The sequence below is a fragment of the Capsicum annuum genome, chromosome 8 (genome assembly GCF_002878395.1).
Source record: "Capsicum annuum cultivar UCD-10X-F1 chromosome 8, UCD10Xv1.1, whole genome shotgun sequence".
NCBI classification, from domain to species: domain Eukaryota; kingdom Viridiplantae; phylum Streptophyta; class Magnoliopsida; order Solanales; family Solanaceae; genus Capsicum; species Capsicum annuum.
Genome location: NC_061118.1, coordinates 76,040,218 through 76,112,306, shown reverse-complemented (window position 1 = coordinate 76,112,306; position 72,089 = coordinate 76,040,218). Strand labels below are relative to the sequence as shown.

Here is a 72,089-nt window from a genome sequence, read left to right as displayed (position 1 = left end):
TTTGAATATTACAGTAGATTTAGTATTTTATTAGTCAGAGTTATTTGGGGGCTTGTCCCATTAATTCCACATTCAGACAGTTCAATAGAGGCTTTTCAGACAAGACTAGTTCAGACATATTTAGTTTTCAGATATTATTATCAGTTGTTGTATTTATTAGTATTCAAAGTATGAACCTTATGGTATTTCAGCCTAACTTCTGCATTATTTTAGTATTATTATTCAGTGCTCACAATAGGTACCAGTTATGGGTTAGCTTGTGGTCCTTCAGGGTCGTAAGCACCGTGTGCCATCCGGGGTGCAGCCTCAGGGCGTTACAAACTTGTATCAACGCTAGGTTCTACAGAGTACTAGGGAGTCTGAAAGACGCGTCAAGTAGAGTCTTGTGCATAGGTATGTAGCGCGTCACACTTATAGACAAAAGGCTACAAGATATTTTTGGAAAAATTTCCCTTCATTCAGTATTTATGTCGTGCGAGTGAGCATGAGCTCAAGTTAAAATGTCACTCTAATCCAACTCTTTCTTTCATTTACAAACATGTCTTCCAGAAAAGCTAATGGAAGAAGGAATGGAAATCAACCGGCACCTCCACCCGTTCAGGCAGATCCCTTGAATGAGCATGTCCCCCACACAGATTTCAAAGCTGCTTTCACTACTTTAGCTTATTCAGTAGTTGCTTAAAACAACCTATAGGTTGTTGTCCTATCTAGGCTTGGGGTAAATACTCAGCAGAGCAAGGGAGAGAAGCATAAAAAGAAAGATAGAGAGAATAAGAGAGTCAGAACAAGTAGTTTTAGGCCAAGGTCAGAGGGTGGTAACCGCTTCCAGTTCCATCAAAAATTCTCAGCCCCAAATCCTTTTGCAGCTAGTTCCAAAGTTTAGAAATAACAATTGAGATAGCACATCAGACTCTAAGTCTCAGGGTAGCATGAAAAGAGGTCGTACCAACCCACTTTTCTAGAAATGTAGTAGAAATATTAGGGTATTTGTAGAGATTATAGTGGTATATGTTTTGGATATGGTAATCCAGGCCACAAGATGCTGAAGTGTAAAGTAATAGCTCAGAGGGGAAAGGGTTTGTGCCAATGGGGTCAGTCTAACTGTCTTTCAGTCCAATTCGGTTGCTCGAATCAGCAGGGCGCCACTTTCAGTGCCACCAACGGTCAAAACCAGAACAAAATATATGTACTCCAGTCTCGTCATGATAAAAAAAGTCCTCCTGATGTAGTTATGGGTACGTTACAGGCCTTTCATAATCTTGTGTCTACTTTATCAGACCCTGAAGCCTTACTTTCTATTCTAACTCAGTATATAGATGTTAATTTCGGTGTCAGTCCCGATACTCTAGTAGAGCCCTCTTCTGTGCCTACCCCAGTAAGTAAACCTATTCCAGCCAGACGAGTATACAAAAATTGCTCGATTACAGTATTCCAAAAAATCTCTTTAGTTGATTTCTGTAATAGAGTCATTCAGTTTTAGTTTCCTGATGAACCAATCATAAAATAAAAGAGTAGTACCTCAGTGCTTAAGAGTCAGACGTGTTTCCAGATTTTTTTGGAGTATTATGATAGCATGTAACCCAGCGTTAAAAGTATGAACCCAAGAGTTTAGAAGTAATAGCAAGGTTGGGATAGTGTTATCTAAATTTGGGCAGGCTATATTTCATGGGGCTAGTTGTATGAAAGGTGAATCCATAAGCTTGGAGTAGTGTATGCAAGAAATTAATGTTGTTGATTCAAAACATATATTGTGGATATAGTATGTGTAGGCTATAATGAAAGTAGTCAGTGTTGAGGTTGCTATATAATGATTGTTGGGGCAATAGAAAGCTAAGAATTATGTATTAAAGGGAAGTACTAGCAGTGGACCTTACATTATCAGGTGTAGTCTTTCAAGATGATTTTAGTGTTTATGGGTATTTTTATACCTCAAACTCTAGAGTAAAGTAGTTTCAATTTAATGTAGAGTTTATTAAGTGGTTCACAAGCTTAGAATAATAGCTTTAAGCTAAGGGGGAGATGGTAGAACAAGTAACCAAGTCAGGCTTTTAGATTTTAGTAGTAATGTTAGTATGTGTAGAAAAGCAATGGGAGAGGATGATGTCTAACCCATCTTTACCTTAGTGCGAAGTTCTATACTTCAGTTATCACAATGTCTACTCATGCCTTATATGTCAGCTCTATGATCACAGCTCATATTCATGCACATTATCGAAAATCATGTTTGCTTACAGTTTCTAGTATAAGGAGTTCTAATTCACTCAGTGTTACGAATTATGTTCCATGAATACAAAAACTCCAAACTTAAGCCATGCAGCTCATGACTCATGTACTCATGCTTTACAGTATGCTCAGTTCCCATTACTCATGATATAATCCTAATGATTAGCTGAATTCATATTATGTTATGTATATCCTCGGTTTAGATCTCTTGATAAATCCATGATATTGATATTCTATTCCTCATGCCTCAATTAAGTGTCAAGTTCTGTATAGTGTCTATTCATGCTTCAGGTCCTCATGTTTTAACCTTTTAGTGAACTCTCCTTATGACATGATATAGTTATGAGTAATTGCTTGGATGAGAGAGAGTAAATATTTCATATTAAGGAAAGATTGTTGCATGGTTATTTTACATGAGACTGTAGTTATGAAGATAGGCTTGAATGACATATTGGTGTGTAAGTGGATAAATGCATTTCGCGTAGTAAATGGCTAGTAGGAGGTTGTATTTAGTTGTTGAAGGGAAAATCAAAATTATTCAGGAGATAGGAGGCTATGAAATGCGGAGTGTATTGAATTCATGACTCAGTCTAGTACTACAGCGTTATGTGTATATTTCATAGATTTGAGTAGGCTTGAACATAGTGGGAGAATTCAGTCCATCTCAGACCTTAGTAGATAGAGTTATCAGTTCCCAAGTGAACATTTTCAGTAGCCTCAAGTGAAATTCAGTGTTGAAGTAGAAATTATAGATGAGGGAATAGTTGAGAAACGTGGCTAAGATTACAAGTTAGTAGTTGCAGTGCATAAGGCTTAGTAACTCTATCTTAGATGATGTTGTGTAGTCCTTGCTCCATATTACAGAATTTTAGCCATATTGTGATTTCTAATTTAGATGTCTTATTCAGACCATGCCAAGATTCCTTGCTCCCTAAAGTCATTAGAATTTTATAGAAAGAGTGTCAAAGAAATGCTCCAGTAGAGTATAAGTTTTCAGTATGAGTTAGTCCATAAAGCCAGTAATTCAGTTTAGCAGTCAGGCAGACAAGTTCGTATGGTTTCCCATTTTTCCATCTAGTCGTACTATTCGAAATCTCATGAATACGACTATTTCAATATAGAGCATCCGGGTAGTTGCGAGTTTAGCCCAGTTCATGTATCATGCCTCAATTTTAAATCCCAGATATTCAGTCACGATTCAGTTCGTAGGTGCCCTATTCATCATCTCAGCCTTTCCTCAGTATCTCAGCCAAGTCAGCATCCTTCGGGGGACATAATATCCCAAGGGTGAGATACACTATAATCCCCCGATATTTCATGTCCTAAACCTTTCATTTTTTCTTCATGTAATAAGATTCAGTTTGAAGTAATGGGTACTGTTTTGACTCTCGCATTCCAATCTCAGTCGTATGACCATTCCCATGTATTCAAGGAATTGGTTAAGCTCATGTATCATATTTCAGACTCAGTTATGTTCTCATGTTCCTATTCATGCATGTTCAGTAAATGATCTCAGGTTCATCAATATTCTTAGCTTGAGGTAACAGTCTTCCTTAGATTTACTCAGTTCTATGCTCAGTTACCTTTACAAACTTGGTACTAATTACAGTTGCAAATTATCCCCATTATAGTCATGCATTCAAATTCATGAATCAATTCAGCCATATACTCATTCTTCAGTTATGCATATTCAGAATGAAAACTCGATTTATTAGTAGTTTCAGTCATATAATCATGCTTTAGTTATGCATGTTCAGTATGAAAACTCACTTTATCAATAGTTTCAGTCATGTAATCATGCTTCAGTTAAGCATGTTCAGTATGTGAACTCAATCTATTAGTATTCTCAACTTAATCAGTCTCATTCAAGGACGAATGTTCCCAAGGGAGAGATATTGTAATACCACAAAAATCCAGACCAATATTAGAAAAATGCTTTAAGCTTATGAAAAACAAATTATAGTGCTTTGCCAGTTTTATGACTGAGTTTGACGTATATTAAGGCCTCAAATAACTCTCAACTATTAGACGAATCAAAACAATCCTTACCAAGTTAGTTTTTGATAAGAATGTTACCTTAGTCAACTTCAAATGAGCATATCTTTTGCTCTACTCTGAATTTTCTAGCTCAAGACTCACCAAAGTGTAGGAAATTCAATCAACTTTCCAAAGGTATAAATTTCTCCCAAATTTGATATCCGGGTGAGAATTTATAGTACTTTTAATGAAGTAGTAGGCAAGAATGAGTATCATCGCATCGCGGTGACAGGCCAAATGGCATTCATCAGTTTTTAGTGAATCACCACAATAGTGTCGCATCGTAGTAAAGGTCCAATTCTAAATTGGCATTTTCTAGTACGTCAACGCAATAGCACCGCATCGCACAAATGGGTATTTTCACAGTTGTCAATTTCCAATAAGGCATCGCAATTTCTATCGCGTCGCGCCAAGGTGCAATTTCGCACTCATCCTTGGACTGCACTAGCCAACAAATTCTAGTGGCTCACCACGATGACACCGCATTGCGGTGATGGCCAAATTCAGGATTCCAGTGATGAAAATTTTAAATTCTTTCAATGATAATTCGGTCTTGTGGCCCTAATCAAGTCTAAACATGTGATTTAACCCCTAATAACCTAGTTAAGTCATTATTCTATTCAATTTCTCCCAAAATCAAGAGTATTCTCTCAATTAGCAAAACCTTAGCCTTCAAGAATCAAGAACAATCTCAAGAAATCCATCAAAAATCTTTAAGAATTAAACTTACTAGGTATGTTAGGTGTTCATCCATGGGCCCTTACCACCCTTGGGGTTCAAGAACCCTTTTTTAAAAATACAAGTTTTCAGATTTATGATTTCCATGATTAAATAAGATTGTACTCATATTCATAATGTTGTTTAGGTTTCAATCCATGATTAACTATAAGTTTCATGAAATTAAGAAAGTATGTGTGTTGAATTATGTGATCCTCATGTTAAACCCTTGAAATTTGCAAGTTGAGCGTTGTATTCATGATGCTTATGTGTTAAACATTATAATGTACATAAATTATGCTCCCCAAGTCTTTGATAGAATGCCTATGTACATCGAATAGTGAAATCATGGCATGTTATCATGTGGTCCCATTCATGTACAAGTTCATGCCTCTCAAGTGTTTGACAAAATGTCTAAATGAATGCACTGTGAACAAGTAACTAATATTATGCTTTCAACCAAATTGCCATGTTTTACAATTGATACTACCGGGTCCTGGGGGTATTTAATACTCGAAAATCTAGCTGTTTACTTAGATCACAGTAGTTAAAGAATAGACTTAGTAGTGTCACCACAGTAGTATTCAATCATTCTTCACAATCAGCGTCAGTCTAGTTAAACTCGGTTCAGTTCAGTTTAGTCTAATAATTAGTGTCATTCAGTTGGGAGTAGGATTCGACACCGAGAGAACCCAAGGATAGGGGCTCACCTGCCAGTTGAGGGTGTAACCCTTAGTAGTAGTCTTTGCATTCCAAAACTACGTATCCAGCGTAGGTTGAGATATCAACCTGTTAGTTAAGGTTTGATAAGGTATTTACCTGCCAGTTGAGGGTAACACCGTTCTCATTTAGGGCACTTGCTAGATGAGGGTGACTCTTCAGCTTGTTGGTACCCGTGGCACGGTACTAATACCCTTCCAACCGGGGTTACAGGTTGGACCTTGATAAGATATTAAGGCATGTCGGTTAGATGATTACCTCCCACAGTTTCAGTTTTAGTCTTAGCATAGAACTCAGTTCAGTTTTACAGAATCAGGACTGTCAGAAATAGTCACCTAGTTATCATTAATTCAATTATCAGTAATCTCAAATATCAGTTACTTGGCTATCAGAACTCAGTACTCAGTTTTAGTATAAATCTCAGATACAGTAAACCTATATATACCTAGTATTGCATACTCAGTATTTACAGCAGTTTTTATTATCCATGTACTCTCATTTAGTTACTTCATATCATTCAGTAAGTTACTGTTCATGCATATGAGCCCATGCATATTAGCCTTACCTCACCTAGCATACCTGTACATTCTACGTACTAATCGCATACTCTTTTCTTGCACTATGATGTCTCATATCATAGGTTCGGACGCTCATGTTCCTAACCGCGCTTAGCCAGATTCAATTAGCAGCAGCAGATTCAGTAGTGAGTCCTCATCCATCGAGGATATTATTTATTTCAATATTATAGTTGATTCAGTATTTTATTAGTCGGAGTTAGTTGGGGGCTTATCCCATCAACTCTACATTCAGACAGTTCAGTAGAGGCTTTTCAGACCAGACTAGTTCAGACAGTATTAAGTTTTCAAATGTATTATCAGTTGCTACATTTATTAGTATTCAGAGTATGAACCTTATGGCATTTTATCCTAACTTCTTCATTATTTTAGTATTATTATTCAGTGCTTACAGTAAGTACCATTCATGGGTTAGCTTGTGGTCCTTTGAGGTCGTAAGCACCGTGTGGCATTTGGAGTGCAGACTCGGGGCATTACACAAGCTATTGAAAACTTGCGTTGGACCTACTTGAGTAGGCCAGCCGCAGGTGCTAAGCATTTAGGACACAGGTAGCCTACATTTAGAACAAAATCATAGCAGTTACACTACCTTGACTTGCGCTAGACATGTTGTAGCATCCAGTCGTAGGCCAAGTATATTTAGAATGCAGGAGGCTCAATCCCTGGTAGAAAAACTGAAGGTAAACTGCTTAGACCTGCACTGGACAAATTGCAGCAGTCCAGATGCAGGTCAGCCGTATATTAGACACAGGTAAAGCCATTGTTTTCTGTCTAGATATGTGCTGGAACTGCTTAGGCAGTCCAGCCACAACTGTTGTGATGTTTCAACACGGGTCAGATCTTGTTAGGCTAACCCGACCCGGTCAGTCCAAAATCTCTTTAAACACTTAAAGAGCGCCAAAAAAGTCTAAACTTAAACTTTTCTCATCGCAACTCCATTCCAATGGTTCTTTTCTCTCATAATCAATAATCTCACTTCCTTTAACAACAACTGAGCTAACAAAAATTAAGATAATTCTTTTGGACTTGTGCTTCAATTTTTCCCCTCTCTTACATAAAAAAAAAGGTATGCTCTTTCATAGTTTCACTTTTAAATTCTCTTAAAAATATACATTGTTCTTTATACCTCCTGATGATTAATCACTTGAATTTGGTTAGTGTGAGTTTATTGGGCTGATTTTTACTTGTTGGAGTCCTTATGTTGTCATTGGTGCCTTGTTTTACATGTTTGAATAATGATACTCTCTTTAAATGAAACTAGTGCACCATGTGTTTTACAAAATGTCCATCAAATCTTTCTTATTTATTTGTGGCGTGGGTGGCTCAAGTAGGATAATTTGAGCACCTTGAATGTGTTTGGAAATGATTTGGAGAAATTATCAAGCTCTCTTGTGCTTCTATTCTCTTTTTATAAGTTCTTAGTTAGCATTCCCACCATGTGTTTTTTTAAATGACAATAAGGGAGGAATGTCTTGTATGCTTGAAATGGTCAATGTAATTTTCCTTAGGGCATAATATGGTCATTTTTATGCATCCTTTGAGTCCAATTCATCCTAAAAATGGAATAATCGGTAGTCATTGGTTGAGGGAGCTTGTTGATAAATACGACATCCATGGTTCTTGTTGGTCACCATGCCTAATCGAGAGACATGAATGCTTTCCTTTCCCTATGATAGATTGGATGACATCATTCTTAAGGGTATTGGTCATTCTTGTTTCCATTGGAGGTCTTGGATGTCCTATGAACTAGTTTTGTGAAATGTGAAGAATATGAGATAACTTAGAGCCCAAATAATTAAGTGTTGTAATGAATGAATCCCATGGGCTCTAATGATGAAGTTACCTTGCATCTATCAAACAAAAATTTTCTTATATTTAATTTTCTTTCATAACATACGAAATTCCAAAAATATGTTTTACCTTGTCTTTTACAATGATATTTTCTAAGGTTGCTTCCATGACTTTGGCAGACAATACTACTCTTACTCGATTAGTGGCGAACATTCCCTAGTTTATTCAGGCTGTTATAGCACCTCTACATGCCCACATAGCAAAGTTAGAGCAGAGAATGGCCACGATTGAGGTGTATGGAGATTGTGGGGGGTGGCATCTATGAGGGCAGACCTTGATAGTTTATGGATGAAGTTTCACTCTGGAAAACCCTCCTGCGGTCTTAATGAGGTGGAGATTATTTTTCTGTCGAAGACTTTTAGCCCAATATTTCTATTTGATGATTTATTGGGAGAGGGTCATGAGGACATTGAGGATGAGGCTGAGGTTAATCTTATAGGGAGCTACCTGAGGCCCGATAGGTTAAACTCGCCTTACAATTATCTAGGGATGAGAAGCATGCATGGATGGTTGGGGCTAGTCTTAGAACTCGACATGAAGATGAGTTACCCTTCATAGTAGACTAGATGAGAGGAGCCTAGTCTGACAAGATTCCTATTGAGACAGTGTGATCATTCACCAACAAAAATCTGAGCGCCTAGTGTGCCACAAGGAGCCTTTACCCTCCTCTACTCTCTTTTACTTTTGCATTGTGGACAATGCACTGTTTTTAACAAGGGTAGGGCATTTTTAGCATTTTTATGATTCGTTTGATGGTCTGTACCTACTGTTTCACTTTATGGCATTTGGTTGGACATATTGTGGGGATATATTCTATGTTATCACTTTGATGTTTGTGTGTACACATTATATTTTGTCATGTTTATTTATTTTATCCCTTGTGGGGCTTGTTTTGTTTTTAAATATTATTGACATTACTTTGGATGGGCCCTTATCGAGCATTTTCATAATGATGTCAAATATTGTCTTTTTGTTGTTGAATTTATGCCATGCGCTTAATATAAATGTGGTATCCGATTATGCACATTGCTCTTGTCTCCTTTTGTACATACATGTCTAATAAACTCCAAAGGTTTTCTTCGAAACTCGATTCTTTTTTAAGGAGCAAAATTTCATTCTCTTTCTTTTGATCTTTTATTTTTATTTTAGTTTAGTTTCTTTGTCAAACCGAGTGATAATTCACCCATGAGGGATGATGAGGCGACATCCTTAGGTAAAATATCTAGTCATTTTGGTTAACTAGGAAGAAGCAAAAGTTCGAAAATACTTGAAAAAAAAACCAAAAATACAGTTTTCGTTTTGAAAAAAGATCAAGGATGTTTTTGAGCTTTCATTTGAATGAGACCATTAAACTCAATTTTTGGATCTCTCTTTACAAGGATGGGTCTTTGATTCAAAGTAACTTATGAAACTCAAATTGCTCAAATTAGTTGGGAGACTAACTTTTCACCCTATGACTACGATGCCATGTGTGGTAAGAGTTTTGAATAATTCTTGTACATATGTGTAGTCTAGAAATTATTCTGAGTGTATTCAAAGCAAAATTCTAGGCAAGCTTGGTTTAGAGGATAATCCGAGGCCCTTTTTTGACCCGCCACATAGCCAAATTCCAACCCTAACATTGTTCCCTAGTTAACCCATTTGAGCCTTTTTGCCCATCTTTCTTTCTTATTATAATGATAACCATGCTAAAACACCTAAGCCCTTTTGAAAATCTCTCTTTTGGTACGTAACCTTCTTTGATGTGTTGCATGATTCTAAATAATGGATTATAGGCAAAAGCCTAAGTTTGGAGGGCTGTGTATTTGGGAGAAGATGATCAAAGAAAAGACAAGAAAGGTGTATGTAACGTTGTCAACACATGTGCTTAAAAGACAACAAATGTGTTTGATGGTAAAGTTGAATAGCCTAGCCCATAGAACTTAAACAAATTGGACGAGTTAGGGACTAGGAAGGGCGTATAGGTAGAAAAGCTCTTAAAAAAGTCAAAGAAATGAAGAAAGAAAATGATGGCATTGAATTGTTTGGTAAATGTTAAACAAAAAGTTAAGAAAATATGGAAAACGATTTAAGAAGAATAAGGAGGATAGGTTGAAAATTTTAGGGGTAGAAACGATTAAGCGATTGCATTGAAGGAGGACTTTTAGTCACTTGATCCATATATATTCCCTCCCGTACCTTAACCCTTCATCTTGACCCGCAAGACCTTGGTGATTCTAAACTAAGTAAGTCTACATTAGTGGCAAAAAACACAAAGGGCAAGCCTATGATTCTATTCAATGTACTTGAATTTCTTTGTGAGAGTAAGTGTGAATTCTTTCTTTATTTGAGCTCCTTTAAGAATTAAAATGTCATTTATATGTGGAGCTAACTCTTGCATGTGAGCCGCATTGGTACTTTTGGGTAGAGGGTGAAGTTTTACTATCGATTTGGGTAAATGAGTGAAGAAAGTTACATTGTGGAGATTGAGACAATCTTTGATGATTTTGTGTCTTATCTTAAGATTCTTTGTGATTTGGAAAGTTCATTTGATACAAACTTGCATCTAGCTTCATAAATATGTGCTTATTGAAAATTTTTGGTTTACTTATTGCCAAGACATGTTTGGAAAGTATTTGTAGAGGTTTGTTAGCGTATTCCTTTAGTATAGCTTTCTGTTGGGTGGATTTGAGTTAAATACCCTATCTCATTGAATTATTCTTGGTTGTTTGAGGACAAGCAATATTTTAAGTTTGGGGGTTAATTAATCATCAATTTAACGACTTGTTAGCACCTTTTGAGCCTAAATTATCATGTTTTCCACTGATTTGATGGTACTCTCTTGCTTAATGCTTATTTATGTAGGTAAAAGTAAAAATGGAAGATGGGCAATTCATTCAAGTGAACAAGAGGCCAAATGTGAAGGAAAGAGTCATCCACTTCGCATCCACTTTGCATCTGCTTTGGAGCTACTACCCATCTGCTCTTTTTCTGCTCTTTGTCTGTTTTGGATCCGCTCAAGCAGATCAAGAGCAAGGTGGCAATTTTGTAATTTTGTCAAATGTGGAAGTGGGGCCTAAAGAAGGGTTTATAGTTCATTTTTAAGACCTAGCTTTCATTTTTCATCTTAGCATCTCTCTTTTAATCTTAGCATCTCTCTTTTCATCTTAGTTTCTATCTTTTCATCTTAGAACCTATCTTTTTATCTTAGAAGAAATTGGTACTAGGCTTGAGTGAAAAATATATGCTAGTGATTTTCCATTCAAGATTTATTGAAACTCTAAGTGTGGAACTATGTTCTCTCTATTTCTCATGGATGAAGTCAACGATAACTTTGATATATTTCTACCCTTTTTGTCTATGAGTAGCTAATTCTAAATCTTGGGGTTATTTGTACTTGGGTTGTGGTAGTGCATATGTATTAGCTATTTATTTTCCTAATTAGTTATTTGTGATGAGTGTTGCATTTATCCCATGATTTTATTAAGAGTTGGGGGTTACAAACCCCAACCACCCTTGAACCCATGTCATCCTTGAAAGAGGGGATATGGGTGAGGAATAAATACAAACAAGAACTTGAATCATTTCATTTAATGACATCTCTTAGATATAAGGATGTCAATTGAGGCCATAGATATGCAAAGTTGTAACACTTGTGAGGTGTTCGAAAGAACCCACTTGTGAAATTTGGTGCCGTAATTGAAATATTGGCATTAATAAATTGACATCTAACCTACCCATGACTTTTAGCTAAAGTTTGATAAATTGTTAAGTACCCATGCATAAACCCACACCTAGAACTGTATAACCCCAAGACCTATCCTCAATTAAATTCACTCTTAGCATTTTTCAACATCAAAATAGTGTTCTAAAATTGAAGTAATTGTCACTATAAACACATGCAAACTGATTCCCCTATTTTATATTTATTTATTTTTTTCACATTACAGGTCACCTTTTAGTAGATTATCAACACTCTTGAGTTTTGAATTCCATGCTTTCACTCCTTGTGGATTCGACCCCAACCTAAGTTAGGTTATTGTATTGATAATGATCGCTTACACCCATTCAAGAGTATAATTTGAGTGTTATCAGTTGCCATGGTTACGACTTATGGTGATGAGTCATAAGGAGTGGCTATGAGTCAACGGTTGCCCCGTTGTCAATGGCGGTACCTTTTCAGCTTTTAAGTTAAGGGCATTCTGGATATTTCCTCTCTTATCCAAATTGAAACCCATGTCTTATAACCTCATTAGGATGTTATTAGAACTCAAAAACAATCTAAGTAACTTCTCAAACACTCCCAGGCTATCTGAATTCCCTCAAGCAAGTCAAGCTAGGGTTTCATCAAGCTGGTTACCTAAGGGTTCAAGGATTGATTTCTCTCCAAATTTCTTATTGTTTAAGGCATGTTACTCATCTCTCATTGTTAATTTGTTAAAAGCATGTGTTTAAAGTATTGTTCATAGGATGTTTATGTTGGTTTTGAAATAAGGGTTGGTGGTTTTGAATGTTTATGAATTACACAATATTTCTCATAGTTTACATATGATTCTTCATGCTTTAAATTATGGCTTTGAAATTGTGGGTGCATGGGTATGGTGAATAAACTAAGGAATTGTGATCTTCCCAAACTTATGATTTTGAAGTGGTTATGACCTCAACCCCTTAATGCAAAATTGGTTTTTAATTATGAGAAATGTGAGAATTTGTAAAATTGAACTAGTCTTGAACTAGTGCATGATATAAAGAGGTATTTGAAACACAATGGTCTGATTTAATGAACAAAGAGGGTCGATATTCGCCCATCTTGTATTAATGAACAAAGGGAGTTGTTTTTCCTAAGTTGGTGGAAATTATTTTGGCATGTTGTTATTATCTTGTAAGTGTAGTTGGTATGACGATACCAACAATGTATTTCTAAATATGTATTGTAAATCAAAGAATAAGATTGTGTGATAATATTTTAATTAGGCTTTAATTGGGGCTGTGTAGCTGAGTCGTGAAGGTGGAGGTCCGAACAACTAATACTGAAAACTGCATTTGCAGATGCGGGGGACAAAGTGACCAAGGAGGTTTGAGTCCCCCTTATTATTATATCATGATTAGGGAGGTTCAAGTCTCTCATAAATCATTATAAGAACGGATGCTTAAGTTACCTTACTATATGTTTGGGAGGTTTGAGTCCCCCGTGCATATATATGAGATTATTCTCTGGTTCGTGCAGCTACACGCACTGGGCCCGACTAAAGGGAGAGAGATGGGGTCCATATAGCCCATGGGCATATGTTATAACCATTGAGCTACACAATTCAGACTAAGGTTTTGAAATACACATTAAGCTTTGTTTTCTATCCCGACATGTAATATATCTATGTATATATATTTGATTTTGTACACTAGATTTGAAATTGATAATCATGATGTTATGTTATCATTATCCCTGAGCTACATGCTATCGTTCACTCCGCTAATTATCTTCGGATGTTGTATCCTCACATGATGTAAGAATCGGTAATACTTTTACTTTTCCAACTCAGTAATTAGGATTTAGGATCAGCTCGTGAGTTGACATTAAAGTAGTGAGCTTCTATACATCGAAAGACTACATTTCATATTTAGGTCTTTTATGTCTCAAACTATTTAGACTTATTTGTGGCTATAGTCGAAGGCATGCCTCGATACGTTGTTAATATATAATTTTGGTTTATTATTAGAAGGCTTTGTTTGGATTACTGTGGTTATTGGGTGGTGCTGGTCAGTTTGTTGGCCAACCACTAGTCGTCGGTTATAGACATACATTAAATTTTTCTTAAGCTATTGCATGCTATCTTGTTATATGTTCGAAATTTATCTGACTTAGGGGTATAATATGTTTTGTTTAGTTAGGTGCAGTGGTGATCTTCAGTCCACGTGGGACTTGAGATACCTATCACTGCCAATCCTTGGTTTGGGTTATGATAAAGATGGTATCATAGCTTAGATTTGGTATCATTGGGTGTCCAACAAAGCTGTGTCAAGTAGAGTCTCGTTCATGGGTATGTAGCATGCCACACTTATAAGGGGGAGGTTATAAGGCATTTAGGAATATTTTCCTTTCATGTTGTTCTAATTCAAGATATAGAGTCTAAGGTCATGAATCTACTCTAATTTCCATGTGTTCACTTTTCAGATCATGCCTCTAAGAAGATCTGATGTTCGTGGAAACTTCCCTGTCCCATTTAAGGATAGTGTAGACGGAGCTCATCCAACTCTAAGAGTTTAGACCCAATCTAGGGTCGCTGCTTTTAATTGCCCTGAAGGAGCTCCATTGGTTCCCCTATCCCTTCTTAGACACCTCGAGCTGATGTGTCTAATGTCGAGTTTTGCTAGTCGATTCATTTGCTTACCTAGTTGGTGGCCTCTCAGACTGAGCGTGTTACTTCTGTTGCTCCATCATCTAGGGTTGGCTAATTCATGAGGTTGATTTCTCCTATTTTCACTAGTTCTAAAGTTGAGTAAGATCCCTAAAATTTTATTAATGAGATGGAAAAGATCTTCCATGTGATGCATGCTACTAATGTGGAGGGTGTAGAGTTCGCAGCTTATCAGTTGATGGATGTAACATACAATGGTATGATGAATGGGACCAGTCGAGGGGTGATGAAGCTGAGTCCACTTTATGGGATAATTTTTTAGTACTTTTCTTTATTATTTTTTCTCAGGAGTTAGGGGGGCAAAAGTTAAGGAATTTGTGAATCTGAAGTAAGGAAGAATGTCAGTTAAGGAGTATGCTTTAAAGTTTCATCAGTTGTCATTATATGCTCCTGAATTGATGTCTAGTATAAGGGCTACAATGAGGAAGTTTTCTTTAGAGTTGTCCCGTGAGTAGATCTTAGAGAGCAAGGTTGCCTTGTTGAACAAGGATTGGATATCTTTAGACTTGTAGTGTATATGCAACAAGTGGATGAAGAAAAAAAAGAAGCAAGAAGAGATGAGTGAGAAGCAAAATAAAGAGTTTTGCTATTTGAATCAGGGTGGAGATCGGCAATAAAGTGGAGGAGATGGTGGAAAGTGGTCTAAGAAGAAGTGGGGCAATTCTGGTTCCTACTCTACGACTAGTTCTCCTTATCCAACCGATGGGTGACTGTCATTCTCAGTATGATAGTGGGTTTAGAGCACTAGAAGCCCAGTCGCAGGCTAGTGGAGCTCAGTCAGCTCTGTCATATCCTTCTTGTAGATTTTATGGTCAGATGCATCGTGATGCTTACAAAGAATGGAGGAATAAGTGCTTTAAATATGGTCAGATTGGTCATCTGCAGATGGATTGTCTATCTAAGGTTGCTTCTGGGATGAATAAACGTCTTGTTGCTACCTCATCCACTCCTGCATCAAAGGGTGCTACTTCTACTTCTGGCTCCGGCACTAGTCGGAATTGTCTGTATGCTCTTTCCACTCGCTAGGATTTTAAGGCGTACCCCAATGTTGTTACTGGTACGCTTAAACTCTTTTCTTGTGATGAATATTATCTACTTGATCCCCGGTCTACTCTCTCTTATGTGATGCCTTATGTGGCTATTCATTTTGGTTTTAATCCTGAGTGTATTCTAGATCCTTTCTCTGTGTCCACCCCGGTGGGTGATTTCATTATGGCTAGAAGAGTCTATAGAGATTGTGTGATGTCGGTTCATAGTAGGGAGACCTTGGTGGATCTGATAGAGTTTGACATGTTAGACTTTGATATGATTTTGGGATGGATTAGTTGTATTCGTGTTATGTGTCTCTTGATTGTCGGACCTGAAGGGTCAGTTTCCATTTACCAAATAAGCTGGTAATCGAATGGAAAGATAGTTCCATAGTGCGTAAGGAAGAATTAGCTCATATCTTAAAGCCTAGAAATTGGTTTCCAAAGGATGCCTCTATCACTTAGTGCATGTTAAGGATTCTATATTAAATGGTCCTTCTTTGCAGATAATCCCTGTGGTCTGTGAATTCCCGGGGTATTCCCCAATAATTTTCCTGGTGTACCTCCGGATAGGGAAATTGATTTTGAGATTGATCTTCTTTCGAACACTCATCCTATTTCTATCTTTCATTACAAAATGACTCTGACAGAGTTGAAGGAACTCAAAGAGTAGTTGAAATATCTTCTTGATAAATGTTTTATCTGCCCTAGTGTGTCTCCCAAACTTATGATTTTGAAGTGGTTATGACCCCAACCTCATAATGCAAAATTGGTTTTTAATTATGAGAAATATGAGAATTTGTAAAATTGAACTAGTCTTGAACTATTGCATGATATAAAGAGGTATTTGAAACACAATGGATTGATTTAATAAACAAAGGGGTCGGTAATGAACAAATAAAGTTGTTTTTCCCAAGTTAATGGAAATTATTTTGGCATGTTATTATTACCTTGCAAGTGTAGTTGGTATGACGATACCAATAATGTATGCATAAATATGTATTATGGTTCAATGAATGGGATTGTGTGATAAATATTTTAATTGAGCTTTAATAGGGGTTGTGTAGCTGAGTCGTGAAGGTGGAGGTACGAGCGACCAATATTAAAAACCGTATTCGCCGATGTGGGGGTCAAAGCGACCAGGGAGGTTCAAGTCCCCTTTGTTATTAATTCATGATTAGAGAGGTTCGAGTCCCCCGAAAATCATTACATGATCGGGTGCTCAAGTCACCTTAGTATATGGTTGGGAGGTTTGATTCCCCCGTGTATATATATGAGATTATTCTCCAGTTCGTAAGGCTACACGCGCTGGGCCCAAACAAAGGGTGAGAGCTGGGGCCCATTTACCCCGTGGGCATATGTTATAACGATTGAGCTATATAATCCAGACTAAGGTTTTGAAATACATATTAATCCTTGTTTTATATCCCTGTATGTAATATATCTATGTATATGCATTTGATTTTGTACACTAGATTTGAAATTGATGATCATGACGTTATATTATCCTTATCCCTAAGTTACATGCTATCATTCACCCCCGCTAACCGTCTTTGGGCGTTGTATCCTCATGTAATGCAGGAATTGGTAATACTTCTACTCCTCCAGCTCAGTGGTTAGGATTCAGGATTAGCTCGTGAGTTGACATTGAAGTAGTGAGCTTCCATACATCGAAAGACTATATTTCATGTTTTGGTCTTTTATGCCTCAGACTGTTTAGACTTATTTTTGGCTATAGTCGGAGGCATGTCCCGACACTTTATTGATATTCAGTTTTGGTTCATTGTTAGAAGTCTTTGTTTAAATTACTGTGGTTATGGGGCGGTGTTGGTCGGTTGGTTGGCTGGTCACCGATTGTCAGTTATAGACATACATTAAATTTTTCTTAAGCTATTGCACATTATCTTGTTATATGTTTAGAATTCATCCGACCTTGGGGTATGATATTTTTGGTTTGGTTAGATGCAGGAGGTGATCTCCGGTCCATATGGGACTTGATATACCCATCACCGCCAGTTCCTAGTTTGGGTTGTGATAGATTATTGTTTGCTGAGTGTTGATTAAGTCATCCAGGTTTATGGGAACCTAGTTAGATATTATTTGTCCAGACTAGCCGTTTAGTTCATTGTTGATATCATAGTTAGTTTACGGCATGTTGATTATGGACGGGTGCTTAGGTTAGAGGTATGATTCTGATCTCTTTTTCTTTTATGGTAAATTATATTATGGGTTATCTTATGGTTAGACATTATGATCAGGGACCCTGATTATACCAACACTAGTTTCCTACTTGGTTAGGGTGCCTTGAAATGCTAGGTTGGTTACCTAGTCATCATCTTTAGTTATTGTATATCCCTTCCCTTCCTTGTCTATTCATGTTGTATATGCATTCTTGGCCTTGTATACTATTATATGACCTTTTTTCACTCTTTCTTATATATTAGATAGTGATATACAGTATTGCACTTTAGGCTCTAATTACTAATAAGACAAGATAGGTTTATCCTTAGTGCCCCATAATATTATTATGTTTAGTTTCTTGGATGACTGAATATATTTATATCCATGTTTTACATGTTATTTATGCTTGCATTATCTTTGGAGCTCAGTCGGTCGATGCCTACTAAGTACCACATATTTGATACTCATATTACATTTCTGTATCCTGCATTTATGCATCGTACATAGCACCTATGGTCGGAGTTTTTGGGGTGAGCTCCTAGCGTTCGAAGTATTACTACCCCCCTCTTATGTATTAGACTGATCTCTATGTTGTATTCAAAGATGGCTTGTACTCATATTCACTCTGTATTTCACTTTGTACTCTTATTGTGTTAGAATCTCTTGTACTAATTTCACTAGGTTTTAGGCTGCTTTATATATGTCTTGTTATCATATTTATTCCACTATTTTCTTTCGTTTTTTGATAGTCTATTACTAGTTATTCTGGACTATGGGTTAACTTACCTACTTAGGGGTTATGGTAGGTACTTGTCATGACTCAATTTTTGAGTCATGATGACACCTACTATCATCCCATTAGTAGGTAAGTCAAACCATAGCTTGAAACTATAAGTAATGGGCTAATTGGTGGAAAGTGGCATAATTGCCAAAAATGTGCAGGTAAAAGAATTACAAGCCATAAATCATAGAATAATAATAATAATATGGAAGAGAAATAAAGATAATAGTATCCCACGATATAGTAATGTCGGTACAAGAGCCTCTAGTCCAAAAGAATGAAAGTACTATTAAGCCAATATACAATAGTATTGAAAATGGAAAGACTAGCAAAGCAGAAGAAGGAGAAAAGGTCAACTCCGACTCCTAAAGCTCACCCTGTCTCTAAACTCTAACCAGCACGAGTTTCAACATCAATGGCGACCGCTAGTACTCAAATCTGCACAAAAAAAGTACAAAAGTATAGTATAAATACTAAAGCCACAAGTACTCAGTAGGCATCATCTGTCGACTGAGCAAAATCATAATGTAAATATAATAACATGCGAGTTAAATAATCTAAGCCAAGGAAAAGAGTAAAACTGGAACAATACTCCGAATGCTGAAAATAAACAACTGTAATAATAATAAGGAAAAGCACAACTACCTCTACATAGCTGGCCCCCATAAGCCAGAAGGTGCGAATAAAGTAAATAACTTAATACGGGCCTTCATAATTCTGGAGGATGCAATCAAGAGAAGTAATAATAATAATTAAATCAAGTATCCATATCTTAAACCATAACCGTAGATCCTGCCATACCATCAAATACCAAACTCTAACCAATTCCATAACAGTCATAATTACCCTCTCAATGTTGGAATTGAACTGAAACTCATATCATCATTTGTCGGACTTAAATCGAAACTCATAATCATCAATAATGCAAGAATCAAATTGGTCTTGGTATTATAAATTGCCGAACTCGAACCAGAACTAATATCATCTCCCAAGTGCCAAAATTGAATAAAATATCATATATATAAACCTCCTCAGCTAAAAAATATAGTTAAAGTAATGTGCAAGACTTGTTGACTTTACAAGAAACTAATAGCAATTTTTGCCTAAGATGGCCAGAGGGCTCACTTCTAACCTCGAAATCTATTTTAAGGTAAATTACACTCTGAACCAGGCTAAGGTATCTAATTCCACTACTAGATATTAAATAATCCATATTTTAGTCATAACATAGCAATTCTACCTAAAGAACGAGTAATTAAGCTAATTAGGCCATATCTCGGTCCCTTAATTGGCTAAAAGATCCCAATCATGCTAAATCTACCTCCAAGACCTAATTTCCATCCCAAAACTAGCATAATGTAATATTTATACTATAATTAAGCCCAATCTAAGAGGAAGGTAAGCCTAGCCTACTTGTACACGAAAAAAAGCCTGATAAAGTCTGCTAAACCATTGATTTTCCATTTTGAAAAACTTTCGTACGCTGCGACGTTATCAAAATAGCAGTCTACTCATCAATACTAAAACAACGGTACCTTTTTAACATTTTCATACTTCGGGTCCAAAATTAAGTCAAAATCTCATGTGGGGCTCGCTTGGGGAATCACACTTTCAAAACTGTCAATATGTCCCTCATACTCATTTACCCTCAAGAATGGATAAATTTCAAGTTCAATTAATACTAAAATTAGCCCAACAATAATCTAGGGATTTGGGTTTAAATTGAATAACTAAATATGAACTAAATGGAGGTTTACCAAGATTTCGATGAAAAACGTGTAATCTGAGCTCAATTACACCCCCAAAATCTCCTAATAATTACTCTCCGACTTTCCACACTCTCTAGGGCTTTTGGATCTTTAAGACTTGTGAAAAATAGGGTGAAAATCGAGCAAAAGAGGAATTTAATGGCCTCCTATGTGCCGCTTTAGCGGTACCTGCTGGGTCTGCTCCCTCCATTAAAGCGGACAAAGAGCCACTTAAGCAACCCCCACTTTTGCAGACTGGGCTCTACTTTAGCAGACCAGCTGGCAAGCTTGGTCACTTAAGCGATCGGTTGGCTGCTTAAGCGGTCTAGCTGAGACTTAGAAATTTTCAAGTCTCCACCGACCCCTCGAGATTCATCCAAAATCTCATGAACACAAACGAACTATGCTACCGTATTAAATTTGATAATTTAGACTCAATGACGGAGTCAAAATTTTTATTTGGGGTAATTTCGATGAAAAGTGGGCCTCACACCTAAGGGTCATTTCACTAAATTTTCAACCAATAGCCCGAAATAAGTCTGGAAGTCTTGGGACCCAAACCAATTGTCCTCCTAGCCTAACATCGACGTTCTTGAGCTGTTGAAATTATTAGAATTGGCATACAAGGTCGTTAAACTGAAGTTTATGCCTGATAGCCAATCCTTACTAGCGAAGACTTTTAAAACAGGGAATTGACTTTAAACCCAAACAAACTGTTCGATAACTGAACTATCAACTCCAGCAAGTGACGAATGACTTGGAGCAACTATAGAAAATCTCTAAATGGTAAAAAATATGTAAAAACACAGAAAATAACCTAGAGAGTCATTACAGTGATATCATGACCTGAGAAATTTTGGTTATGACAATGAAAATGACAGAGATAAGGCATGGTAGATGGCTAATTCTAATGGATATTTTTTTGTTAAATTTGCATGGGAAGTACTAAGAAGGAAGATAGAGAAGGGAGAAGATTTTAAGAAGATATAGAATAGGGGTCTGCTTACTGATGATAACATCCTAAAGATGAAAATAATTATTGTTTCAATATATTATTGTTGAGAGGAATACAATCAGAAAAATATGGGGCATTTATTTCTAACAACTCCAATAGCTGCAAAGCTATGGAAACACTTTACTGATTGTGACTGTATCAAGATGGAGGGATTGCAACTTTCATATATGACTAGAACATGATGGTACACAGAATCACCAGTTAAGGTACAATAGGTTCTTAATGTAATACCAACAATTATCGTGTAGGTACTGTGGAAAATAAGAAATAACAGAAGACATGGAGAAGACCAAAGTCCAATAGCATGATACATCAGGTATTATTAATCATTAATCAGATAATAAAGGTGAGATTCCCATGAATTAAGAATGTGGGCAAGGACTGGATGAAGATGGTGAAGTAGGCTAAGCAGGCACAAGCCAAAGTTATATGACTATCCTGTCAAAGGGCTACAACTTCCATGAGGAAAGCTTAAATATAATACTGATGGGTCTTGCAATAATAATCCATAATGGGGATCTTATGGTATTGCTTTGAGAAATGATACTGAAAATTTAACCTATGGATAGGCAGGGTTCATTAACATGACAACCAATGTGAAAGCAGAGATGATATAAATTCTAGAAGTACTAAAGTTCTGCCTAGCTAAAGACTTACGTGGGGTAGAAATAAAATCAGATTATCCAGTAATAGTGAATATAATAAAGGAGGTTTGGCATGCATCATGGGAGATTATAGACAAAGTGGAGGACAAAAAGAGGATTATGACAAGTCTCGATGCTAAAATAACACATATATAGAGAGAGAAAACAACACCTTAGCAAATTACTTAGCTAATCTAGCTATGAAGTTTAAAAGCATACAAGAGTTCAATAGTTTCCAACATCTACCACCAATAGGAAGAAGACAATAAACATAAATAAGTCACAGATACCAAAGTTTAGAATTAGAACCAAAATGATCAAGACAGAGTTTTCGGCTAAGACAAGGTATTCAAGATGCCTATTCAGAACAACAAAACTATATACACTAGAGTTTGTCCTTATATAAGGAATACTAGTGCTGCTAAATTAGAGTTAACAAACAAAAGACATCACAAAAAACAAAAGGAAACTGCATCATATGTTTTCTTCAGCATAGAAGGTCAGCCACAAGCCCAAATCAGCAAAGAAACTGTTGGGTTCGAAATCGAGAGGGCGTCATGCGGAAGCTATTAGTTGCAAACTATCGTAGTGATAATTCAGACGACAAAGAAAAATATGCTAAAAACATATTATTGAATATAGTTTGGCCAATTGGCCTACATATTAAAAATTAATATTATTAAAAAATATGAAAACAACGGGGAAGTCTCCCCTAAACAAGACTCTTTTAAGGACTACATTGTGGATGTTATTGTGTTATGGTATGAGAAGGGGAGTCTTCCATTTATAGATGTCCAAAACTTTTCCTCCAAGAAAGAGGTTAGCCAAATATAAAAAAGAATAATATTTTTCTTTCAGGAAAAGTAAAAGTAATTATGGTAACTTTTATTTTCCTTCTAAGAAAAAGTAAAACTTAAATATAGTAAGAAAATCAGGGGAAAAACCCTAATAAATCCCTCCTTTTTGGTTTGATTTTCTTCACTTGATTCGTCTTCTCTTCATATCACGTACATGAACTTTGTTCTTGATACAATCTTCATAACTGCTGCTTGTCATGGCTAAAAATAAGATTTAAAATATCATGGTTAAAAATTGGTTTAAAAATAATATTTTATTTTCATTTTTAAAGATGCAGCAGCAGGCTGTTGAAAATATAGTTGAAACTTGTTCTCCACATGTAGTTCGACAAAAATCTTCATTATCGCCCAAATTGTTGCAGCTTGATTTTGAAACCACTTTGAACCTATTTAATCTCGTCTCACCACACCATTAGACCATTGAACCGTGAGCTCTGATACCACTTGTTGGGGTCGAAATCGAGAGGGCGTCATGCGGAAGCTATTAGTTGCAAACTATCGTAGTGATAATTCAGACGACAAAGAAAAATATGCTAAAAACATATTTTTGAATATAGTTTGACCAATTGGCCTACATATTAAAAACTAATATTATTAGAAAACATGAAAACAACAGGGAAGTCTCCCCTAAATAAGTTTATTTTAAGGACTACATTGTGGATGTTATTGTGTTATGGTATGAGAAGGGAGGTCTTCTATTTATAGATGTCCAAAACCTTTCCTCCAAAAAAGAAGTTAGCCAAATATGAAAAAGAATTATATTTTTCTTTCAGGAAAAGTAAAAGTAATTATGATAACTTTTATTTTCCTTCTAAGAAAAAGTAAAACTTAAACATAATAAGAAAATCAGGGCAAAAACCCTAACAGGAACAACATTTCCATTATTAATCTATGAAGAATCGACATGAGTTAGTAAAAGAAGAGAGATTACATAAACTACATACAAGAGAAAGAGCCTCACTTGTGGAATAACTACAGACTCTGAACGTTTTCCTCCTTCAACATCATCTTTCAACGACAACCCAATCACATGTAAATCAGAATTTTAGAAGAAGAAGAAGTATCAAAATCATAACTTCTAAGGGAAATGAGTTACCTTGGTCTTTAGAAAAATTTTCTATGATAATGAGTGACAATAAACCATCAGAGACAACATTAATAACCCAAAGAAGAAGAAAAATCAACTGGAAATTACAACTACAACAATTAGGAAGCATCACGAAGCAGGTAGGGCAAATAAGAAAAGTGGAGTCAAGCATGAAGATAATGACATTTATAAAGTTAGTTCATTTTTTACAAGTGGGCTTAATCTCAAACAATGCTTATTTTGTGTAATTTCATTTTTCATTTTTCGGCCTTAGTCCAAATGTTTTATTTAATTTTATATTACATGTGTGTATTAGATCATTTTAATAGTTTAAGTGTGTTGACGACTTTTTGATTATAGTTTAAATGGTTTTTATGTTTTTTTTCGAAAGGTTAAATAGTGGAAACTTGAATACATATAGGATGAAAAATAAAGAAAAAATGGGCTAAAATCTTCTAGTTGTTGATATTATTATGTCGGTTGATAGATGGCCAAGGTACACCAACCATAGGGGTGTACATCGGTCAATTCGGTTCGATTTTATGTATTATCAGTTTGGTTTATCGTTTTTTAATTTTTAAATATGTTAAACCAATAAGATATTTTTTATCGATTTTCAATTTATCAGTTCTTAGTCCTTAATAGTTTGATTTTCAGTTTAACCGATAAGAAAATACTCATAAAATAGAAAAAATAGTAACTAACATGAAAAAAAAAATCTGAAACTGAATCTTAGTTACAATCAAAATCCTACATAATTTGTTTTAATTTACAAGAATCCTCAACTTTGAACTAAATGTTAGTTAGGAGAAATTAAGAAAAATATTATATATATATATATATATATAATATATATAGGTGTAAAATAGTAATTTAGTATATTCTTATTGAGTTATCGATTTATCCAATAATCCAATAAGAAAAAATCAAACCGAACCACTAACCAATAAATGTTTTTATAAAACTATTAAAATTTTTTTAACACAATAATCTAATAATATTTTTATCAATTCGATTTATTAATCGGTTCGATTTTTTCACACTCCGAACCAACAGTATATTTCTCTTTCTACTGGTCTACACAGTCCAGACATACCAACCGATGGATGACCTGGAATGAATTTGAATATCGTTGGCACTACAACTTTAACAAATTGTAAAAAACACCCCTAAAAGTTCTCATAAAGCTGCAAAAACCTCTCCACTGCAATTTTTGATTTGAAGAAAAAATACTGAGAAACAGGGAGAGTAGCCGAGACCCTCTTCACCGTTTTCATTTCCAATTTCACCAAAAGTAAAAGTTACAATAAGTGCATTTTCTGTTAATCACGGTTTTCAGGTTTCAAGATCTTTGTTTGTGCACGTTTTGTTCTCATTCTTTTCTTCAAGATTCTCTCAGATTCCTTGTGGTAATCATTTAATGGTGATTTAGGTGAGTACATGTTTTTCAGAAGAATCTGCATTTGCTTGTAAGTATTATTTAGCTTGTACATTAATTATATCTTTTGATCATTAGTGTTTTGAGCTGAAAATGGTGTTTTGGGTTTTGGATTTCGAAGAAGTTTGAAAATGGTGTTTTGGGTTTTGGATTTCGAGGAAGTTTGAAACTTGGAATGTTAAAAAGATTGGGTTTTGTTTTTTGGTTCCTGGGTCGGAGATCTAGTAGAGGGTATTCCAGTTTACTTCTTTTGTCGTCTTGTGGTACTGTGACTTGATTTGTTTTTTTTTTTTCGACTTCTTCGGTTTCGGTTTGATGCATTGCTCTGCTTTTTAGCTTATATATTGTTGTTTGCGACAAATTTTGTAGTGATAGAAAAATAAACTACAATTACAAATAAAATATGAAAGAAACAAGAATTTTATTGATAAAGAATATGGTTACAAGTCTTCTGTTTGTTTCCTTAATTCTTCTATCTTGATTTTCTCCGTGATTCGAGCGCAGTTTATGGCATACTTCCTGAACTTTGGAAGATTTGGATTTGATCATGATTTTCTTTATGATTTGAGCACTATTAGTGACGTATTTCTCGAACTTAGGACAATTTGAATTTGATCTCCATGAAAGGAGGGTTTTATGGACCTTCTTCATGTATTTGATTATCAAGAAGAGATAATATGCGAGATTTTGAGATGCTCAAGGGACTATGATACCCTTTAAATAGGCATGATTTAGGGTTTTGGTATTGTAGCCTCCAAGCTAGGGTTAAGGATGTAGTAGCCTCCAAGAACCCAAACAGGATTGGGCTCGTCGTGTAGAGTCCCACAAATTTTCAATGTTTGGAAATGCCCCCTACTTCAAGGCTTGTTGGAGTGTAGACTCGATGAAACTCAAAGAAGAGTTTTGAAGTACTCTCCATCTTTGAAATTTTATGGCTCTAGATTTGCAAATTTGATTTGTGAGAGAAGAAATGAACGATAGATTTGGTCCCACTGGGCATGTCAATTTGTTTGCAACAAATTTTAACGTGATGAATAATAAATAAATCATAAATTACATATTATATGGGTACAAGTCTGTTTGTTCCCTTGATTGTTCTCTCTTGATTTTCTCCATGATCTGAGGGCTGAACTTAGTACGATTTGGATTTGATCTTAATTTTCTCCGTGATTCGAGGGCCGTTTGTGATTTATTTCTCGAACTTAGGATGGTTTGAATTTGACAGAAGATAATCTTGGAGCCTGTTTGGATTGACTTATTTTAGGTGCTTTTAAGCCAAAATAGCTTTTAAGCGCTTTGGGAGTGTTTGGGTAAATTAAAAAGGTGCTTATAAGCACTTGGTTTTAGGCTAAAATGCTAAAAATAAGTTAAAAGTCATAAGTTAGGATTTCTAACTTATGGCTTTTTGGCTTATAAGTCAAAATCCAGAACCCACCCAAAAGGACACTTGATCTCTTTATGAATATCCCACGGGTATGCGGGATTCCGAGATGCCTCTTCAATGGAATATGGTATCCTTTAAATAGGGATGATTTAGGGTTTTGGAAAAGTAGCCTCCAAGGAAAAGCCAAAAATACTGCCTCCATTGGGTTCAAGAAAACCAAAGATGAGAAAGCTGCATCAGCTGGTTATGTTATTTCAAATGGTTCCCTAGCCTCACAGCAACACACTAAACAGGCATTTTCCCTTGGTGTAAAAAGTAAATCATTTAATGAAAGAAAAACTGCTGATAACAATTTAAAACCTGCCGTTGCCTGCATAAATGTTAGTCATGCTAAGGTAAATGTGCAAATCATCAAGGTTGTTGTTTACAAATACAGCTTAGAGCAAAATAGTCTCTTTAGTTTGTCAGTTAAATGTGCTTCTGTGTCTGTTGCTCATTACTACTATTACGTCTTTCATCTTGCAGCAATCTGGCCAACATGATGCAACATCACCTTCTCCAAATACTGACGGCCTTAAGTACGTCCTGTTTACTCTACTAGTTGTTTGACCATCTGTTGCATTGAGCTGTATGATATTTAAACACACAACTTTCTGGTAGATTCTAATCCCTAATTGGCCTATGTTATGAGTTTCTTTAAGTCTCTTTTGTATTCTTTACGTAGTGTAAGATATCTTATCTGCTAGAGGGTTTATGAACTATAATTTCCATCTACAGGGAGGAAAAAAAGCCGAAACCTTTAAAGAAAACTGCGCCAACTAAAGCTGATGGAAATGCAGAATCACCTTTGTATTCTATATATGCTGATCTTTCTCAACTTTTTCCTCTACTTTTTGCTTTCTGTGTACAAGGGAAATTTTGGTTTTTCTTGAATGCATTTGCTTGAAAGGATGACATTTCCAGTTTATTCTTAATCACTTTACCAGGAGTCCTGCTGCAGATGCCAAGCCTCGCAAAGTAGGTGCTCTTCCAACATACAGTATGAGTTTCAAGTGTTGTGAAAGGGCTGAGAAAAGGAGGGAGGTTAGTTTCTCCTTGCATCAGCTGAAAAACCTTGATACATTCGATTGGTTTCCATTGTAATCTTGTCCTGGAAACTTGATAGAATTTGTTTCTGTTACATTTGAACAGTTTTACTCTAAGCTTGAGGAAAAAATCCATGCAAAGGAAGTCGAGAAGAGTAATTTGCAAGCCAAGACTAAGGCATGATGACTGTTGTGCTTCTATCATTTTCATGATGTAAAAAAAGTTGTTAATGGCTTCTAGCATTGCCTTTTAAGGCATTCATCTTTGCTCTTTGTATTTGTCAATCAGGAAACTCAGGAAGCCGAGATCAAAATGTTAAGAAAGAGCTTAAAGTTTAAAGCAACCCCAATGCCAAGCTTTTATCAGGAACCTCCTCCTCCCAAGGTGGAATTGAAGAAGGTAATGTTGTTTCTCTTTTATACGTCATGAAACTCAGCAATAATTCATGTTCTGTAATGAAAATACCTATTAAGAAAAAGAATTACATTTTAGGCTTTTCATTTCATTGCATTCCTTTTTTTCTGAATAGATAGTATGTCTAAATAGCTGCTTATACTTGGGTTTCTATGATACTACTCCTGTATACTTGATATATCTGGATTTCATGATTGGTATGGTTAAATTTTAACCTACTTTTTATGTGTCGCTGTGGGTGACTTTACCCAAAAATAGATGAGTCATGTTATATAATTTTACTTAAATAGAAGAGTAACTGGTAAAGTTGCTGCCATGTGACCAGGAGGTCACGGGTTCAAGCCTTGGAAACAGCCTCTGGCAGAAATGCAAGGTAAGGCTGCGTACGATACACCCTTGTGGTGGGGCCCTTCCCCGGACACCGCACATAGCGGTAGCTTTAGTGCACCGGGCTGCCCTTTTTTTTATCTCACACAATGTGAAGCAATAGGCAAATCTGATGTGTCCATTGTTGCTTTAGCTAGCGTTAGATGTATGCTTTTTTGATAAATGATACTTCGATAAAACTCTAAATTGAAATGGAACTTCTACTTTAATTGTTTAACACTGCATAGCTCATTGATTATGCATTGTTTTTGAAGATAGCCTCTAACTTGACTTTTGGAACATTTTAGTTGCTTCCAATATATTAAGAAGATTTCTAATCCATTATCCGATGTGCATAATTTCAAATCATTTGTATTTTCAATTATAAGTTCAGAATAAAATTATCAAACAACCATTACTGCTGAAAATGACCAGATGGCTTGTCAACATGTCTATTAGCTGAAAATGTTACTTCAGAAAATCAGCAATGTGGGTAGGGAAGGGGATGTTACTAATAGACTCCATTGATTTTGGCAATGAGTGTCAATAGTGGAAGCATTCTTTAGATATCAACCCGCAAATCACTAAATGGAATTGGTGTTCTTTTTAATAGTTTGTTAGATTGTTAAATCAATGTCTCAGAGCATTTAATTAAATATTAATACTTGCAGTGCAGAAAGAAATCAATTGCTGATTTATGCTACAGTTTTGTTCTATGTTGCTTTGATACGGGTGTGGGTATTTGATACGGATGTGGATCTAGATGTCAGATTCATCATCAGATTTATTTTTGTATTGGGGAGTAAGGATCCGAGTGCAAATATGGGTGCGGGATACAGTATAAATATATCAGAGTAATATATAATGACAATTAGTTATTTAAGATTGTTGAAAATTAACTTATTTTTTAATCAACAAAGTTTTTAAATTCAGTATTGTTAATTAAGTGAAATAGAAAATGTTTGTTACGTAATTGTAAATTGCATATACTCCCACCGTCCCAATTTATATGTAACTGTTTGACTAGGCACAAAGAATAAAAAAGAAAAAAAGATTATTTTAAAAGTTGTGGTCTAAACAAAACTTAAAACATTTCTATGACTATAAATCATTTCATTGAGGGTAAAAAGAAATTTGAATGTTAAGTTGTTTCTAGTCTAGGTATAGAAATGTGACATTCTTTTTGGATGCACTAAAAGGGAAAGTGTGCCACATAAATTGATATGGAGGAAGTAGTGTGTGTGTATATATATAGTTATTATCTTTTTGGTAGAAAACTAAAAATTTTGTTATCTAGTGGTATGTTACCCCATTTTTTAATTTGTTTTTATATTCTCTGCTTGTTATATTGTTATTTGTCATGAATCGGGGTCTACCGGAAATAACCTCTCTACTTCATCTGAGGTAGTAGTATGGACTGAGTACACTTTACCTGCTCCAGACCCCACTTTGTGGGAATACACTGGGTATGCTGTTGTTGTTGTAGAAAACTAGAAATTTTGTTCTAACTACCACAACATACCCTGTGTAATCTCACAAGTGGGATCTAGGAAGGCTAGTGTGTAGTGACCTTGCCCTAACTTGTGAAGGTGGAAAGAGTGTGTTTTATAGACCTTTGACTCAAGTATAAAGCCTAATAACAACAATTATTGAAAGGAAATGTTGTAGTGAAGAAGTGAAGAAGATATGATAAAAATAAAGTAGATGAGAACATTAGAAACTTAAACACATGGCTAATATTCAACGTGTTATGTGATAACCTTACCCCACACTCTTTTCCCCAAAAAGCATGTGTATCTCCAGATTTAAAATAAAAACATATATATGATCAAGGATTAGATAGGGCAGTATGACTTTGGCCAGTGCAGTGGAAATAGGGGATAAGTTGATGGCGAGGGAGGCTTGGGGTAGTGGAGGGGATGTTGATAGATTATGGGTTGAGACTGCCAATTGCATCAGGGAGACAGATAGAGAGGTATTGGGGATCTTGAGACGCCGCTCGGGCAAGCACCAAGGGGATTGGTGGTGGAACGAGGAGGTGAAGGGGAAGGTGGAGACTAAGAAAAAAGCGTATGCTAAGTTGGCTGAGAGTAAGGATGAAGAGAAACGAAAGAATAGGGAGGAGTATAAGATTGCTAGGCGAGAGGCGAAGTTAGCGGTCACGAGGGCTAAGAATGCTGCCTTCGAGTGTTTATACACTTCGTTGGATAGTAAAGGTGGGGCTAAGGATGCTGCCTTTGAGAGTTTATACACTTCGTTGGATAGTAAAGGTGGGGATAAAAAGTTGTATAGGCTCGCCAAAGTTAGGGAGAGGAGGGCTCGGGACCTGGATCAGGTGAAGGTGAAGTGTATTAAGGATGTGGACGGCGAAGTCCTGGTAGAGGAGGGTCATATTAGAAAGAGATGGCAGTCTTACTTTCATAAGCTCCAGAACGAAGGAAGGGATACTAGCATTGTGTTGGGGGATTTGGAGCATTCCGATAGGTTCCGTGATTATGAGTATTGTAGGCGCATTATGGTTGAGGAGGTTAAGGGGGATATTTGTAGGATGCGTAGAAGTAGAGCGACAGGGCCAGATGAGATTCCTGTGAATTTTTGGAAGTGCACAAGAGGGGTAGGTATGGAATGGTTGACACGGTTGTTTAATATAATTTTCAAGACGGCAAGGATGTTGGAAGCTTGGAGTTGAAGTACGATGATTCCGTTGTATAAGAATAAGGGCGACATTCAGGATTGCAACAATTATAGGGGTATTAAGTTGTTGAGTCACACTATGAAGGTTTGGAGAGGGTGGTAGAGTTGAGGTTGCAGAGGATTGTTACTATTTCTGAAAATTAGTTTGGATTTATGCCAGGGCGCTCGACTACTGAAGCCATTCATCTCGTTAGGAGACTGGTGGAGCAGTACAGGGATAGGAAGAAGGATTTGCACATGGTGTTTATCGACTTAGAGAAGGCTTATGATAGAGTTCCCAAGGAGATTCTTTGGAGGTGTTTGGAGGCTAGAGGTGTGCCTATTGTGTGTACGACGGAGCCAAGACACGGGTTAGGATGGGAGGAGGGGACTCGGAGCACTTTCCTGTCTTGATGGGGTTACATCAAGGTTTGACGCTTAGTCCGTTTCTTTTTGCCTAGGTGTTGGATGTTTTGATGCGGCACATTCAAGGCCAGGTGCCTTATTGTTTGCTTTTTGCGGATGATGTAGTCTTGATTAATGAGACACGTAGTGGAGTTAATGCTAAATTGGAGGTTTGGAGGCAAACTCTAGAGTCTAAAGGGTTTAGGTTGAGTATGTCCAAGATGGAGTATTTGGAGTGTAAGTTCAGCGAGGTGTCTCATGAGTCTGATGTGGTAGTTAAGCTTGACACTCATTCTATCAGTAAGAGAGATAGTTTCAAGTATCTAGGGTCTATAATTCAGGAGAGTGGAGAGATTGACGAAGATGTCACTTATCGGATTGGGGTAGGATAGATGAAATGGAGGCTCGCCTCTGGAATCTTGTGTGACAAAAAGGTACCTCTCAGACTTAAGAGTGGTGGTTAGACCAACTTTGTTATATGGGGCGGAGTGTTGGCCTGTTAAGAAGGCTCATATCTAGAAGATGAAGGTAGCGGAAATGAGAATGCTTAGGTGGATGTGTGGGTGTACTAGGAAAGATAGGATTAGAAATGAGGTTATTCAGTGTAAAGCCAAGATGAGGGAAGCGAGGTTGAGATGGTTCGATCATGTGATGAGAAGGAGCACGGATGCCCCAGTGCGGAAGTGTGAGAGGTTGACTAGGGATGGTTTCAAGCGAGGTAGAGGTAGACCGAAGAAATATTGTGGGGAAGTGATTAGACATGATATGTAGCAGATCCAGCTTACTGAGGACATGACCCTAGATAGGAAGTTGTGGAGGAGACGGATTAGGGTAGAAGGTTAGTTTGAGTTTAGGATATTGTATCTTTTGGTGTGTTTCTTGGATTATCTTGCTTATGGTATTATTGGATATACTAATTTCTATTGTATCTTGTTCTTTTCCTGTTCATACTAGTACTATACCCTATCTTGTATCTTGTTCTTTTACTATTCCTAATATTACTATTCCTTATTGTCGATTGTTTTATTTTGAGCCGGGGGTCTATCGAAAACAACCTCTCTATCTCACATTTGAGGTAGTGGTATGACCTCACTTGGTGGGAATATACTGGGTATGTTGTTGTTATATATATGACTGATGTCCCTATCGTTTACAAAAAATAAGTAGCAATATTTATAGTTACCAATATATATAACAGTCTATGATAATGAAATAAATACTCCCTCCATAGACACACCTTCACTTATTCACCAGAACTTATAAAGACAACCAATGAAAGTTTTATTAGATAAGTGCAATAACTTATATATTTATTTCAGTTTGATGAGGTTCAAACATGTAACTTATCGTATATCAGGAAAAATAGAATGAAAGATCAATTCAATGTCTTATAGATATACTATCACAGGCTGCTGTTTATCAAATATCAAATGAGGAATTCTAAAATCTTCTTAAGCAACTTATTAATTTGTTTGTGATCAGGTGATTCAGTTCACATAATAATAATGTTTGATTTTCCTGTATTAATTGGATGCAATTTATTCTTCTATTATTCGAATATTGTTTACTAATTTTTTTTGCCCTATACAAATAAAATGACATGGTCAATTAAGATAATAATATTGATTATGTTCAAAAGGACATAAATTAATAATCTCTCTGTTTCAGTTTGTATGCTACTATTCTATGTCCATTTTAAAAAGAATGGTTTTTTGCTTTTTTGACAACTCTTTAGTTCTTACTTTCCCCGTATCATGCTTAAGACCACAGATCCTACTATGTGGGAATATACTGGGTTTGTTGTTGTGTTGTTGTTGTAGTTTAAGACCATAAAATTCGAAAGTCTTGTTTACTTTTTTAAACTTCATGACAAGTCAAAATCAGAAAAACAAAATTAAAACGGTGAGAGTTATTCCTACCTTCATTGACGTTGCTCAAATTTTGTGAATCCTCAAATTCTCCTTTAAATATAATTAGATGTGGTGTTTTCTTGATTGAAATGTCTAATTTTAACGTTTATGTTTGCAACAACAGTTGCTAGTTTTAACCTGTGAAAATCAATTAAAATGTAGGAACCGGTTGTTACAATGGTAACTAATTTTATTGCACCCCTTCAAATGACTTTTACATCTTTATTTATTCATTCTAATAAGTAACGTATTTTAGTTAATTTAGAAGGGTATTTTTAATAATTTAACTTTTCACGTGAAGGTTTCTCCCCGTATATCACAATTTGACACTTAACTATAGCTTTATATTTCAAATTCAACAAATAAGTTTAATCAAAGATTCAACTATAATCCTAATGAATAAAATATCAAAATATAGTTAAATAACACAATCAAATCTAAGTCACAATTAAACAAAGAAAGAAAAAAAAAAGAAAAGATAAACCTTCGATTTTTGGGGCTGCTTTATTTGGCAGTAATATGAGTGTTACATTCAATTTTTTGATCAAAAACTTCCAACCGGAAGAAAAGCACAAGAAATTATCAAAAGAGGAGAAATTATTGTCAATGGTTGATTATGTGTAATTCATATATAATCTTTATGGCCATTGACTAAAAGAAATAAAGAAAGACTAAAAGGATGGTGATAATGAATGTAAGGACTTGTATCAAAATCAAAATAAGAAGAAAAACTAGAAGTAGAATAAGCATATGTTTCTTTTAAAGTTTGTTTCAAGATATTATATTACTTAAATAGAATAATCGAATTTTTTTCGAAGATAAAATTCTAATTGACTTAGAAGTATGCTCTACAAATTTAGTTCCATAATTAAAATTTAAGTTTATAGGAAACATTGAATCCAATTCGCTATTGAAACGGACTGTTATGAGTCCCTTTGGACTTTCCATAAGTCCCATAGTTTTTCAATATTTTTTTCCTTTTGCAAAAATTGAATTCAATTCCTATTTGAGTTGCTTGATGCCGTGTGATGGACTTTCCATCCTAGACAATTCTTCTCCTTTTTGTACTTTATTTTTAATTACAACAACATACCCAGTGTATTCTCATAAAGTGGAATCTGAGGAAAGTAAAGTGTACACAATCCATATCACTACCTCAGATGAAGTAGAGAGAGTGTTTCCGCTAGACCCTCGGCTCAGGACAAATGTACTTTATTTTTAACTATACCTTAATAATTTTCAAAAGTCACTGCTAATAATAGAAAGATTCTATATTTATAGAACTTAAAATTGGCTGAGAATGACTCTTACATGGAAAGAAACCAAAATTTTAGTATATAATAATGTGTATCAAAAAATGTACTCCCTCGTTTAAAAAAGAATGACCTACTTTCCTTTTTAGTTCGTTTAAAAAAGAAAGACCCCTTTCCTTTTTTAGCAATACTTTAATTTCAACTTTCCACATGACATCTTTAGGACCACAAGATTAAAAGGCATTTTGGTACATTTGACATAATCTTAATTTAAGGCCACAAGATTCAAAAGTTTTCTTTATTTTCTTAAACTTTGTGTCAAGTCAAAGTAGGTCATTCTTTTTGAAACGGAGGGAGTATTATTTTATGATTTGTAATTAGTTAATAGTCTCAGTAACTATTCTCAACAAAACAAACACTTACTGATTTCTTCCCGTTTGTTCTAGTCTTGATGGACAGAGTTACCTGGTAGCTGTTGCTAGTGGAAGGTGATAGGTATTCGTGGAATTAGTCGAGATACGCGCAAGCTAGCCCAGACACCACGATTATAAAAAATATTAATTAATAATTGGAGGAACAATAGAATTGTCTATTGTGGAGATTTTTAATAAAGGGCAAAAATTCTAGTTTTAATATTTCTAAGGTCCTTTACACTTTTAATGTAATTAATATTAATATTAATATTAATATTACTAGTTTCTTGGAATGTGCTTTGCGTATTTTTTCCTATTGGTTATAACAAAATTTTTAAAATTTATATAAATATTATTTCAAATATGTATATTTGTGTATAAATAAATAATAAAATAAGAAAATATTTATAACAAACTACTTTAACTTTAGGACACTTTGTAAAGAGTGATCAAAATACAATCGTGGATCAGTGTTTTTAATGGCGTTCGCCACATCGCCAATTGCGAATGGCGAGGTGAGGCATAGTTGCCACCATCCTTCGTGGCGCTGCGACCTATGAAAGGTGACGCCTAGGCGAGGTTGGCGACATGGAGAGGCGAGGCGACAATGGCTTCGTCTTTTTTTTTTCTAAAAAATTAGGGTTTTAGGAAGAAAGGTAAGTTTAGGGCTTATTTTCCTATTTTGGTTTGACTGTCTTACTTGCTTGGCGACTGCGACTGCGACCTAAGGCAAGTCACAAGTGCGACTGTGATTCCAGCGACCGACGGCGGGTACTCCGACAATTGGTAAATACTCCAGCGACATGGTTTCTCTTATTTTTCGTTCTTCTTACTCCAGCGACTCAACTGGTAGTCAGGTCTGGTTTCTTATTTTTTTCTCTTCCTCTTTTTCTCTTATTCCTCTATTTTTCTTCTTCTTTTTCTTTCTCTTCATTCTTTTTCTACACACTGTATTACACTATTACTGTAACTTATAAGTCTAGAATAGACTACAACAAACAGTATGTTAAAATATCTATTTTTGTATAACTTATAATTATATAGTACACTAATTAATATGTATCTACTATCTATTTTAATTTTTGACTTGAAATATTTCATAATATATTAGTGCTATTGAAATTTTGATTAAGTCTGAATCCTTAATGAGGAGATCAAAAAATAAAATATCTTTATGTCATGAGATAGGCAAAGAGTCCAAATCACTGATTCACCAAATTCATCTTGAGAGGACTAAGCACATTAAGGTCGATTATCACTTTGTTAGTGAAGATACTTTCTAAGAGATATTGTTATACAATATGTGAAGTCGAGTGATCAACTTTTAGATATCTTCATCAAGTCCCTCACCAGTCCTCATATTAATTACATATGTAATATGCAATAGGCTTGGTACATATGACTTGTATATGCACCAGTTTGAGGGGAAGTGTTAGAATATGAGTAGCCGAAGGAATAATATGTGGAATTCTATTTGAAAAAGGATTGTAACGTAGTGTCCTTCTTGTAAAAAGATTGTAATGTAGTGTCTATAAATAGGGTTTCAGTGTAATAATGTAGCTACAACAATTCAATAATATTTGTCTCTTATATTTCTCATGGGTTTATTTGGGCTAGCCAAATCAATCGATCATCAAAATCACTCCTAGGGCAAACCCATTAAAACTTGGCGGGTTGGGCGGGTCATATGAGTTTGAGCTAATTTTGCCTCCCCTATCATGGAGCACCTATTTGATGAATGACAAATCATTTCTCTATCTTGCTTTTTGTCACAAGATTATAAGTAATTGGATAAAGATATTGGGAAAAAAATGACCAGAAAATTCTCAAAAGAATGTATTAGTTGATGTCTTTTATTATGGTTTTTTATACTAATTTCCTGTTTTTTCATGTGAGACTTAGTTCAAGGTATGCATAGTAGTTACTTTATTCAACAATCCTCTATTTTTGTTTAATTTAGATCATTGGTTTTATTCAAAAACATTTTTCCAATCAACATGGATGAAATAAACCAAGGAGAGGTGTTTTAAGTTGTCAAATTTATGGCAATCTTTGTCCTGCACGCTTCAAATTTTGAAAATTTCATGCTAGTACGCTCTTCTTAATTTTGATCTCCACGCCACTACTAGGTTTGACCTATATCTTTTGTGAAAATTAAATGTTAAAGAGTCCTACATTGAAAAAGGGATGAGTAATTGGTCTCCTTATATGTACTTGGATAATCCTCACCTTATGAGCTAGCTTTTGGGGTTGGATTAGGCCCAAGATCCATTCTTTACATGGTATCAGAGCCAGACCTATCTTAATTCTTTGTTCATCGATATTGGGCCCCCATAAAATTGTCCACGCTCCAGTTAACAAGTTCTGGGCGTGCAGGAGAATGTAAAGAGACTCACATTGGAAAAGGCATGGGCAAGGGGTCTCCTTATATAGACTTGGGACAATCCTCACCTTATGAGCTAGCTTTTGGGATTGAATTAGGTCTAAGATCCATTCTTTACACTAAACCTTTATTAAAATCAAAGTATACTTTCATTCTGCAATAATTAAGCATTAAATGTTATCAACTTATTTTTAAACCATGTTATGTCTACGAAGGAACTCATGAACTATCAATGGTGAAGTTGGGTAGCTTGGTAATGTTGGGAATCTTTGAACTATAAGTGGTTCACTCCTTTCTCTACCTTAATAATAAGATTGACACAGTAATAAATCATGTGCTAACCCTGTTTTAATTCTTGGGTAGCAGGAGGCTGATGTGGCTGTGAAGTTGGACTCTCAGGCTATTCAGAAGAGGGAGAGTTTCAAGTATATGGGGTGTATGATTCAGGGCAATGGGGAGATTGACGAGGATGTGACGCATCGTATTGGGGTAGGTTGGTTGAAATGGAGTCTTGCTTCGGGAGTTTTATGTGATAAGAAGGTGCCTTCAAAGCTTAAAGGTAAGTTCTACAGAGTGGCAGTCCGATCGGCTATATTGTATGGAGCGGAGTGTTGGCCAGTTAAGAACTCCCACATCTAAAAGTTAAAGGTAGCGGAGATGAGTATATTACGATGGATGTGTGGTCATACCAGGAAATATAGGGTGAGGAATGAGATTATTCGGGAGAAGGTGAGAGTGGCTTCGTTGGAGGGCAAGATGCGAGAAGTGAGGTTATGTTGGTTCGGGCACGTGCTGAGGAAGGGTTCGGATGATCCAGTGTAGAGATGTGAGATACTGGCTATGGATGATTTTAGGCGGTGTAGAGGTAGATCGAAGAAATATTGGAGGGAGGTGATTAGGCATGATATGGAGCAGTTACAGCTTACGGAGAACATGACCCTTGATAGAAAGGTGTGGAGGATGCGGATTAGGGTAGAGGGTTGGGGTATTCTTTATTTGTGTCGGAAGTTTCTTGTGCGTGGGTTGAGTACTGTCTGTGGTTTCAGATATATAGTTTTTAGTATTATCTTGTGGCTAGCGTTAGTTTATTTTGCTTGTACAAGTTTATATGCATTTATGTTTAGTGTTTGCTATACTGTTATTGGTTCTAAGCCGGGGGTCTATCGGAAACAACCTCTCTATTTCACCAAAGGTAGTGGTATGGTCTGCGTATACTCTACCCTCCCCAGACCCCACTAGGTGGGAATACACGGGGTATGTTGTTGTTGTATCCCTTTTATAATGATATTATTATAAGGTACACAGCTCAATGGTCTAAACTTGTTTTGAATTAAAATTTGCCATCACTTTTGTATTTCTCTCGGTGTTTTTGAGGGAAGTGGGTGTGCCTGTGTTTATGATGCAATCATAGACCTTTTGTCCAAGGAAACATATCAGCAAGTGTTCAAATATGAGGATACGGAAATTCAAGGAAATTTGCTAGACATACCCAAACAATTAGACAAATTATGCAAGAGCACTGAAGTTACCTTTGTTACATGAACTATGCATTTTCTGATATATCCGTTTCTAATAGGTATGGCTTGGATGTGTGTACTTTTGTGTAGATCCTTACAACAACATACCCAAATCTCACAAATGGCGTCTGGGAGTGGGGTGCACAGAGTCTTACCTCTACCTTATGAGGGTAGAGAGTTTGTTTCCGATAGACCCTCAGCTCAAGTAAAGCATAACAAAACAATTAAGGAAAAAGGAATACAGTAGAGACCAGTAGCACCAACAAATAATTTGATAGTCGAAGTAAAGGAAAACAATTAGTAAAAATAATAAGTATAAGAAAACGTGAGGAAGAAAAGTACTAATACCACTGATAAGGGAAACTAGACAACATGACTACCAAAGAACCATTTATCCTCTTATCTAGGGTCATGGACATCTCCTCTCACATGCCCTAACCATCTCTGCCTCGCTTCCCTCATCTTCTCCACCTCGGAGGCCACTTCCACATTGTCTTGAATATCTTTGTTTTTAATCATATCTCTCCTAGTATGCCCATACATCCATATCAACATCCTCATCTTCGTTACTTTCATCTTCTAAATGTGCAAGTTCTTGACCAACCAATATTCTATGCTCGTACAACATAGCTGGTCTAACAACCACTTTATAAAACTTACCTTTAAGACTTGACGGCACATTCTTATCACACAAGTAACCAGATGCGAGCCTCCATTTCATCCGCCCCACTGACATCCTCGTTGATCTCACCATTTCCTTGGAATATAGACCCAATATACTTGAAACTGTCTTTCTTGGCGATGACCTGAGTATCAATCCTCACTTCCTTATTTTCCTCATGTTTAAACGTCACTAAACTTGCACCTGTCTTAGTCCTGCTCAATTTGAATCTTTTAGACTTCAGGGTCTATCTCCAAAGATCCTGCTTATCGTCAACGCCTTGTGTATCTCATCAATACTTTTTCATCTGCAAATAATATACTCCATGGCACCTCCCCTTTGATATGCCGTATCTGTACATCCATCACCAAGGCAATTAAAAACGGACTAAATGGTGATCCCTGGTGCAACCCCGGCAAAACTAAAACATACCTATACCTGATACTTTGCTTTACCCGAAGTCTATATTAGATAGGGAATTAGTTCTGCCTTTTCTTTTCCCCCAAATTACCAGACTCGATAGTTTAAAGACAGCTTACAACAACATATCCAGTGTAATCCCACAAAGCGGGTCAGGTGAGGTAGAGAGGTTGTTTCTGATAGACCCCCGGTTCAAGACATTAACAGTCTAGAAAAAAACGTAATAGAAGAACAAGTAACAATGGGTATTAACAAAGCAACAAATAGTAGCAGAAATAAGACTATCACAAGATACTACTACGATCGATCTGCAGTTTAAAGACAGCATAGCAACACTAAATAGAAATATCATCATCATAAGAAGGCTATTTATCTGCTCATATATGAAGATGTAGCATGCGTAGATTGCTTAGGTTTGATTTGTTAATGCAACCAATTCCTAATTCGAGTTCCTCTTGTTGTCAAATATGCTTGTTGACAATACTTTGATATTGCCACTTCTTTCTGTTTGTATTTAACTGAACCTGAATGTTCTGGTCATTGTTGGATACTGCACCATGATCTGGCTTCTCTTTACCTCATGTAAAATAACGACTCAATCAGCTCATGTCGGACTCTTAGCTATCACTATGTTGTAGAAGATTCTAATGCTCGTCTTGCTGGATTGTTCATGTACATCTGAATTCACTTTTAAGTCATTTATGGTTGTCTGTTTCACTTTTGATGTAGACAAGACATTTAATTTTCCGGTTATGCCTTCTATCACTATTTAATGATGTAGATACCAACAACAAGAGCTAAATCCCCCAAGCTTGGCTGGAGAAAGAGCTCTCCTACCAGAGAGGTGAATGATGCTGCCATGCACACAAGTAGGTTGAGCTTAGATGAAAATGCATCTCAAAATCCTGCTAAAGGACATTCTCCAGACAATGTCAAGAAGCCTACACGGAAGTCTCTTCCAAAGCTGCCATCTCAAACAATCAACTTATTAAGTAATACAAAAAAGACCTCCATCAAAACGAGCATATCCAAGGAAACAAATGAAGCTGCAGCTAACAACATGAGTGAAGTTGCTTCTCAACCAAGCAGCGTACTTGAGCAAACAAATGAAATTGAAACATATGTTCAAGAGCATGAAGCTACATCTGCTATTGAAACAAGCCAAATTAAGACTTGTTGAAGCTCAATCAGAGACTAGTGTGGTGCATCAACCCATTGCAGTGGAGTAGTGGAAGCAAGCACAGAAACTGTAGCAGATATTCATGAAGCACCTTCACTTCCCCTTTGCCTAAAATAGTGAAAAGGTACGAATAAGGCTTGGTTCGTTTGACAAATGAGGGTATGGAAGGTATTTTACTAAGCATAATGATGTTTTGTCCATAGCATCAAGGTTGGTTGTCCAGTGTTCTTTTTCTTTCAAGATTACTGGTTTGGTCATTTAAAGTGCAGGCAGCTTCGGCACGTTTTAAGATTGTCATTTGCACCTTTTCTTTGGGCTAATTATGATTTAGATGGGTAATCGAAAGTTTTAAGAATTGTCTTGAAGCAGCTCAAGTCTTGAATTAGTAGATACTTTGGTACTCATTGGGCTTGTACTGGCTGGTGGAACTGTTCTGTTGAACATCATAGTTTTTGTTTGTTAATCAAGATGTATTTATAAAATTCCATGTACTCTTTACAAGGTTCGCTTCTCCATGCACATTGATTTTTCAGTTCAATTAAGCGTTACATTTGCTTGAAAACCATGTTCTAATAGGTGCAACTCTTATTACTTGTAGTGAAAATTATGACTCATAGCGTTCTGATGTTAATCAGTTGGCACAGTATGGCTACTCATTTCTAAAGTTCCGTGAAATAGGAGTTAGAAATCTGTTCCCCTCGCCTCTAAAATGCAGGATCACGTCTACAAATTCAAGTGGATGCCATGTTGTATGTTAGTAGAGACCTGACATATCAGTAGAAAATATAGTAGTGCGGGAGACTTTTTATCATCATTTTTCATAGTTATTTTGAACCGAGTCTTAAAAAGGTTTAAATGGAGGCTGGAATATGTTAGTAGAACTGACATATCAGTAGAAAATATAGAGAATTTCCAATGCGAGACTATTTATCATCATTTTTCATAGTTATTTTGAACTGAGTCTTAAAAAGGTTTAAAAGGAGGTTGGAGCTACGTGGACAGTGCTGGAGACTTTTTATCATTATTTTTCATAGTTATTTTGAATCCAGTCTTAAAAAGGTTTAAATGGAGGCTGAAATATGTTAGTAGCGACTGACATATCAGTAAAAAATACACAGAATTTCCAATGCGAGACTCTTTATCATCATTTTTCATAGTTTATTTTGAATCGAGTCTTAAAAAGGTTTAAATATAGGCTAGAGCTACGTGGATTATTTTCAATGCTGGAGACTTTTTATCATCATTTTTCATAGTTATTTTGAACGGAGTCTTAAAAAGGTTTAAATGGAGGCTGGAATATGTTAGTAGCGACTGACATCAGTAGAAAATATAGAGAATTTCCAATGCGAGACTCTTTATCATCATTTTTCATAGTTATTTTGAACTGAATCTTAAAAAGGTTTAAAAGGAGGCTAGAGCCACGTGGATTATTTCCAATGCTGGAGACTTTTTATCATCATTTTTCATAATTATTTTGAACCGAGTCTTAAAAAGGTTTAAGTGGAGGCTGGAGCTAAGTGGACCATATCATCAATGTTGACTAGTTTCCTCCCGTACCCCCCCCCCCCCCTTTTTTTTTTTTTTTGCTACGTTTATAAAAACACAAGTCAAATTTGTGCTAGCAAGGGCAACAATCTAAATAGCCACCGACACGTGAATCTATTGACTAGGGTGGCATGGTGTGGTAGGGTATTTAAAATTTAGATTTTTAGTTTTAAAATACAGTACATATTAAATTAATTTGGTATGGTTCATAATTTTTAAGTTTGATTTTAATATTTTGTGGTATGATAAAAAAACGACAATTATAGTTTGTCGGGCAAATTAATTAAGGGTGATAAAAAAGTTTCAAAATTAAAAAGGAGTGACATAAGTCTTAAATATTAAGTAGAGGTGACAATTTTAAGATTAGTGTTAATGACACTAATTTTAAAACTCTCAAGTTTTATTATTTACACAAAGATCCATGCACCATATTTACACAAAGATCCCTACACCATCACCACCACTCCTCCTCCACACCTTTTTATTGCCGCCACCACCTCCTTTTCCTCCACTATCACTATCACTACCATGACCACCTCTTCCAAATTCACCATTATTTCCTCCCCCTACATAACTATCGCCTATTTTTCTTCTTTATCCTCCACAACCGTCGCTATCAGCACCACAACAAATGTTATTTTCTCATTCGGCGTCACCACCAGCACCATCATCTCCATTTTTACCATAAATACATTTTTTTCGTGGGCTCCTCCTCCAACCAGATCTTTTTCCAAAAATTAAGTATCGAAGTTGCTGTAGCAACTTCGATAGTTCAGCAACTTCGATAGTTGCTAACTGTAACACAGCAACTAATAGTAGTTGTTGCAGCAATTCGCGTAGTTGCTGAAGCAATTACCGTAGTTGCTGAAGCAACTCTCATAGTTACTGAAGCAACTCTCGTAGTTCCTGAATTTGTTAAATTATTTTTCATTCATTTTTAAAAGAAATCAAAAATTTTCTTTTCAAACTTTTTTTTTTAAATAGTTCATAAAAATTAAAAAAAAGGAAGAAGAACGAAATGAAAAGAGAAAGAAAAAGAAGAAGATAAGATGGAAGAAGAAGAAAATCTAGGGAGAGAGAAAAATAAGAAGAAGAAGAAGATGGGAGAAAGAAATTGGAGAGAAAAAGAAAAAGAAGAAGAAAAATTGAAAGATAAGAAAAGGAGGAGAATTTTAAAATTTAAAATTTATAGTTGGAGGACTTTTTAAAAATTACACTTTATACCCCAATTAACTTAATTACAATTTACATGATGTTTTGACCTTAGCTGGTCAAAGTTGTCATCATTTTTAATTTAAAGACTTTTTTTGTCACCTCTCACTTAATTTTCTCTAGTTTGTTCAACTTCGATTTATATACACTCATATAATACTCATACATTAGAGATTTATGACTTAAACTTTCAAAAAAAGGTCTTTGATTATGTCATACTAACACCCTTACACATGTACAATTATATGTTAAACAAAAATTCAAGCAACTCCCTTTCTAAATCAATTATACAAAGGACATTTCAACCAAAATAGAGTTATACAAAGGATATTTCAACCAAAATAGAATTAGTCAAAGTTCTACCATCTAAACATTTAACATTTTATTTCCTACCAATGCTGGGTTGTATATTTGTTAGTACTTTTTTTTTAAAATTAAAAGGCGGGCCAAAAAGCTGTTTATTAACAAAAATGCACAATTGGATAAAATCCAATTGGCCCAAGTCCACTAACAAAAGATCCGATATAAATCTACTTAGGAAACTTCTAGTAGACAAATTAGGAAAGCCATAGGTCACTCCTTTAACTCTTCGTCCCTTTCGTTGTTCCCGTGGATGGTGACCGATTTTCATCACCGTCCTCAGATTAAGCTCCGGTAGACTTGTTAAAGTTGTAACCCAAGAAAAGAAAGAAATCAAAAAGCTCAAACATCCAACTAGCTAGATTCAAAGTCAATCCGTTTGAAGCTCTTGTAGATAGCACCATGGACACTCCAAAAATTCTCACAAGTATCGTGTATCTAATTCAGTGAAGATTCCTTCAGCTTCAAACACAATCAATTTTGTAGATCTAAAACCTCGGTATGTTCAACTCATCATTCCACTCTTGTCCGCATTTTGTTTAACTAAAATTGATTAATCTTGCCGTTTAATACCACTGTTCAGTGAATCAATATCTCAATTCCAGTTACTCTATCAGGTATCCGCCTTTTGTTTTGTTACTCTTAACTTAATTTCTATTTTCTCAAATGAAAGAACCTGTTTTGATGATTCGTTATTCATAAATGTGGAATTTTATTTTTCTCCATGTTGATTATTGCTTTTCCTGCATTTGGTACATCCTGTAAATTAGAATAGCTTATAGAATCTGTACTTGTATCCAAAAAAATTTGTTTACCAAAAATATCCGCCAGGCTATTTCCTTCTCTGAGAGTATGAACTATCTTCACCATCCTTGGATATTGATTCCTCAATTCATTAATTCTCTCTACGTGCAAAGAAATATTTCAAGGAATTTGCCATGACTGATCCAAAACCTTTTTGAGGGTGAGAGAATCGGTTTCCATTGTAATTGGAAAGAGAGAATTAAATATACAGTACTCTAATCCATTTCTCATGGCTTTTGCTTCTGCTTGTAAAACAGACCCCTCTACAACTAACTTAGTTTCGGCATATATAAAATCACCTTCCTGCAGAAAGCACTGGACATAGGTCCAGGATTGCCTTTATAGGAATCATCTGAATTACATTTAAAGCTTCCCCTATTAGGTTTAGTCCATCTGACTACCTTAGTGACCTGATTCGTCAAAAAATTAAACTAGCAAAGGCCAATTTTTAGTAATATTTTTCAACTATGAAAAAGTCAAAGTAGCAAAATTATGAATATTCCTATTAAGCTCAGCCATCATACTTTGAATAGATATTTTGCCCCTTGATAGATTACATCCCTTCTTTTCCACACATTCTATACCGCCATAGATGGAATAACTTTAAAAATAATCTTTAGTTTTAGAGTACATTCTGCTAGCCACCATTTAAAAAATATACTCTTTAACTGCATAAATGGATCAGTTATTCCAGCTACCTATGCTAGGGTATTCCATACCTTTTTTGTGTCTAGACAATCATAAAAAAGGTGCTGAAAAGTTTCTATGCATCACCACCACCACAACAAATAAAATTCTCCACCACCTCCATTTGCATTAAAACCTCCCTATTGGAATTCTCTTCTTACACATCCTTCAAATTAAAAAAACTATTTTATATGAAAGCCCCTTAACCCAAATATTATAAAAAAAAGTCCTATTCTCTTCGTTCCTCCCTAACCAGATTCCAAGCACTAGCAACTGTGAAGTCACCTCCACTTGAAAGAGTCCACCATGCCTTGTCCCAGTGTTCTGAAGTAAGAATTACACTTATGTTGTTTACAATGTGAGAACAAATCTCATTAGGCATCAATTACTGTAACAGAGATTCATTCCATCTTGAATTTATCCATAATTGGTTGACCTCTTCTAATTCCTCATAATCTCTATCTGTAATAGGAAGAACATAGTGCAAAGCCCCTAGTTGAGTCCAATTGTCAAACTAAATACTAGCGCCCCCTCTTCTAGGTTTCCATCAAATTTCTTGATAAAAAAAATTCCTTGCTTTTATCATATATTTTTAAGTCTGAGACCCTCCTCTCCACCCCACTATTTGAGGCCTTTGTCTCTTGCTGTATTTAACCCACATGAAGTTGACCCAAAGAGATTTCTTTGTCCTAAAAGTCCACCATAACTTCGCAAACAGATGTTTAGAAACATCAAATAAAGATCTAAAGTCCAGACCACCTTTATTTTTAGGAAAACAGACTTCAGACCATGCTACCCAATGTTTATTTCTTCCTTTCTATTTAAAGTTCCACAAAAATATTGCAAAGATTCTATGTAGGTCATGAATAACATATTTAGGAGGAATAACTGCAGATAATAGATAGATGGAAACGCTCTGAAGAACATTATTAATCAATACCTGATTACCTCCAAAAGATAAAAGTTTGCCTTTCCAAGCCTGGAGCTTATTCTGAATATTTTTAAGTAACTCTACAAAGTGTTTTTTCCTTTTCCTTGTATGTCCAATTGGACATCCAAGGTATATCATTGGAAATTTTCCTTTACTAAAACCAGTAATATCCTCCACAATTTGCACAATTGTACCAGCAGTTTTGTGATAAACAAAAAATAAACTTTTTTCTTGGTTTATCTTCTGTGCAGATTGAATTTCATACTCATTTAAAGTATTTATAATCAATTCCAAAGACCTCTTATCAACAGAAAAATGATAGTATCATCAACATAAGCTAGATGATTGATACTATCACTCCATTTAGGCATTCCAAAATCTTTAAAATCCTTGTTAAAAATAATTTATTTAAAGATAATGAAAGTACCTCAGCAACTAAAATGAATAGTGTTGGAGATAAAGGATCTCCTTGCTTCACCCTTCTTGTTGAATGGAAAAAACCATGTGTCTGACCATTAATAAGCACTGAATACCAATTAATGGCTACCAATCTCCAATTCTTGTCCACCATTAATGAATTACAACCCATAGCTTCCAGTACCTTGATTAAGAATCTCCAATCAACTCTATCATAAGCCTCTGCGATATCCAATTTAATAACCATATTGACCGACTTCCCCCTTTTCCCTATATCAGATCTGTGGATGTCTTTGATTAATTGTTGGTTGGCAAATTCACAACCGTGAGCTGTTTTAAAAGTAATAATGTGTGAATTCAACTAGTCCTTTTCTTAAATTATTTTTTAAGTGTAATCAAGTTGCCTTATCACTTCTTTAGTGGTAGTAACGTAACCTTTTTAAATGGGAACCATATTTGTGGCTTGAACAAATGATCCAAGGAAAAGGAGACTAGTTGAATGGTCCTTTTTAAACTAATAGGGGTGATTTATCTTTCAATGAGATTGGCTTATATAACGATGGGACCGGACTGTGGGGTTGCGGATGTTCATAACCCAGTGAAATAAAAAAACAATACTAGACAGATCTGAAAGACAAAAAATAATTCTAGACAGATCTACTTGTGTTTAAAATTTATAACATCTAATGATAAGGTTTCAAAACAAACTTGGTGAGGATAGTTGTAGTTCAAAGTTTGTTCGATAGTACAAACACTATGTATATCCACACTGAGATTGATTTTTGCTATCAACTCCTTGATTAGCTGAACTCATGAACAATTGATTTAACAATATTGAGTTTAAATTTTTCTTAAAAATCTCAACTCACAATAAACGTAACAAGAGAACAATTTTCTTGTTAATATATTTTCTCTCTTGATTTAGTATTGAACTCACACATTTTCAATAATGTATTTTTCTTATAAGAACTATTCTCGTAGTGAAAACCTTATTCATGATGAAAACTTTTTTCATGATGAAAAACTTTTTTCATAATGAAAACCTTTTCATGAACTTGTGCTTGGAATTTTTCCCGTCACCCTTTACATAGAATCACCTATATGTCTTTTTCCTATTTGGTTAAGGTAATAATTTAGTTAGGGCAAAAGTTTTATTAACATAATTAAACTTTAAGTCCAAGGATCAAAATAAAGTTTGCTTGTGTTCCTCTTGAATCATTTTCTTAAATTTGGAAGTGCTATTAGCTTCGTTTGATGCTCCATCCACCGATTTAAGGAAAAGATAAAAGATGTACAACGAGAAGCAAGGAAATTATGACTTAGCTGAGGCAGATGCAAAATAAGCTTGAGTTTTACTGTTAACATGGTGAACTCATACTTGAGTACAATTCTAAGCAACCTCGAGTTGATTGAGAGATGAATCTCTAAGAACAAAGCAAGTACAAGACCAAATCTGGTGAGAATAGAGATTTGGAAGATGGAGAGGTGGAAGTATCTACCAACTTTTCTAAAAGGGTCTAGGGATTTTCTTGTCTGTCTGAGATATTAATTGTTTGTTGCTGGGCCAAGTCAATTTTGGGCCTGGCCTTGTAAATATTTTATTCTTGTTATTAACAAAAGGGCTTCAAGCTTGCCTTTAATTAAAAAAAAAGAGGAAATTAACCGGTAGAAAAACTTGAATTCAATTCATAATTGGAATGGACTACGTAAGTCCTTTTTGGGGTTTCCTACAATTTTCCTTTAGAAAAATTTAATCCAATTCTATTGGGAATTGATCACTGGTACAACAGGTCATTATAGACTTTACACATCTCACAATCCAACTTATCAGATCGTGAAAGTACCTCTCTAATCCACCTAAATAGGAGAATCCTTACCACCCATTAAATAAACCCATGCGAAAGTTATAAGAAATTTCATCAAGGATCTTAAAATCTAATAAATCATATAATCTTTTACAATAAAATTATAAATGAAAATATTTTTCTTGAGGACCTTGTATAGACAATTTACAAGAGCTTCTAACCTAGTAAAAGACAAACAAAAGACACATCTCCCACCGTAGGAATAAATGAGTAGAAGCTGCTGAAAGACTCTCTTCGTATCAAGTAATGAAATCTAAACTAATCTTGCAATAGGCTATACCCTAAAATAGGATATAATAAGTGTAGCATTAGTACAAAAATATGTACTGATAGGCATCATAGGCCAATCAAGATTATTCATATAGCAAAACACAGAAGTCAGAATAAATCATACATACTTTACATCAACCATTTATTTATATAATTTACAACAACTTTACTAAGCACCCTCACCTCACTGAGTTCAAACCTACTAACTATTAATAGGTGTATTCTACCACAGATATAATATCAACTATCATTTACCCTCTTATACCAACACTAAATCCACCAATATATATTCCATGCCTAATCATTACAAAATCAACTAAACCACACTTCGACAACTATTTATCACCATTATTAATATCCCTTGATCTTAACCAATTCTAGTCTTCCATAGCTACCACAAATTTTGTATCATCAATTACTCTATCATTAAGCATTCATGAAATTGACTTTATATAATATTTCAGTTATAACCAAAAAGCTTCAAGGACATTGTTACCTAAATTCATCAACAAATACACTAATACAAAATGTTATAGGTTATGCTCTCATCATCTTACAAAATCCAATTATTTATCAGTTTTAAGAGTGAGTTATATCATTACATCAAGGTGTCAACACCAAATTACATAAGAATCCCAAATAAAATATCAATTGGATCACACAAGGATCCCAAATATTATTATCATTAATCGACCACGCAAGGATCCAAATATATCAAAATAATATTATAACCCAGTTCACTCATGAAACCCAAAACAACTATAATATAATTGAATCCACTCATGCAACTATCAAATTCACCAATACCTTATACACACATGCTAAGGGTCTTATTATCGTCCACTAGCCATGATGTGGAGGGGATAAGCTCTTGTCTATGTGCCAAATATCCTAAACGGCTAGTGTCTTTCAATATTATTCTAACTAATCCGCGAGATATCCTTTATCGGCTCATCTCACAGTAATAATAATAAATCTCATGAAGATGTCCTTCGCTGACTCATCTTAAAATAATAATAATAAATCCCGTGAAGATGTCATTTAAGCTATTTCAAGGTTGATTATTAAACCTAATATTACTCTAAGTCCCTCATTTCTCTTATTAAAATTGATACTTAGTAAGAATTAAGAAAAGAGATAATTTTACTCATCTTAAGGCAAAGTAGGGTAATTTTACTCATCTTAAGGCAAAGTAGGGTTCTTCAATCTCAAGCTCTAATTTCAAAAATTTCTTCAAGGTTCTCATCTCCAGGTAGGTGAGATTTCATCTTTGGGTTTCCTTTCACTCATTGATTTTCAAAGTTGACCTAAATTCCTTAGTTTAAATCCTTCCTTAGACCTTAGGGTTCATGAGTAGTATGAATTCTTTTATATTTCAGTTCCTTATTATAATTGAGTCATAGACCCATTACCCCATGAGTTTCAGTTTCATCACTTGTTTATAATTATGAACTCTTAGTGTAATGCATAATTATAATTTTAGACTTGAGTTATGAAATTTCATATTTTATTCCATTTATGGGAATCTTCATAATAGTTGCATTATTTTGACATGACGAGTTATTGATGCGTCGTGGAAACATAACATTTTTGATGCTTAAAATAAAGAATTTATGCTTTAACTTAGATTATTTTGGTAGATATGTGGTTTTGTGGTGGTTGTAGAAAAAATAGGTGAATGATTGTTGTGGAATGAAGTTGGAAGAAAAAGCTCAGAAAAACATGAAGCATGTTCATGTTATGAGTCAGCATACTAGTCGTCAATATAACATACAACTCATAGGTGAACTCGTAAGCAAGATAGTAAATAAAGTCAAGCTGAGAAATTAAGTAAATAGAGGATATGATTGGAGACTATGAACCGTAATTTGTGGATATGGGTCATGACAAACGACCATAAAGAGAACAAAAACTCAGTCAGTCATTCAGCGTTGAAGTCACAAAAGAAGACGAGTTGAAAGATCTAAGTATGACTCAAAAGGATAAATTGTAAAGATACCAGTTTCCAAAACTTTAAAAGATTAATGCCTATGCAGTGATGAGTGAAGGCCATGAGTCGTATGGTCCAGGTATGACTCGTGAGGATTAGCCGCAAGGATAATAGAAATTTGAAGCCCAGGAGATCAGCTACTGGAAAGCATACAACTAGAATAATATGACTCATAAGAATACCTTACGAGTGGACGATGCGAGTCATATCTTGTGTCGACATACTTTTTCTATTCCATTTTAATTAGGATTTCTGGGTTATTTTGAGATACTATAAATATCTTAGGGTTATTCCTATATTAGGTCACATTCTTTAACATACTTCTACACACTTTTACATAAATTTTACTACTTTCTGTATAATTTGATCATTGAGATTTTATTCTTGAGATTTTTGTATTTTTATTCAATTGAAGACTTCAAATTTTCTTCTTCTTATTCTTGTGTAATTAATTACATGTGTTCTTTATTGATTATCATGGATTGTTGCATGAACATGAGCGGCTAATTTTTCTTGACTGGGGTTGTGTAAACCCTGGCGGAGTAACTACGTAGAGGAAATGAGAGATTCATCTATTCTAATGTGGTTGCATGTATCTTAATCTTCTTTATATTAATTGACCTCAGAGCTACTGCAGAAGCTTACGGATTTCCTGTATTCGAGAACATCTTCCCAAGAGAGTTTGAGATTTGGAAAAGGGGATTAAGACAGTAATTTGAGATTTACGTGCATCTTATTATTTCACCATCTTATCTAATCAACTTGAGACTCTAAAGGTAAAAGTTGAACTGAAGTCATAGACAAGAAGCAATAAGGCGATGTCCTGAGATCACATGGCAAAGGGTGAGATTTATTAATGTGTTCAGAAGATGGTTGATAAGACATAGCTTGTCGACTTTACATACAGAGCAACAGAATAGGTGGGTTGAACATGAGAAACTTATGAAGTTGAAAATCCAGGGGGGACATAGTCCTAGTGTTTGTCTTCTATTGTTTACAAACTTAAAACATTCAAGTTTGGTGACTACTTATGTTGAATCCAAATCCCCCCCCATTTACTTTTTCGTACTTCTTGTGAATATCGACAAGTTAAGAAATATTTTCCTATGGGTTCGACCCCAACCTAGTTGGGTTACTATATTTGTCATCGACTACAACATACTTTTTTGGAGGTTCGTTTTGGGCGATATCAAAGTTTGGCACCGTTGCCGAGGAAAACAGTGTGAATTGTTGATTGAAGTGGTGAAGTTTGTGGGTTTTATTTTCTATTCTTGATTTATCATACGATAGTGTATGTCAAACACTAGGAAAAGAGGCAATCCTTACTCTTTTTTGATCCAGAGCCTGAAAGAATTCTTCAAACACCACGAAGGATGTCAGGATAAGTTCGTGATGGTATTTCTACTAGGGTTTGAGAACCTTAAATTGTTCACCTTCCTCCTTTTATTGATCTCAATGTATCACATCATCGTGCTCCAGGTTACATACAAAATTTTATAGATCTACAGACTCAACAATTTTTAGCAAAAGCAACTGAAGAGGCTAGAATAGTAGATGAGGCCCGATTAGCGGAAGAGGACAAGTTAGCCAACAAGGAAGACTAGCCAAGCCATGTAAAATGGACGAGTATCGCGATAGAGTTCAAAGACGCAGGCTCCATTGATCTTAGCATATCAACATTTACACCCAAATGATAAATAAGAGGATATGAGATATGTTGAACCTACTGAGACAGGATCCATCATTCCTCCTGATCTACCCCTCAATATTAAGTTTTAACATTACTATGCAATGATCCAATTGTTGAACTTAAAGGGCGTATTTTCAGGATCAGTGACTGATGATGTAAGAATACATCTTGCTAATTTTATTGGGATCTGTACATCATATACTATTTTGGGGGTAGACCAAGAAGCTTTGAGGTGGTTCCCATTTTCACTGACAGGAGAAACATCACTATAGTTAGGGGAACTTCTGAGAGGTTTAATCACTACTTGGTATGAGTTGCATGGACAGTTTCTGAATAGATTCTTCCCCTTTGCAAGAATGCTACAGTTGAAAGATAAAATTTATAATTTCAGACAGTTACTTGCAGAATCCATATATGAGGCATAGTTTAGATTCAATAAGAAGCTGAGTATGGTACCTAATCATAAAATTACAGGGTCTAATTTGTTTAAAATCTTCTATAGATCACTGAATATCAGTTTGAGATCAATGGTAGATACAATTTTGGGCGGTACATTTATGCGTCTTCGGTGGGATGCTATGCAAGATATGATATATGATATTTCGGTGACTAATCGAGGATGGCATACCAGAGATGCTGAGCATGGTGTAGGTACATATGATATTGGAGCAGTAAATGGTTATGGAACTGTTCAGGATTTAGTAGCATAAGAGGTTGCAAAACTTCAGAAAGATATTAGGTTTCTCATAAAATAATTCGCAATGATGAGTGCTGAGAAAGTGAATACAGTTGGGGCATATGGGTCTACTTCTAGGACTGTTGAGACTTAATACAAAGAGGAAGCGAAGTATCTTGATCGGCAATTGGCAGATTTTTGAGCCCAAGAGCAAAGGAATCAAAGTTGGAAATATTATAATGATAGATACAAAGACAGAAATAGAGAGAGTGATTGGCAAAGGAAAGATGATTATGTTCCACCAGGTGGACGTGATTTGCAATCTAGAATGGAGGCACTTTTGTCAAAATTAGTCAAGGGTCAAGAAAGTTAAGAGAGTTGTCTTAAGGATATTAAGGCAGATCTATCTGGGCTAAACCAGAAAGTTAAGTCACATGCTACCGCAATCAAACAATTGGAGTAGCCATTTGGTCAGATGTCAGCCACAATAAATCAAAGGTAGCCTAACACTCTCCCTAGTAACATTGTGCTTAATCCAAAGAATGACAATCACTGCCATACCATTACCACTGGGAGTGGTAAAACCACCATAAAAGCTGTATCCACTGTAGATGAGCAAAAAAATGATGATGATCATGTTGATGTTGAGAAGCAGCAAGCAACATAAAGGAAAAGACAAGGTTGGGGAGCCTGTGTTGAAGTCTATTTCGAGACCTCTCCCTGATTTTCCTCAAAGGCTAAAAAAAAATAAGAAGAAGGTGAGTATCAGAATTTTTTATCTATGTTAAAGGAGCTGTCAGTCAATATACCACTTGTAAAGGCATTAGAGCAAATGCCAAGATGTGCAAAATTCACGAAGGATAAGAGGTCAGTCAGTTATGAGCCAGTTGACAATATTCATCTGCAATGTTGTAGCTACTAGATCATTGGTAGTGAAAGAGGATCCTGGTGTTGACACCTAATTTTTGACCTCCCCAACTAAATTTGTTCCTGAGTATCTTCAGTTTTAATAAAATTACAACATTTATTTTATTTGGATAATTTTTTTTCAAAATATTCATCTAATTAATTTTATCATTTTAAGTAGTGATTATATATTTTTGTATTAAATTATAAGAAATCATATTATTTAGTTACTTAAATATTTATTTTACAGAATATCAAATTTTAATCAAGATGCATCAAACTAAATGAGAGAGTTAAGAACATACCTCGGCACCATAAGTGCTAAGATCCGATGTCAATCACGCAATACGAATACAAAAAACACAATACCTTGCAAGAAGTGTCTAATTTACTGTCGCGGCACGATTTATCTCCCTTGACTACTCAGACTTTGTCAAGGTTCGTCTCCTCACAAACTCTTACTTCTTCCAGTTTTCCCATGTAATATTTCACACGTTTCCTATTTACTTTAAACAGGACATCACCATTACACTTTACCTCAATAGAACCATATGGGAATACCTTAACCACAGGGAATGGTTTGATTTATCTCGACCTTAGCTTGCCAGGAAATAAGTGTAGTCTTTAATTATATAGCAATACCAAATCACCGAGTTTGAATATTCTCTTTAATATCTTCTTGTCATGGTACAACTTCATTCTCTTCTCCTTGTATATGTCCGATCTCTCTTAAGCATGGATTCATAATTCTTCCAACTCATTCACCTTGTTCACCCTCAAATTTGCTGCATCATCCCATTCAAAATTCAGCCTTTTAAATGCCCAAAGTCTTTTGCTCTAGCTCAACCGGTAAATGATATGCTTTGCCATATACAAAGCTGATATGCAGAGGCACCTATGGGGATATTATACACTGTCTGGTATGACCACAATGAATTATCTAGCTTTCTAGAACAGTCAATTCTGTTGGCATCACCGTCTTCGCCAATATATAATTTATTTCTCTGTTGGAGACTTCTACTTGCCTGCTAGTCTGTGGATGGTAAGGTGTTGCCAACTTATGCCTTAAACCATATCTATCAAACAAATCCTTAAACAATTGATTGTATAAATAAGAGCCACCATCACTAATAATTGCACGCAGGGTGCCAAAACTGGAAAAAATGTTTCTCTTTAGAAAAATAGTAATACTTTTGCCTTCATTGTTTAGAAGTAAAACTGACTCCACCCATTTTTATGCATAGTCAACCGCTACCAAAATGTACCTCATGCTGTAGGAGCTCACAAACGGACCTATGAAATTGATTCCCCATATATCAAATTGCTCCAACTATAAGATAGGAGTCATGAGAGTTCATGACATCGAGAAATAGTACCTTGATGTTGACATTAGTCACAGGATAGTGTGTAATCATGGGCATCCTTGTAGATTGTCGTCCAATAGAACCTACATTATAGAATCTTATGGGCTGTTCGTGTACCACTATGATGACCTCCAACTGGTGATAAATGATAAGCCTCTAGAATTCTCATTATCTCAGTCTCTGGTATACATATTTAAATTACTCCATAGGCACAAACCCTAAACAGATACGACTCATCTATAAAGAATTTCCTTACCTCATGCATGAATCTCCATTGCTGCTGGAACGATAAATCTTTTGAAATAAGATCACACGCCAAGTAATTAGCAAAATTAGCAAACCAAGGAATCAAATTATGATATTCTTCTAGCACACGCTCATCTAGAAAATAATCACCTATCTCAAAATCATCCCCTAGTTTCTCGATTGCCTCCTCTTCAAGTTTGGATAAGTGGTTCATGACTTGATTCTCTTTTCCTTTTCATTCCTTGACCTCAAAATCAAACTCTTACAACAAGAGTACTCGATGAATCAATCAAGTTTTGGCATCTTTATTTGTCATCTAGTACCTCAGTTCTGCATGGTTAGTGTGAACTATCACCTTGGTCCCAATCAAGTAGGAATGAAGCTTCTCAAAAGCAAAAATCACCACAAGCAGCTCCTGCTTTGTAATAGTATAATTTTTCTATGCAGGGTTTAGAAATTTAATTGTATAATAGATGGGATGCAAGATCTTCTCTCTTCTTTGTCCAAGGACAACACCCAAGGCCAATCCATTTGTATCACACATTATGTCAACAGGTGCATACCAATTTGCCGACACAATAATACACACCAAAATCAATCGATCCTTTAGGTATGTGAAAGCCTTGAGACACTCATCATCAAACTCAAATTTCACCTACTTCTCTAAAAGTAGCATAGGGGAATTGCAATTTTAGAAAAGTCCTTGATGAATCTTTTATAAAAATTAGCTCTTAAGATTTTTGACTTTTGGTACCCGCTTTGTGTACCTGCAGTTTGTAGGTCCTACCTGCAGTTCGTGGGTCAACTTAGTAGGCGCCGAGAGTTAGTTTTCAGCTGTTCTTTGATTCTAAAAAATTCTTTAATCACGATCTAGCCAGAAAACATCTCAATTATCCTTGATCACTCTAAAAGTATCCAAAACACTTTTTTTCACCATTTTCACAAACTTATCAAATCATGGTTTTCTACAAAGCATACCCAAAATAGATTATAACTAACAAAAGCGCCTTAGAAACTTGCATATTTTCCTCGTTTTAAGCATTGAAAGTTCTATATTTCTATAGCACATCACTAGTATGATTCTGCACCATATCTGCAACTATGTTTGGTGAGTCGTCATCATTCGAGGACCGATTATTAACATTTTTTTTTAGTATTATTTTTGTTTCAAACAGTTAGACTTAGTTGAGGGATTTTCCAAACAACTTATCTTATTTAGAGGCTTTTAAATAGTCGCCTAGATTATGTTCTTAACTTTAAAGGCTTTATTTAGATATTGTCACTTGAGCTTATTGCCAAACTTATTATTCAGCTTGTTAATTTTCAAATTAGTGATTTTCAGTTTATTTCAGTATTCATAGTGTCATGCTAGACCATAGGTTAGCTTTGGGTCATTTGTGACTCTAAGCACCGTCTTACGACTAGGGGTAGTCTCAGATCATGAAAAATTAAGTATCAGAGCTTCAAGTTTAAAGTGTCTGAGGATGTCCGATAGCCATATTAAGTAGACTCTTGTTCATGGGTTTGAAGCACGCCACAGTTATGAATTAGAGGATATGAAATATTTTAGGAAAATTTTTACTTCTTTCTTGTTGATATCATGCGATAAAGTGTGAACTATATTAAAAATCTTATTCTAACTTATGCTCTACACATTTACAGAAAATGCCTCCTAGAAGAGCCAACATAAAGAGAAATAAAAATGCTAATGGTAACAAGAACGGAAATTAACAAGCACTGCCAGTGTTAATGGACCTTTTTGAATGAGTAAGTCTCTCACACCAAATTCAAGGTTGCTTTTATAGTGTTAGAACAGTCCATGACTATACAAAATAACTAGCAAGTTGAGGAACTAACCAATACTACAATGATATGGCAGTAGCCAGAGTTTAAGACTTTACTCGAATAAATCTCTTGATATTATTTGGGTCTAATCTGAAGAGGATCCACAGGAGTTCCTGGATAATATTAAGAATGTTATTGAGATCATGGGTTTCACTCCAATTGAAAGTTCTGACTTAACTACTTATTAGTGGTAAGAAATGGCTTACAAATAATGGAAGGATAATAGAGGGGTAGATATAGGACTGATAGAATGAGATGAGTTTGTTGCTACTTTTTTGAAAAGGTTATTCCCAACTTGAGTTAAGAAAATCCAAATTTTAGGAGTTTAATTAATCTGAAGCAACATTACGAGTCTAAAAGAGTATTATCTCAAGTTTATTCAACTAGTTAAGTATGCACTGGCAATGGTTACTGATTCCAAGGCCCGTATGAGTAAGTTTATGTCTGGTGTTTTTGAGGATATGGTAAAAGGGTGTAAGACTACTACATTGGTTACAGATATATACATCTCCAAGTTGACAGCTCATGATCAATAGATTAAAAAAGAGAACATCAAAGAGAAGGAAAAGGAGTATGAGAGAGCTAGAACAAGTAGCTTCAATTTTTATCAGTAGAGACATATGATGGTAATCATTCTTAGTTTCAATAGAAATGTTCAACTCCAGCCTCATCTTCTGCTAGTGCATTAGTGCCCAAGTTTAGGCAAGATAATTAGGATAAAGCACCTAGCATTAAGTCCTACGGTAGTGTTAATAATGGTCGACTAACCTAGTTATTTGAAGTGTGGTAAGAACCAAAAAGGTGAGTGTATGGATGATAGTAATGTTTATTTGGGTGTGGCAAACTAGGATACAAATTGAAAAAATGTCTAGTGGATTTATAGAGAGGTAGGGATACTCGTCGTCAAAGTTAGTCTAACTCTTCAGAAGTTCCAATAGGTCTCCTGATTTAGTAAGGTGAATCATCTAGTGCAGCTGGTGGAAAACATTAAAACAAGATCTATGCCCTTCAGACTCAACAAGATCAGGAGGGTTTTCTTGATTTGGTCACCGGTACGTTACAAGTCTTTCATATTCATGTCTATGCATGATTAGATCATGTTGCTATACTTTTCTTTGTGACGACCCTATATATTAGTAGACTTTAGTGTTAGTCCCTAAATCCTCTCAAAAAAGCTTCTCAGTCTATACTCTAGTTGGTGATTCAATCATATCTAGATGGGTATACAAAAATTACCTAGTCATATTTCTCAAAAAGTCACCTTTGTTGATCTTGTAGGGTTAGATATGATAGATTTAGAAGTTATTCATGACATGGATTGGCTCCTCTATTTCTATGCCTCAATCAATTATATGAATAAAATAGTCTAGTTTCAGTTTCTAAATAAGCAGTCATAGAGTTAAAGGGTAGTACCTCAATGCCTATAGGTAAGTTTTTCTCTTACCTTATGGCTAGAAAATAATTTTCAAAGGGTCCATCTATCATCTTGTTTGGGTTAAGGATTCAAAGTCTTAGACCCCAACTTTTGAGTTAATTTCGATGGTTAATAAATTTCCAAAAGTGTTTCCTAAGTATTTACCCAGAGTTCCTCGCAAGCTGGAAATTGACTTTGAAATAGATTTTCGTGCAACTACCAAACCTATTTCAATACCACCCTACATAATGTCTCTATCCAAGTTTAAGGAGTTGAAGGAATAGTTAAAAGACCTTCTAACAAGGGCTTTATTAGCCCCAATATCTCTCTATGGGGTGCTCAAGTTCATTTCATGTGCAAGAAAGATGATTCCCACAAAATATACATTGAGTGCTATTAGTTGAACAGAGTCACGGTCAAGAATAAGTATCCCATTTTCAAGATTGATGACTTGTTCAACCAACTTTAGGGTGCCAAGTGCTTCTCTAAGATAGATCTCAAATCTAGCTATCATCTGCTAAAAGTCATAGAATATGACATTTGTACCTTTAGAACTCGATATGGTCACTTTGGATTTGTTGTTATGTATTTTGGACTAACAAATGCTCCTATAGATTGTATGGAATTGATGAATAGTGTGTTTAAGCAAAACTTGGACATATTTGCCATTGTCTTTATTGATGATACCCTGATTAATTCTTGGAGTAAGGGTGAATATACAGATCATTAGAAGATTTTCTTATAGAGTCTCGAAGATCACCAATTATTTGCTAAGTTCAACAAACGTATTGAAATTGGTAGTATTCCCTGGTCATATTATTTTCTGTGAGGGTATTCAGGTTGATTCTCAAAAGATCAAAGTAGTTAAAAATTAGTCTAGAACTATTTCTCTATCATATATTAAGAGTATCTTGGGTTTAACTAGTTACTATAGGTGGTTTGTTGAGGGATTTTATTCTATTTCTTCCTCTATGTCCATAATGATGCGGAAGAATTCTAGTTTCAGTGGTCCAACTCTTGAGATAAGTGGTTTCCAGAGTTGATGACTCGACTTACCTCCACTCCAATTTTGACTCTACCGGAGGGTTCATATCAGTTTGTGGTTTATTGTGATGCTTCCAGAGTTGGTCTTGGTTTTGTATTGATGCAATATGGCAAGGTTATATATAACATATGCCTTTAGATAGCTCAAGCCTCATTAGAGAATTACCTGACTCATGATCTTGAGTTTGCAGCAGTTATTTTTGACTAAAAGATTAAGAGGCATTATCTCTATTGGGTTTATGTTGATGTGTTCATGGATCATAAGAGACTTCAGATGTGTTCATCCAGAAAGATCTAAATCTTTGTCAGAGAAGATGGCTAGAGTTATTAAAGGATTATTACATGAGTGTGTTGTATCATACAAGTAAAGTCAATGTTGTAGCTGATGCTCTTAGTAGATTATCTATGGGAAGTGTTTCTCATATTGAGGATGAGAAGAAATAGTTAGTTCAAGAGGTTCACAAGATTGCTAGATTAGGCGTTTGATTGGTTGATTCAACCGAAGGTAATATCTTAGTTCAGAATGGTTTAGAATCTTCATTAATAGCTAAGGTGAAAGAAAAACAAGATAGTGATCCAATTTTTCTTAAGTTGAAAGAAATGGTCTAGAGTCAGAAGGTTGAGTTTTCTCCCAAGGAGGAAATGGTGTTCTTCATTGTTAGGGCAGACTATGTGTTCCTGATGTGGATGACTTAGGATAGCATATGCTAATGAAAGTTAATATTATCGATGTTTTATTTACCCAAGAGCCACTAAGACATACCGTGATCTACATGAGTTTATTGGTGGAATGGCATGAAAAATGATATCGCAATATTTGCGGCTGAGGTCCAAATTACTAGTAGGTTAAGGTTGAGCACTAGAGACCTGGTGTTAGCTGTAGGATATTAGTTTTCTTGCTTAGAAGTGGGAGGTGGTGAATATGGACTTTATTACAGGGTTGTCATACTCATCGATAACATGATTTTTTTTTGTATTATCATGGACCGAATGACTAAGTCAACCTATTTTCTGCTAGTTAAATTTTTAAATTTAGCTGAGGATTATGCTAGGCTCTATCTTAGGGAGTTAATGATTGCTTGGAGTCCCTTTGACCATTATTTTAGATAGGCTGGCTTAATTTACCTCTCAATTTTGGAAGACTTTTTAGAAGGGTCTTATTACCTAAGAGCATCTCAGTACAACTTTTCATCCATAGACGAACGACTAGATAGAGAAAACCATTCAAACTTTGGAGAATATGTTAAGAACACATTTGATCGATTTCAAGAGTAGTTGGGATTATTATTTTACTTCAATTGAGTTTGCTTATAGTAATAGCTATCACTCTAGTATTCAGAAGGCCCCATTTGAAGCACTTTATGATAGGAGGTGTAGATCTCTAATTGGTCGCTTTAAAGTTTTTGAAACTTTATTGATAGGGCCAGATTAAGTTCATGAGGCTATGGAGAAAGTTTGGCTGATTAAAGAAGGGCTGAAAACAACTCAGAGTCATCAGAAATCCTATGTAGATATGAGAAAAAGGGAGCTTGAGTTTGCTATTAGTAATTTTATCTATTTGAAGGTTTTTCCCATGAAAGGAGTGAGGAGATTCGGTAAGAAGGGAAAGCTCAGTCCCACTTTATTGGTCGTTATAAAATTATGGGTTATTTTGGAAATGTAGCCTATGAGTTAGTTTCATGCAGACTTAGCATTAGTGCATCTGGTTTTCCATGTGTTATTGTTAAAGAAATGCATTATCAATCCCACATTGGTTATGACCTTAGGGAGTGTGAGTGTGAAAGGTAGTCTCTCTACAAGGAGGTCCCAATTGAGATACTTGATTTTAAGGTTCGTAAGTTGAGAAATAAGGAGGTCCCTTTGGTAAAGGTTCTTTGGAAAAATCATTCAGTTGAGGGAGCTACTTGGGAAGCAGAGTTAGACACGATGACTAAGTACCCCCCATTTTTTCTGTTAGAACTCAATTCCAATGCTAGGTAATGGTTTTCCCTTCATTAAATATTTTCGTCTAATATTACTCATTAATGTCATGTCACGACATGCAATCATGGGTCCAACTTAGTTACCATTTTAGTTATAGATTCAGTTATAATTTCAATATTCAGCCCTTAGAAATTCAGTGTTGGGATTTTCATTCGTTCCCTAACATTTTAGCTTAATTAGTTTTCATTCAGGGATAAATAACCCCAAAGGGGAGATATTGTAACACTCCAAATAGCTAAGCTAAGATTAGAACCATGCTTCAAGTACCTGTAGAATAAAACATCATGTTTTTGTAGTGTGGAAAGTGATATAGACTTGTTTTAAGGCCCCAAGTAACTCCTAGCTCATAGCCAAGTTGAGACATTCCTTACCAATTGATTTATAGTGAAGAATCTTCCTATAATCAGCTTCAAATGGGCATAAAAGTGTTTTTGAGCTCAAGATGCACCAAATAAAGTCTTTGAGTCCTCTTTTCAATGCATCCCATTTTGACTTAATCCAATTTCGGACCTAAGAGTTATGATGACCATTTTAGTGAAGTAGTGAGATAGTACAAATAGAAACCACGACCATACAATCCAATCATGTGCACAAAACAGCCCTAGAAACCTGAAAGTTGACAAATATACCTTCCAACTAGAAAAGGGTACCATGAATTAGTTAGAAACCATGATCTTAGGCACGATCTTGACTCCTAAAGTTGATCCATCTTGGACTTCTAACCTACAAACCAAGGTACGATCATGAATGGGTCCCACAAGTCATACCAAGGATTGTCTAATAGAGTCCATAGATCCTAAAATCAGCCACTCAACCATGAGCACCACCCATGATCGTAGGTGGGTCCTTGGATTATGGGATGGTCCATACGTTACCTTCCATATCATATTTGTTTACGAATTAAAAAAGGCAGATCATTATTTTCCTACTCTTTTAATCTCAAAAACATGTCATTTAAGCTATTTCAAGGCTGATTATTAAGCCTAATATTACCATAAGTCCTCAATTTTCCTATTACAATCAATATTTAATCAAAAATAAGAGAAAAGGGCCATTTTTCTCCCTTTTAGGTTTTTCCAATCTTATGCTCCGATTTTAAAGATTTCTTCAAGGTTCTCATTTGAAGGTATGTGGGATTTAATGTTTGGGTTTCCTTCAACCATTGAGTCCTGAAATTAACCTAAATTCCTCACTTTAAATCCTTCCTCAGAGCCTAGGGTTTATAAGTAATATGAATTCCTTTATATTTTAGTTCCTGGTCATAATTGAGTCATAGACCCATGTTACCCTATGAATTTCACTATCAAGACATGCGTATATTTATGAACTCGCAGTGTAATATATAATTCATGATTTTAGACTTGAGTTACAAAATTTCATATTTTATTCCATTTATAGGAATTTTTATAATAGTTGCATTCTCGGAGATGGCTGGTTGTGAACATCCAATGACCTAGGATTTCATGCATATATTAATGAATATTCAATCCTTCAGTTTTAATGGTTTAAATTCGTTCAGATAATGTACTTCTTTTTAGTCTTTGGAATATTAATATTATTGTGCATTCTAGTTATCAGTTGTTATCTATTTGGGAGTAGTACATAGCACCGAGCAGACGTAGGGATGAAGGCTCACCCGTCAATTAAGCTGAGAAATTTAGTAATGGTACCTAAGTCCTATAACAAAATTTCTATCATAGGTTCTAAAGGGTCACCCATCATACCAAACTTGACACCTTTTTTGTTGGACATCAGTTTAGCAGATCAACGTCAGTCTATGTTGTACCTTTAGCAAGGTACTGAATACCCTTTCAGCTGGGGTTATAGGTTGGACTTCAATTAGCTCAAATTAGGTTATGACAGTTAACGATAGTTTCTATAGTCCATGATTCAGACTCAGATATATACATGACCTTATATTTAGTTCGTTCAGCTTTTTATACCACTACATGTTTATTGCTTGGTCATTACATTAGTTTGTATGTCTCAACTTCATGTTCATCTTACCATGTTACCTTTATCATTTTTAGCTTATATTTGATCATGCATATCTCGTATACTCATTATATTCAAGGTACTAACGACATACTTCTTTGTTCTATATTATCTTATAATGTAGGTTCTAACGTCCGACATTCCACTTGAGGCTAGTATGATTCCGTACCATATCATAGAGTGTTTGGTGAGTCCTCATCATTCAAAGATAGGTTATAAACATTTTTTTTGAGTATTATTTTTGTTTCAAATAGTTAGAGTTAGTTGGAGGCTTGTCCCAATAACTCATCTTATTTGAAGGCTTCCAGACAATCAACTAATCAACTAGATTATGTTTTCAACTTTATGGGTTTTATTAAGATATTTTCACTTGTGCTTATTGCCAAACTTATTATTTAGATTGTTAATTTCTACATCAGTGTTCCAGTTTATTTTAGTATTCATTGTGTCATGCCAGGACATGGGTTTGCTTGGGGCCATTTATGACTCTAAGCACCATGTTATGTAGGGGGTAGTCTCAGGTTGTGAGAGAAACAATACTCCTAATTATGTTACAAAAAAATTATCATGTATTCAATACATGTCCTACCTCAACTTCACCCTTTTTAGGCTATTTAGGTTTAATCACTAGATTATAAGCTTACAAAATCTCCTTATCATCATGTATATTATAATAATTCATATTACAATCTACTATAGATTATATAAACACAAAACACATGTCAAGTATTTATACATTAACATAACAACACATAGTTAGATCTGTATTATATTAATTCAATGTTTTATCCATCCAAACTCTGTGCCCACAGGCCAAAGCATGAAATCTTTCATCAACTATATTATTATTACATGAGTTAATTAAAGTCTTACTACACGTCAACTTTAGCCTACCAGGGCACCAAGATAATGTATATAAAAGCTCAAAACACATGTCAAGTATTTATACATTAACATAACAACACATAGTTAGATCTGTATTATATTAATTCAATGTTTTATCCATCCAAACTCTGTGCCCACAGGCCAAAGCATGAAATCTTTCATCAACTATATTATTATTACATGAGTTAATTAAAGTCTTACTACACGTCAACTTTAGCCTACCAGGGCACCAAGATAATGTATATTAAAGCTCAAACTATCAATTCTTGACTATCCCTAGATGTTTTTAGTTTTGATTCTATGAAAAATGGGCTATCATTCAAATTTTTAAAGCTTGCATCTCTGTTGCTACTTTTTTTAGGTTTAGAACACCCATGGGGTGTTCTTAAAGAAGGGAAACATTGTTAACATAATACCAGGGTAAGAGTAGGTTTAAAATGCATATTTTTACTGCACAAACTCCGCTATAGCATCCCAAATCTTGCTATTGTGGTTTGGCTTTTCAGTATATCTTTAGTAAAATAGTCATAGTATTTTACTTCAAAAGTAGATTAACAAACAGTTGGATGCATTGAAAGAAGACTCACAGATCTTTAATTTTGGTGGCTATTAGGCTCCATAAGTCTTTATATTCTAGGAGAAGTGATCATTTGAAGTTGACCCTAGCTTAAACTTTATCAGAAACTCAATTTGTGAGGACACTTCAAACTTAACTTTGTGCTAGTGATATTGTATGAACTTAAATAGAATGTAATGCATTCACATACCAAATGATTGATCGTAAAACCTAAGATGAATGATATTCTTATACCTTCACCATAAATATTTTTAGTAAAGATAGAATGGGTCATTACAACATGTAATTGGATAACAAAGTAGGGTTCTTTAATAATTATTTATTTACATACTTTATATAAATATTATATATATGTGTGTATGCGTGTGTGTGATCACATATTTGCATATATTTTATTCAAGATATACCATTTACCTTTTCTATTCCAAGTAGAGAACTTAAATTTATTCATTATAATAATTTTATTCCTGATGCTATAATGACCTTTTCTTTTATTATGGGGAAGTATAGGATGCCAGCATTTGGGTTATGGATTTTCCCAAAATGGGAGTTAGAAAATTTAGGCTAGTCTAGTTTTGGATGAAATCTGAGCATGATATGGTCTAGAGAAAATCTAGGAATGAATTAGACAAAGGTTATATAATTCGATGTGATTTTAAGAAAGTCTAGATGACAAGGAAACTATAGGATATTTCAAAAGTGAATTTGGATAAATAGAACTCTCGATATCAATCTTGACGTAAAGGAGTTGGTTTGGGATGTCTTAATTTGAGGGTGCATTACAAAAAAAGAAAAAATTGGGAGCAATTCTGAGTTTCTACCTTCTCACCCACTATATTAGGTGGTAGGATGTTACTACTACACCACTATAGTAGGATTTTTTCCACTATAGCGGGAGTCAACTTTGATGAATCCTACCATAACGAGCGGATCCCACTATCGTGAGGCTGCTATGGTCAGATAGACTAATGTTGAAAAAACCAAAAAAAGTTATTTTCATTCCACTTTAATTTTGGTTATAGTTGTAGTAATTTAGGGAAAATTTCACTGATTGTCCATCAAAACACTCTGTAAAGGTAGTTAATCCTGTCCATTAACTAGTTTTTTGATTTTTAACTCATAGAATCACTAGTTTTTGGATTTTGGAGAGAATTTAACTCAATATAACTCATATCTAGTGCAATTATGTGAATTGGATAGAAAACTCGGTGTTTTGGTTTAAAATTATTAAATTATCCTTGCATGCCTATAATTTACCATTGTAACCATGAAACTGGTAGGACTAAGGTGGAAAGATGGTAGAAAACCCTATAATGGGAGGAATGATCTTGAAATTGGCCTTAGGGTTTTGAGATATAGGTTATAATTATTGATATGGTTAGGTCATTTGGTTGATTATATATTATATTAATAATTTAGACCACAATCAAGCCAAAGTTATAAGAAAAGGCAAGGATCAAGTTAATTAAAGCATTCTACGCTTAGATTGAGGTAGGTGATGGTTTAATATTGTTAAACCTATCTTTATTTATGTGTGCATGCTAACTATTTCTTCATATACTTGTTACAATGATGTTCAAGGAAGGTGAATGACTAGTTGATATCCTAAGTACTAATCACATGTAATGAAATTATATTAAAAGCTTGTTTGTTTTACAAGTGTGATTATTGCTATCATTGTGGTTGTGATTTTTGTGATATCTGTTTATTATTATAAGATGTACCAATATTTAGACATTTTTATGGGATTGGTGATATAAGGTTGGTAGGAAATAGATGTACGGAATTTGGTATATGGATAAGAGCTCGTCCCTTGTAGGTCATGGCTAGTGGAAATAATAAGACCTATAACATGTATGTGCACGGTACATATGAGAGTGATGGTTTCTTAAGTAAATAGGGTGACACGACCCACCCTAGGGCCTTGTTGTAAAAGGTATCCTAAGTTTGATTAGGATCGAAAACCACCTATTATCTAACCCAACCTCCAACTACCTGGTCTAAGTTGGCTAAATTTCGAGCATGTAACAAGATAGTTTAACAACTCACATGAAGACTCTGGGATAAGATCAAAACCGTGACCAATCCAACCAAGTCCAACCATCCCATACCAATAATCCAACCATACTAAAACAAGGGCCAGAAACCAGGCCATAACCAAGGACGTTCCAAATATAATATAATTAATCCCAAAATGAAACAGGATGGAACAACCAATAATATCGTCCAATGATGTCAGCCCTTTAGCTTATTCTAAAGACAAGGATGACACTAATACAGCTGCCACCTATTCCAACGTATAAAAATATCACAAAGCCTTTAACCAAAATAGTAATGAAATCCGGTTGGGACATGCCCCCAACCATAGCCAAAATCAATATCCAAAATAAAACCAAAATGTCTAGAAATATCCATAGTATGAAATGGAGCCTTCCGAAAGGATAAAAGCTCACCACTTCAGTCCAAATGCTGATCCTGAGTTAATTACTATGCAGGAGGAGTAGAACAATCGGTTCCTGCGTAGCCTGGGTATATAACCACCAGTAGACGGGGTTAGTAAAGGATCACAAGCATTATCTCAGGGTAAGGATAAAATAATGCTATTTATAAAACCAAGTAAAACCGTCCATATGCACACAACCATGCATATACATATAACCATTGGAAAATAGATATGGTTTAGAATGCCTTTTAAACCTTTACCTAGGCTATTTAGCTTTTCCGTCCTAAACCACCTACAGGCTATATGGGTTTTAACTCTCTCTGCTGAAAGGGCCCCAGTGCGTGTAGTCACACGAACAGGGAAGTATCCCTTTGGGATAACTAGTATATCCCCCAAATATAGTGTGACATCATGCACATGGTCACCAAGACCAACCTCATATCAACAAATATGAGTTTCTAGTTTTTCCCCCTAGGACCTCCACCTTCTATGGCTTTGCTACACATCCTGCCATTATTGCCGAATTAAAACCAATTTCCAAATAACCAAGGCCATTGATATTGGTATCATCATACCAATCCTTACTTGTAAGTATCATCCATAGCCAAACATTTATAGGTTTAAGGGGACTTTCAAGTGCCCTTTCATTTACCATATTAAACCTCTTAGGGGATTCCATGTGCCCCTCAAGCATAACAATTAGCCATTTACCATTCCAAGCCATTTAAACCATGAGTAATTCCTTTACCAAGTTTAAATCATGCATGAGTTCCATTAAAAGTAGTCAATATAATGAACATATCTTTATAAGCATTTTGTCAAACACATTGGGGGCATAGTATGACCAAAACCAATTCCAATTACCATTAAACCATTCACATGCAATATAATTATCTAAAACCACCATTAATGCACATAAAGCATAATTAAAACAATGGGAAACCATAACCAACCATTTAACATCAGAACCCCCAATTCATATTTGAAAACCAAAATCATACAATCATTGAAATCATGGAAACATTCATGAAAACCATGCCTTTAGTTATAATTAACAACGGGGGAAGAGAACATTCCATAAACCCAGATGATAATGGAAAGAATTCACCAAGACAAGCCCAAAATTTATCCTTTAGTTGAAACCCTAGCTTTACTTGCCCAAAAGCTCTTGAGAGAATTATGGAACATTTTAGAAAAGTTTTATAGTGTTAATAAATGAAAAATAGGGCAAATAACCTTTCAAGTAGGTTAGAAATCATGGGAACTTATTAGGATAAGTGGGGAAATATCCAGAATGCCCCCACTTAAGTTGCACCAAAATCCCGTCACAGGGATACGACTTTCCCACACGAGTCATACCCTCCGATACGATTGGTATCCTCTACTCGTATCCTAGCCTCAACCCTTGGATCAAACACTGTATTGCATATGACTCATCCAACCAAGTCATATTGACAACATACAATCCGTGCCCTTTATCCGTACCCTAGGCAGATTTACACCTAAGGAAGATTTAGACATTGTCCACTATACGAGTCCTGGGTATGACTTATACCCTAAATTAAGGCTCATGGTGTTCCAAACGATCGATAACCACCAATACGACTCATACCCCTAAGCCGTATCCATTACAATAACCAAAATCCATCCCACCAACCCTGGTTAGTATATGAATGGACCACACTATCTGTACCCCAACATACGACTCGTACCCGTGAGTTGTATTGGGTCTAGAGATAAAAATTCTAGGAAATTTTCTGAGGTCCAGAAAGCAAGGTGTTTCACGGGGCATATGTGTTTAACTTTTTATATTTGGTTCCTTGAGTGAATTGGGACTATGTGATGACTTGTTATAACTAGTTTCTTGAGTAAATCAGGATTCATTATTATTAACATTATTTTTATTAAAATAGATTCTTGATTGGTCCAGGTTGAATTACAAATGATTGGCATAACTCTTAATTATCTATTTACTTGAATAATTAAGATATGGTTAGTATACTATTGTTGAGTCATAGATCATTGACTTAGATTCTTATTGGTAGTCATGCACTTGACTTGAGTTTTTGTCTCTTTGACTTGTGCTTGATTGAATTCTATGGTGTTGTTGAACAAGGTTTAAGTTCAATAAAGTTGAGGTAAAGTTACATGGTAGATGTTTATGGTTGTTCTTGTTTTACTAAGTTATTGTTGCTTGTTCAGATATCTTATTTTGGGTTGTCCAATGACCTTACTAGTACACCATTATTTTTGACGTATTGATATTACACCTACTATTTTTTTGTTATGTGTAGATTATTTTATAACAACTATTTCAAGACTTCAACTATAGGATGAATAACATTCAAACTCAAAGGTGTAAGATACATTTTTAAGCTGCCATGAGTTTTTCACTTTATTCCTATCCAACTGTTTTGTGATTAGATGCTTTTATTATTTTTGGGTTGAACCAGTTTTATTAACGTTTGCAGTGTTTTGGTACAATGACTTTCAAATTCTAGGAGAATGTTTAAGTATTCATGTAAGCATTTGGTATTTCATTTAGAATTGGAGATACTATTTTACTTAATGAAAAATAGCTAGTTTGCCTTAGTTTGGCTAAGTGTTGGGTTGAGTAGTTTGGGTTAGCTAGTTTTTCCACCAGAGGGATAGTGTTGGTGCAACTCACAATGGTTTGGGTTTTAAAAAATTTAGTATTTGAGCCTAGGTTAGTTGATATCATTGTAGGTAAATGCATGTTTTATCTATTCGTATGAGTTATATTGAGAAAGCCTTTAATGAGGTTGCTGATTATGTAAAAAAAGGTTAAAGGGGTCAAGCATGTTGGTCAGGCAAAGGTGTAACGCCCTAAAATCTCATCCCAAGATGCCACACGGTGCTTAAATGCTACAAGCAGCCCAAGCTAACCCTTTGAGCCTGCTACTAGGTTTATAGCTTAGTCTAACAACAACCAAAGTAAAACAGAAGTACTGTCAAATCATATCTCAACAAAGGAATACTGTCTAAATACCACAATACTGAATATTCTAAAACACCACTGATTGTCTAGTCTGACAAAGCCTCGACTACTCAAACTAGAGAGCCATTAGGACAGACCCCCAACTGACTCAAACTGAGATGAAAGTAATACTCAAAACACAATGAAAATGGGAAAAACTACAGATATAGGTCCTCGAACCATGAGGACTCACCAACTGCTGGCGTGTAGATAAGGGTACTCAAAGATCACTTTCGCTGCTGAGATTGAGCACCTAAACCTACATTATGAGACAATGTAGCACACAGACGTATATGTGGATCAGTACTTTGAAGATGTAGTGAGTGTATGAGGGTGTATGCAATACTTAAAACAACATATCCTCAATCTTTATAAAATTATGTATGATGATATAACTGACTCACAGAGCTTGAATAGTCTCAAAAAATGTATATCTCATAAATTATGAATAATGGAAGACATAGTATAAATCTCATTAGTCAAGATACTATTTCTAAAATTTGTAGTTCTATTCCCTTCTCAAAACATATAGACTAAGTGTTAAAGTGCTCGCCTCTGTATCTGAGAGGCTAAGACTGAA

The 72,089-nt window shown here is 35.3% G+C and overlaps 1 protein-coding gene and 1 long non-coding RNA gene across 2 annotated transcripts; both read left to right on the top strand.

Moving 5' to 3' along the window:
- The first annotated feature begins 20,253 nt into the window (after positions 1–20,253).
- On the top strand, positions 20,254–41,844 carry LOC107838923 (protein WVD2-like 5). The gene is given in 11 exon segments (XM_047395454.1): positions 20,254–20,286; positions 20,388–20,563; positions 25,199–25,268; positions 25,311–25,328; positions 27,207–27,259; positions 27,459–27,530; positions 27,668–27,764; positions 27,873–27,944; positions 28,056–28,166; positions 40,964–41,355; positions 41,357–41,844. Coding segments are annotated over 11 exon segments (1,149 nt in total). The 3' UTR covers positions 41,412–41,844.
- A 2,769-nt stretch (positions 41,845–44,613) lies between these two features.
- Positions 44,614–64,983, top strand: LOC107879088. The gene is made up of 2 exons (XR_007044080.1): positions 44,614–44,978; positions 64,731–64,983. It is a non-coding gene; the product is annotated as an uncharacterized LOC107879088 (long non-coding RNA).
- Positions 64,984–72,089: the final 7,106 nt, after the last annotated feature.